Below are 71,463 nucleotides of genomic sequence, written 5' to 3' on the forward strand. Positions count from 1 at the left end.
ACACTTGGTAGCAAAGGATATGGTTTCTGGGGAGGAGTATCTATTTAAAAAGGAAATCAGTTTTAAGGTAATCAGAATGTTATGGTAATTTTCTATTTCCTTTCAAATACAAGTACTTGCCCTAGATGTAGTTCTTAACTTAGCACTCCAAATCAAAAAGGTAAGACAAACCTTTCTAAAACATTGAAATATTCATATGGATGTCTGTACAGTCAGATTCCTAAAAAGACGTTAACAATTTAAAAATCATTGAATCTTTGTTTTACAAAAATATTATACTACCAAGGTTTACTGCTTCACCTTATTTGCACTATTTGCTTACCACATTGAACTTCTCTGTTTACATAACGAAAGTCTCAATAGTTGCCTTTTTTTCTGCATAGCATACTTACTTCCAAGTTTTTGATAGTGTGATAGTTGATAGCCATAAAATTAACTGCCAAGTGCTATACTGTCAGACCATCGTGCATTAATTGCATTTATTATGCAACTTTGACTGCTCCACTTGCAGCCTGCTCTCTTGCTAACTCCTTTTTTTTTCCCCTAAAGTTTTGAACACCCAAAGGCTCTTCAGACAGCTGACAGCATGCCACAGACATCCATTCCTCCAGAAGAGATGCACAACAGGCCAGTAAAAGCTGTAAGATAAAGGTTCGGCATATCTCGGGGACTGCTGGAACAAGATAGGGACACTTAACCCCATCAGGAAGCTGGGAATCTCACTTCCCAAAGGGCCATTTTTACATCTAGAAAGCTTTAGAAAAACTTTGAGAAAACACCCAATTGTCACTGATGCTAGCTGAGCTCCCTTAGTGCTAACAACATTTATAGCGTTGGTTTTTCCCAAGACTAGGATTTGGAAGATACTTACTGGTGCACCCGTTAACGCGTGTTAACAGCCTACTACGAAAAAGGCAATCTTTAGCAGATGTTAAGCTGAGTCAAAGCCTACCCTGAAGCTTTATCGTTAACTAACTTCGAACCCTAGCGCAGGCCAGATGACTGTGCCAGTGAAGGAAAGGTACCAGCGAGGGCTGAGCTATCGAACCTTCAACCCTACCCAAAAGGGTCAGTCCCAATGGTTCCCATCCTTCCAGCGGGTCTCATGGGATCTGACCCGAGACAATTCAACTCTCCGACAATGGCAATGACTCTTTCTTTATTGTTTTGCTCAGGGTTGCTTTTCTGCCACCTTAGCAAATGGGATCGGCCGTGGAGGAGTCCAAAGTGCGCCAAAGCAAGTGCAAAAAGGGGGCGTGGGGGAAAAGCTGCTGAGCAAGTTGCTAGATCAGCTCAAGCCGTGACATGTACCTTTGCCCTCACACCTGCTTTCAGTATGACATAATATTAAGGGTGCTGACAAAGGAGCTCCGGCAAGTCTCGCTGTTGTGTTCAGAGGAGACATCACACCAAAACATGGCTGCTTTGCCGCTCTACCAGGCGTTGCCGCCTGCACAGCAGGCAGAGGAACGGCGCAGGTGCCGATGCCTCAGCTGCTTCCGTGTAAAACTAAGCCCCCAGTGAAGGTGGGTTTAAGGCTCTGGACTTTGCACTTTTGAAGTGGCTGAGGCAAAAACACATGTTCCCCTCTGTCAGCCCTGCGGAGGAGAGGTCGAAACCTCAAGCAGAGGGGTGGGAAGGGCAGGTGGGGTTACTGACCTCTTAAGCATCATGGCAAGATTTGCTAGTGGTGCTGTGTCATCACTGTACAAACACTGCCTGCCCCTCGGCGAGAGGGGTTGGTATAGCCATACCAACATCGTCAAGAAACCTCCTTCTGTAGGCAGGGCTTCAATTAGCGTCTAATAGATTGTGAGACGTCAGTTCTTCATCACATTGTGAGGTATTAAAAATACTATTTTTCAGTTCTCACTGATATAAAGAATACTCTTCCCCTCTTCCCTTTCTCTCTCTGGGGCCCTTGCAATTCAGCTCTTGGCGCTGAAGCGGTCTGGCTTTCCAAAAGGAAGAATCTGAAAACAAGACTCAAAATGTTTAAAACTCTGCTCTGAAAAGTGTGGAGCAGTTCATCTGTAAACTTTGCTGTCAAAAAAAATACATTAGCATGTAACAAGGTATCCGAGCTTTACTGACACTGACCAATTGCTCTTGTCCTCTAAAACAAACCTCCTTAAAAAATCATTCTGCCAGTGTGATAATGTCCTGTTTTAGTCTATTGAACTCTATTATATACCATGGAGGCAAGCGTAAGCAGCAGATACACAGGACTCAAAAGAGTTTTGAAAATAAGATTCTAGAATGGAAAATAAGAAAACACAGAATTAATTTTAGAAGGGAAAATAAAAGTTTCTTCAGTGTAAGGATAAACAGAGCTTTACATGGCAGAGGGATAGCTCATATATAATTGAGTGATGTAGGATTTTTAATTAAAATGTGGTGACGCCTTTCATGCCTGTGATATACATGGTACTGTAAACAAACTTTGTGCATGTCCAAAGGTGCAGGTGACATTGTGAATTGCCTTATTTCACACCTTCGTGCCTTTATTCATGACCTGTGCAACTCTTATATTGTGCGTGCTACCATAGCTTGCTTTGGGGAGCTGTGGATTGGTCACAAGAAATGCTCAGGAAGCTTCAATGTCTGGTCCTGCTCCAGCTCTGCTATTCCTTTGGGTGGTCTTTGTGCAAGACAGTATAGAGAACTGCTTTGCCTCTTGTATGGGCAAGCTGATGACTTCGCTTGGGAGTTACTGCAATTGCAGCCCAGCATCTCTCCACTCAGCTTTGGTATCCCTAAGGCGAACGAGAGAGCTCTTGCAGAGTGCCTGTGGGCTAGGCAAGAATTTGCCCTTCCTAGGTGATGATGAAGGTGTGTGATAAAGATTGTGTTTGCTTAGGTAACAAACTCATTCTAGTATAATGATATGGAGACTATTGCTGGGTGTAACCTGTATGCATGGGGAAGGAGTTTCTAACCTAAGTAATCACAATCTATCCCACACCTTCATCACCATCATGCTTCCCACAAAAGCCAGGGGCAAACAGATAAAGTAAAATAGCACCAGTAAATAAAAATAAATAAGATCACTACTCTTGGGGCTTGTTTCTCCTGGTGTTTTATCTTCACTTGGAAAAGTAATGTGTCTGACTGCTACTGCAAATGCTAGGTGTGAAAAACACATCATGCTTCAAGGGAACAAGCACATTGTCCACCAGAAAATCTGGTTTGCCAACAAAGGGCAGCAGATGCCCTCCCGAGGAAGACATGACTTATCAACGCTTGTGGAATAAAAGTATTTACAACTCTTGAACATCACTCTGCAAGTGGGGCTGTGGACTCAGCTTTCTAAGACACATCTTTTCTGATGCAGATCTGCCTAACTCATAATTTCAGACTCTCGAAAGGAGAAAAATAAAGCTGTAATGACCAACTTCAGCTACAGCCAGAAGATATCCCTCTCAGCCCTCGACTTGTCAAAGTGGCAGCATTACTCTTGATAAAAAGGCTAGATGTTCAGGATCTGCAAACACTTGACTCTGGCACGGGACCGTGCGCATGCATGTACATGTAAACAAGAAAGAGGGGGGAAAATCCAAGAAAAATCGAAGGATTTTGGCACATTACAGCTTTTACATAACAAAAATGTGTGAACAGTACAACAATGCAGCAATAATGTTTCTTAACATATCCAAATTTTGTTACATTGACATTTTGCAGTTGAATTAATCTTGCATCCCTTGCTGATTGTTATAGCTGCTCTTTGCTTACCATGCCTGACTGATTTTTCAGATAAGCATTAAGGGATTAATAAGATTCAGAATTGTATTAATTATAACCACACTTTAATGTGAAGTGTGTACATAAATCAAATAAAGTCCTTTGACAATCCATATCTCACCGAATATGCATTTATCTGATGTAAAAGTATTGCTGGGCTCTCGACAGAGCTGCCAAGGAATAACTTTAGAGGACTGGACCTGTGCTTAGTGTTCTGCACGGGGGGGGGGGGGTAAATACTGCTGGATTCAAGGAGAAAAACGTGGGATACGTGACCCACTCCTGCATGTGTCGGGGCCTGGAGTTTGCAGCTCAAGCAGCATCAGCAGCACGGACTGCTTGTAATCCTGGCAGGATTCGCCACTTGAAAGGGAAGAAAATAACCAGCGTGGATTTTGCCTTTTTTGGGGGTGAAACGTGCCGGGTTCCAGCTGGAGCTGGAACTCCCGTGCCGTGACCTGCCGCTGTGCCGCAGCGCGGGACCCGCCGCACGGCCGAGCCGGGCTCCGCGCAGCCCCGCGCCCGCTGCGCGCCGGCGGCTGCATGCGCGGGGCTCCGCCGGTGCGTGAGCGGCCTCCTGCGGGGCACGACCCCCCACGGACACACGCACCCCGCGTGTGCGGGGGTCCCGGGCGGCAGCTGAGCCGGCGCTGCCGGCGGCAGCGGTGGAGGTGCGGGCGGGGGGGGGCGCGGGTACCGCGGGGCTGCGCGAGGCGCGGTGCCACGGCGCGCGTGGGATAACACTGCTCGCCGCCGTGCAGGATGGATGCCGTCGTCACACGGGCGGCTGCGGGGTGGCAAAATTAGAGGGGAAGGTGATGCCGGTAACTTCAGAGACACGGAGTTAGGCAGGGACGCCTTGTCCCGCGAGGTTTCCAGCCGGGCTTGGCCGCAGACAGCGTCTCTCCGTAACGTGTCGTTGCCTTAGTTTTGGTTTCTGCGGAGGCTTTGTTTGTTTGTTTAGCAAATCGTGGGCATGTAGCGTGCTGTGAGCGGAGCCGAGTAGTTAGTTACTTTTTGCTTTTCATGAGGCATCTTTAACTGAATGCCTGCTGTTCAGTCGGGGACAGACTGAAGAGCGAGAGCGGGATCGTATTTCGCGGCCGGCCGGTGCCGGGACGGTGTTACCGAAAAACGGTTACGCCGGGGAAAGGCGCGTTTTCGTTTGGCAGCGAGGAACGAAGTTTGTCACGGTTTGAGCCAGGTTGTCTCAGCGCTGCGCGAAGTCCCTGACAGCCCGGGGGGTGTTTCCTGCCAGTAGAGCCAAACAACCTGGCAGGAGTAAATAATTAAGGGAAGTACTACTTTATAATATAAACTTTCAAAAAACAGTGCGTTCCTCGCCCAGAAAAGCTGCACCTGCCGCCTAATGAAACACTTCCGACTGGTGCTGAAACTGCCACTGCGGGAGGCGGACGTCAGCGGCGGCAGGAGAGCTCCGGGGGGGCATCTGCAAGCCTCACTTGGAGTAGGCCAAGCGCCCCGGAGCCCCGGCCCGGCGGAGCGGGGTGCCGGTGCCCCGGCCCGGCTGCGGTACGGCTCGGCGGGGCCGGGGGGCGGCAGCGCCGCCGACATGCGAGGGGAGAATTCCTCAATGGCGCTGGCCACGCCCACTCCCGGGAAGGCGGGGCTTGCGGGATCGTAGGCCACGCCCTCCGAACACACGTGTGGGAGCCCCGCCGCTTGTACCCCGCGGGCTGGCCACGCCCCGCGGCAGCCGATTGGCTGTCTGGGCTGTTGCGGGCGGGGAGCGGGCGGGGCGAGCCGCGCCGCGCCGTGCCGGGCGGGCTCCACCCACGTGCGGCGGCGCCGCGCGAGCGGGCGGTGGGGCGAGCACACATCCCGCACGTAGCCGGCGTATTAATCAGCGCGGGGCCGCCTGCCGCCTCGGCCCATAAATCGGGCGGGGGCTGCCGGGCGCGGTTCCTACGCGGCCCCGGGGGGTCCCGAACGCTGCTCGGGCGGCGGCGGCGGCGGCAGCAGCGCGGGGCGCCGGCAGCACCGCCGCCCCCGCAGCGCCGGGCCGCGGAGCACAGCGCAGCCCAGCCCGCCGCGGCGAAAGTTTTGCCTCCCCTCTCCTGGCCCCGCGCCGCGGCGGAGCCCCTGCCCGGCTCGGCCTGGAGCCGGCGGCGGCCCGGCGGGCATCGCCTCCCGACGCGGGCGCCGGCAGGGCAGCGGCGCGCCCGTCCCCGCAGCGCCATGCCGCTGGGGCACATCATGAGGCTCGACCTGGAGAGAATTGCCCTGGAGTACGTCGTGCCCTGCTTGCACGACGTCGGCTTCTGCTACCTGGACAACTTCCTGGGGGAGGTGGTGGGGGACTGCGTGCTGGAGCGGGTGAAGCGGATGCACCGCGACGGGGAGCTGGCCGACGGGCAGCTGGCCGGCCCCAGCCGCGGCGTCGCCAAGCGGCACCTCCGCGGCGACCAGATCAAGTGGATCGGGGGCACGGAGGAGGGCTGCGAGGCCATCAACTTCCTCCTCACGCTGATAGACCGGCTGGTGATGTACTGCGGGAGCCGGCTCGGCAAGTACTACGTGAAGGAGCGATCCAAGGTAAGGGGCTGCGGGGCCCCGGCACCGGCTCCCGGTCGGGCCGCCCCACCTCGCAGCTCTCAGTGGGACCTGGCGGAAAGTTTCCACGGGCTCCTCCCGCCGTGTCGCGTCCTCGCTGTCCGCGGGTGTCTGTGGGTTAGGTGGCCCCGCCGGGCTGTCCGCTCAGCACCGCTCCGGCTGCCGGGGGCGCCGTGGGCTGCCCGGGGGGGACGGGCGGGTGCGGAGGTCTTGCTAAAAACGCGGCCGCGGCAGCGGGGCTGCCCGCTGCGGGTCCCTCGCCCCGCCGGTGCCGTCAGCGCTCCGGGGCGGCTCACCGCGGCGCCCCGTGCTGGGCCTTCGCCGGGCTCCTCGGTTACCGACGCCGGCCAGGCCCTTGCCTGTACCCCCGTGTGCCATCCGGGATCGGTTCGCAGCCCACCGGGGGGCTGCAGGCGGCACCGCACTTCCCGGCGGTGGGGCCGGAGCCCGGCTGGACCCCGCGGCTGGCTGCTGCTTGCTCGCCCCAGCTGCGGAGAGCGGGGACCGCCAACGCGGGGTGTACCCCGCCAAAAAAGCCTAGCCTTGACCATGACTTTCCTTTGGAAGATTGTTTCAGGTGGAGTGAAAAGCTCCCTCCCCCTCCCTGCGCACGTACGCGGCTCGGGTCCGATTATTTGGTTGTTTGTGCCCATGTGATAGTGTTATCCAAAGTAGTTTCGATGGTCCAACTCATGCCAGCGTCCTACAGCTGAAGAGGTTGTCGTTATTGCATTGGGTATGTGGCACGAAATAAGGGATGCTCTGTTTGAGCACGCAAACTTTTTTTTCCCCCAATGTAAGAGTTATTTTTTCTAGGCTTTCTTGCTCGGAAATGGAGAGGACACTTGTAGGATACTTGTATTATAGGTTTCTTTCCCAATGAAGTTTATTTGCACTTGCAATGTCATTACTTCACTTTGGGATAACTTGGCTTTTCTTTCCTTGTCTGTTTTGCTGTGGCAAAGTGGACTGGCTTGGAACTAAGTTTGTTTTATTGTCCCAAATGCTGAAAACATCCCCATTTCTTTATTTCTTACTTGAATTCTATAATATATAGCACATTTTCAAAACATCCACTTCTTTTAGAGATATGCTGAAATAGAAATGATGGAACTTTTAAAAAATTACAAAAGTGAAAAGTTACGCATTTCTTTTGGTCTTAACTGGCACTGAACTAAGGGGATGTGTGAGTGGTGCTGAGATTTTTTTTTTTCCACAGAAAACGAAGAAAACAGGATGGTGATGTTTACCAGTTGCTTGGGAACATCTTAAAACCTGTGCATGCACCCCCCTCCCCCCCACACACTTCCACACAGTAGTGGGAATAATAAAAGGTTGAAACATTGCTCCTGTGCCTAGCTCCACTGAACTACTGATCATCAGTTCAGTTAAAGCTTGGGTAGATTTGCTTTAAAATGTGAGTAGATTTCACTTATTCCTGGTGGGAGCCTGATGTTAGAAAGTATAAATAACCATTCTGCTTTGGCATGCCTTTAAGGTCATTCTAGTTCTTTCTCTGGGTGATTTCTGTTTGCCTGATTACTGCTGAAAGTACATTGCTGGCCACCTGGAGGGGAAAAAACAGGGGCTTGTGTTAAAGTTGGGCTGGAGTGAAAGGAGGTGGTCCAGCATTTGTACAAGATATTTGGAGAAAGACTCAACTGGGTGCTTGAAGGCTGTTGGCACTGGCTGGGGAGAAGAGTCTTTTGGGGAGTGACCTTGGATTGTAGAGATGATTTTAAAATTGAGTTGCGGTGTTCTTGCAGTCATTTTTGTACAAATAGTAATAACAGACAGACAGAACTTGTTTTATAGATAGATACCAAGCTACTTGCTATACAGAGGGACTTTTGGCCCCTGTGCTTTAGCGTGGAAGGTGTCAGACTCTAAACAGCGCTCGGAAGTGCTGTACAACAGTCCAGGACTGAAAGAGCCTAAATATCGCTTGTAAAACTAAATGCAGAGGAATTTCCATCAGAAATTAATAGTAACCAATCCCCTTATAATAATAAGTACCATGGATACATGAGGCCCTGGAATAGCAGCTGCCATCTGTAACTGAGGTGTATGTGGGACACCTTCAGCAGGAAGATTATTCCTGTGACTAACCAACTGACTACTACAGTGCATGCAGGTTCCCACGTCACCTATAGACATTTCCCTTCCACCATAAACCTACCCATTTTGCTTATCTTCTGAAGTCTTGTGAATGCATATACAAAAATCCCAAATTTAAATTCAGTGTATTTTTATTTTATCTGCTAGATTATACACATAAATGGATGCCCAGAAAACTTCCATGGCTTAACATTTGGAGGGGCATGGGGTGTTTCTGTGCAACTGGACCAGAACTTCTTAGTTGGACATGTGCTATTATAATTTATTATTTTGGGATATAGGTATTAGATGAGGCTGAGTCCAGAGCAATTTGTGTAAAGTGTAAGCCTTTGGCTACATGGCAACTCCTCTTGTCATGGAAATAAATCTATGTAATATCAGCCTCATCATTCTTATGCTGTTTATGCTTTTAAAACAATAGTATGACTTTAATCTTCAGCCTAAGTGTTGGAAGAGAGGGAGAGGTTTGCTTAGTAAATGAACCTCTGTCAGCTTACTGTCTGCTTAGTGTGCTTCATGGTTTTTTTTGTAGCTACACAAACATAAGAAGACAAGAATGACTTTTGTACAATAAAGGAAGCTTTCCTTGTAGCTACACGAGAGAAATGAGTCAGGATTTTGCCATTTCCAAATGACTTCCAACAGCATTAGAAGAAAGTTAAGATTGCATCGAAAAGAATGGATGGAAGTAAAATTTTACAAGGGTACTGAATACTCTTGAGAGCTGATAGTTGACATTTGAGGGCTGATAATGAAATGTAACCTTTCATCTTTGCAGACCAGTGATCCAAATCTACCTTTGGAATAAGTCATACTTAAAAATATTAGCTGACATGGTTAAATGATCAAAATAGCCAGATAACATTATTCTAAAGGACTCTTCTGTTGACAAACCCAAAGCACTGCTTGTTGGTTTCTGCATTCTCCTCAACTAGAGTTGCCATTTTTCTAGTAAAATAATACCGTGGTTCCCCTTTTGTAGTAGGTAAATAGCTGAGGTTCTCACCAAAGCATGGTTGACCCAGGTTGAGTCCTCTCCTCAGTCTGAGAAGATTCACATCCTTGTGCAGAGGGATTGGCCTCAGGACAGAGGTCAGTCTGGTTTTGAGGACCTGTCTCGACTCTGCTGGAGATTTGACGCTTGGAGAAAAGCTGGCGGGTGGTTTGGGCTGGGAAGCGAGGCCACAGCTTGGTCTCCATGGCCGACTGGCACCTGGAGTGCCCCTGGGTCAAGTGGTGCTCTGGGGACTGTGGGTGAAAGGGTGATGTGCTGCAGCTTCTGACTCCTCAGGTCCCAAAGTCCCTTTTTGGGGTTAATTGGGGTTTGCGGGGGCTTGAGGGGATGGTGGAGATGATGCTGCCTGTAAAAGGTTTGGGCCCACTTGCGAATGAATATTGCTTAGGTGCAGAGGTGGCACAAGGACCTGCCATGTATTACAAAATTTTCCAGGGGGCAATTACAAAATTTTGTAGGCGGTGAAATGTCTGCCATGTAGAAAAATAATCCCTGTATTATAAATAAATAAAGCAACAACATTAAAAAAAACCCTCCCCAAAACAAGGCAGGAAAATATTCCAGAAGAGAAGCCATTTGAGAAATGTCTCCTTCAAGATGTAAGAAAGGAAATATTTTTTTAAAGTTAGAAGCTGCAGATGTGCCAGGTGCTGTGGAGTTTGGGATATCTGTCCCTTTGGCAGCCTCAAATGCTGCAGAGCCTGGGGAGCCCTGGGCCCTGGAAGTCCCTCCTGCGGGGAGGCAGGGGACGGGGGCTGGCAGGAACCCGGTCGGCTGGCCGGCGTGCGGAAACGTAAAAGCTGCGTTCGCAGCGGGATGCCTGGGTGGCTCATCTGCTGCTGAGAGGCTGTGGCTATTGCCCCTTTCACCTTTGCCTCTGCTGGAGAAGGGCAGCTCTCCCGTGGTCGGGCAGGGTCCCAGAGCGATGCCGTCAGCGCCTGCTGCCCTGGGCCACCTCGGCTGAGTCAGTGCTTGACGTGCTGCCAGCAGGCTGCGTTGATCCTCACGGGCGAGGGGTGGAAGGTACTTTGGACTGGCGTGGCTGCGCTCTGCGTGGACTCTGCACCCGGTCCTGACGGCAGCGTGTCCTGCTGTGAGTCACTGGTACCCTCTTGCGTGCCGTCATGGGTTGAAATCCATGTCAGGGCTGCCTTTGGGGACCTTGAGCTCATCTTGTGCCTGCTGGACACCAGTGAGTCCTGCTGGTTAGAAAATAAGGCAAGAAGTCATAATCCTAAGAGCTGACCTGTGTTGAAGGAAGCCCATGACCCATGTTTTTAGCTCGGAATCCAACTGCTTGCATTCGGTGTCAAGTATATGGCCTGAAGTTAAAAAAATATGTTTTCAATATGGGGTTAGTTAATTGAGAAGTCCCTGTGGGATGTGAACCCTCTTGAAAACTTGCTTCAAAATCTCTGTGTGGGCCTTTCACTTTTTTTATGGGATGTTTTCTGCATCTTCTGCCTGTAGCCACAACACCTCCCTGCTCACCCCACCCTGGTGGGCCCTTTCTGACTCTGGCAGGAGAAGCAGGTCTTTTGTGGTGGCACTTCATGGCTCGTGAGTGTTTGCTGAAAACCAGAGCGGGTCCTTTGCCTACCACATGATGGGGTGGTCTTAGGTAGGTTTTGAAACATGGTCTGTCTAGCAGGTGGTTACCAAGATTTCTGTTCCTGAGGATTGAAGAAATACATGAAATGTCACAGGCTTGGGTTGAGTGGTTTTACCAAGTCCCTCATAACTCAGGTAATGAGGTAAGATATTTTTGCATTTATGTATGAAGAAAGAAAAGTTCTGTTCTATAGCATTCAAATTCTATCCTTTGCAATTAAAACAGAGTGAAACGCTGCATTTTCTGATTTGAGGTGCGGATGTAAGGAGCAGGATAACAGAAAACTGGCTATAGATCTGAAGAGCCATACTGCCTATAGAAATATACTGGTTTATTTTATGTTACAAAGGATTTTTGATACTTGCGTAGCAGCATGCCTTGCAATTAATTTACAATGGGAGGTCTGATGAATACTACCATCCAGAAAAAATATGCATAATTTCTTTCTTCTAATCAAATGCACATGTTCTGGCATAATGGGTAGGTTCAAATCTGTTCTTCTGGCTGGCTGCCGGCAGAGTCCAGAGCCACTGGAACTGTAAATACAACAGACAAGTCATTTTATGATATCAGACTGAGGAATTCAGCATTGGCACAGATCCTAGAGTGGTTGCTTTGGCTCGGTGTCAAAGCTGATGTTTATATCTGTGTTTGTCAAGCAAGATTAGTTAGCCTGGTTAATTATACACAGGAATGTATAATTTTACTTGACAATCAGAGGATTAAATGAGTATAAACCTGGGCATATTAGCTCTTGTTTTTGTTCTTCATCAAATTATTCTCAATGACTTTTTGAAACTTTCAAAAGATACTTCTTCTCTGAAAGAGGCACTTGGAGAATCTTTCAGATTGCTTCTTCATTCAGCAGGGACAGGGTATTGGAGAAACGGGTCAATATTTTACAGACAGCAATGCACATATCTGTGGGTGGGTTCAGAAGCATGGGTAGCCTCTATGGAATGGTGTTTGAGCTCATACTTGGGTGTTGAAGGTACAAGCAGCTCGAATTCGGTACCTGTTATGCTCTTAAGAACCTGACTGTAGTGCACGGGTAGACTTATTCCACGGTAGGCCGTGGAATAAACGTGCCGTCTTCAGTGTGGTTGCACCAGAGCCTTTAGCAGCCAGGTGACTGCTGCTGGTCCTCCTTTCCCTCTCTCATGGAGGAGCAGTCTGGAACCACCCAGCGACCTTTCTTAACCGAGTTAGGAGCCTGTCCATGTGCTTTACAGTCATGGTCGCAGAGGGAGGCAGAAGGTGGGTAATCCTGTGAGAGAAGGGAAAGAGCTCTGGGGCAATGTGAAGAGCAGGGTGATCTGTTTATCCTGAGTTTGTGCACGTGTTGTGGCATCAGGGCAGGTTACTTGACTTTTTTTGTGTTGTCTGTAGTTTTGCAGTCAAGCAGCGCTTAATGAGTCTTATTGGACTCTGGAGTTACACAACGATGGCAAAACAGTGAGGTTTTCCACAACCTGTCCCGTACCAGTAGCACATTTTCCTTAGTGCCACCTTATCCATTGCAGCGATACCAGTCCTTTCCAGTACCAGTACGTCAGCTCTTAAAGCCAGAGGCTTGCAGTGGTACCCCACTGGTGTGCCTGCCAATATCCCGATTACTTGCAAGCCCTAAGTATGTGCCTCTCAGTTTGTTTTTGTATGAGGGCTCATTGCTCATTAAATGTCAATGTAAACGTTCCACAGCTGTGTGGGGAGGGACACTGTAATACAGGTGGCATTAATGCCTCTGGGTATGGGGAGTGTTTGTCCTTTGGACTGGCGGGGGTGTGTACAGCATTGCAAGGCACGGTATCCTTGGGAGAGCCACCGGGAAAAACGGCAAGATTCAGAGTTCAGTGCCCCCTCCCGCTGAGCTGGCATTTTGGGAGGGAGGGGAGCTGGTCCTTGCTATTACTATTTGTACACAGCCTTTTCCCAAGATAATTATTAATGAATAATTCAGTTCATTACAGCTCACTGCTAATAACAGTATACGTTTAAATGGAGATGCATTGATGTTCATAACACTGATGCAGCATGTACACAGTAAAAGTGAGCTTGTTTCTTTGCATTTAGGATTTCAGCTGTCTGAGTTAATCCCAGCGTCCTTATTTGATTTCACAGTAAACTCTTCTTTCTTTGACTTCCAAACTTCTCTGGATAGTGGCTCAATGTAATACTGCCTTACCCTGCATGTTGCTTCCTGAGCGATTTGCTTGATTTAGCATGTGGAAGTGTCTTCTCCCTCCTCTTTCTCCTATGCTGCACAGATATTTTTTTTTTTAATTTTCCTGGGGTGGTGGGGATGTTCAACAGTGTCTGTAGTCCCTCAGCAACTCCTTTCCATATGTGGAAGGGGTGGGATAGAGGGAGGAGATAAAACCGCAATGGCCCAAACATGAATGCATTTTTAATCAGATGAAATCTTGATGTTTGCTGAACAGGCTGGACACACTTGGAAGAGATCAATACTTTTATCAAATGTTTCAAGATGACTCTTACAAAGTCAAAGTACTTTTTTTTTTTTTCTTTTGTTTTTGGAGGTATTCACTTTTTGGAAAGTTTTCTCCTCCTCCTGTTTCAATTGGATTGCCTTTTCCCATTGTGTAATAGGTCAGGGGCAAGTGGTCCTTTGGCACCAGCAGGCCACATAGCGCTCATCCATCTTGCAGTGGATGGCTTGTGAGAATGAGGAGGTCAGGAAGGGAAGCCTGCGAGTAAGTGTTGCCGGTTTTAGATTTATGGAGAAGGAGGATGTGTGCATACCAACTCGAGGGAATTTGAAGCCCTGGATTGGATTTATCATGACTATAATCCTTCTGTCACAAAGCTGAAGACTGAAACAACATTGTTCGAAAGCTGCCAGCAACACAAGACTCCCTAAGCTTCTGTGAAAAGGTTTTATTGGATTAGTAGAGGAGCTCTCCTGTAGAGGTGTTTTGGGAACTGCTTCTGGTACCTGTGCCTAGGGCAGCTTGTGGCCCCTGAGGTGGGCTCCAGGGTGAATAACTGATGCATTGGCACAGAACATAGTGGGGCTTGGCAAAAGATTTTGATTGATGCATAATATTACATAGCAATTTGTTTTATTGTTTTGAAAAGAGATGACAGGGAGTTGGTCAGAAAAACAAGAAGGTCTCTCTAGTTGTTCAGGCAGTGAGGTAGAGGAAGGAAATGGATGAAGGAGCCTCATGCCAAGTAGACTATCTCCTACTGTTTAAGCTGTTCATAGGCATGTCATCCCATCAGCACACCACTCCTGACCGTTCCTGTGAGTGATTTGGAGAGAGCTGTAAGCCCCATTTCCCCTCCATCACTCGCTCACTCACACGTATGCATCTACTATCTTTCAGTGACAGGAGTTTTTCCCTACAGTCATTTTTCTCATGTCATTGTGTTTTGATAAGATTAGTAGACAAAGAAACTTAGAGCCTCCATGCAAAGCAGTTGATTAAACAAGCTACTTGTTGATCTGATTTTTCACAAATAAAGAAATACAAGAGATTTTGCTGACCGTAATGGTTCCATGGAGGCTTACTAAATGTTCACGCCACCAGCCACCCAGTTTAAAATGAATAGCATAAATTGCAGGAGTACAGCATAGCACACTATCTGCACAGACTGGAAACAGTTTGTCCAAAGCTTTGTCAGCTGGAAGTGGCAGGCTAGCCATGTTTTTTGCCAAACATCGGGGAATTGCATCCTACTTTGTAGCAAAAAGGTACCCATTTTGACTCTTGTATATATCTAGCTCATATGAATCCTCTGGTCACAATAGACTCTTTTCTATACTTTCTTTTTGGACCTGAAAATCCAAACAAGAAATGTGTTCGCATTTTTCTTGTCTGTAAGTCATAATAATTAATCATTGCTTATGTCTTCTTGCACTGTAATTTTTTTTATACAAATTGATAAGGCAAATGTTTTTAAAGTTTTGGCCCCAGTTCAGCAATTCACTTAAGTACTTTTTTTAAGGCTCTTTAAAATCAATGGGACTGAAGCACATCCTTTGGTGCTTGGCTTAGAATGTGCTAGAATATGTTTAGAAAACTTCAGGAAAAGTTGTGGTGATTTCTTGTGCCGTCCCTGATCTTTGTCTACATTTTGTCTTAGATTTGAAATACGGGCCGTCTTTTACGTGGCGTCTTGGGACGGAGTAGGGAGCCCTACTTGATGGAAGTTATAGATAGCAGTTATGATTTTTATCTGACCTTTGCAATTGACTGTCTTGTGACAAACCTGTCTTCTACCATTAAGAGTAGCAGTTATTCCAGTAATGCATACAGGGAGATAGGTGCTAGTCAGTGCAGGCTGGGGAACGCCACCCTGAATGGGAAAAGCCTGGGGTGCGAGGCACTGTTGGACAGCGGGCTCCGAGGCGGTGGATGCTGGCATGGAGCCTCCTGACTGCCCCGAGGCTCCAGGGTGTGATGAAAGTGTCTTGCACACAGCCCCTCGCTGGACCATGTGGGTAGAAAAAAAAATGCACAACCAGGGGAATTTGGGAGAGGAGATATTTAAAAAAAAAAAAGCGGGAGGGGGGAAGTGTCAATTAGTCCTCAACTTGCCTGTTCCTAGGTTGTTAACAGTCTTAGGGTGTTGTGCTTGCTGCTGAAGACTGTGTGTAACTGCACCTTGCCTTTCTAATTTCCCACAGGGAATCTGGTAGAAGTGGTTTGAGAAGCGGAAAAAGGAGAAGCTTCACTGTAAATGCTGTAACATGTCCTGCTGTTAAGGCATATAAACCATGGCGTCTGGCTAGATGTGCGCAAACAGAACAGGGTCCTCCAGGATGTATCGATGACTCTGTTCTTTACAGTATTCACCGATGTTCCTGCTTCCCTAAGTTAACTTGTTCTCTGTCTTCCGTTGTCTGTGGAGCATGTGCATGGTGTCTCTAAGCAGGCTGACGGGAAGGGTCACTGCCTGGTTCGCTGTTTTACAGGCTTCCTCTTCACAGAGGAGCAATGAGAGGGTTTGCAAATGCCGGTCCTCATTGCCAAATTTACTATAATTCGGCATTGATGGTGGTCAGAGGCTGAAGTGTCAAGGTTGTGCATTTTACCATTATATTTCTTAGTGCATAACTTGACGTCTAACTGGTGACCTAAAGGCTCAGTGCTAATCTGACACCAGTGATCATTTCTTGGCAAGGATGAAAATGTAGTTGACTTGGTTTTTGTTTGTTTCTTTCTTTACACTTATCTAAGATGTCTGCAACTGAAACAAACACAATTTTTTTTCTTTCTTAGTTTACTTTTATCTTTTGCTGGTACTTGGTTAAAAGCCCGTTTCACTGCTTACCATCCGTAGAAGCTATTACTGCTAATTATGAGCTGTATTAGTACAATGTCTTGGCTGCAATTAGGAAAGGCACCGGTTGTGCCAATGGTGACCATAGCTGTGGGCAGACATAGTACCTACTTCACCCCCATACCTAAATATGGACATATATACCCTTGTAGCTCTGACTTGCCACCACATATCTGTACTGCCTTCCCCCTCTGCATTTCCCACTGCAGAGAAGCACTTGTGCCCCACAGCTCTAGCAAAGCCAGCTGCAGCCCCTCACCAGGGGGTTTCTTACCTCCTCGCTTACTGCAGCCTGTCGTGCCTTGCAGCCACCATCTCTCACCTCCATCCCAGGGAGCAGGAGGGACAGGGCTGAGGGCGCTTCCTCTGGCTGCCTGACCAGCTGGCATCCTGGGAGAGCAGCCCCTTCCAGCTGCCAGCTGGGCTCACCCCTGGCCGCCTCTGCGCTGGCTCCGAGTCCATGCTGCTCTGGTCACACTGGCTGCCAGAGAGGAAAGATTTTGGAGAGGAAGAGGAAAAAGGAGGGAACAGAGCCAGAAAGACCACTCCAGGCTTTCTGCATCCTCAGGAAACATCCTGAACCCACACCAGAGAGACCACCTCCCTGCTCAACAGTTGCTGTGCTTCCTGCAAAAACTACCTTAAATGCTGAAGAACATTATTACTTTAAGACCCAGTCCTGAAACCTCCCAAGGGCTGTTGCTCAGTGAGTTGCAGTGGGAAAGGCTGGGTACGGCTCCAGAGGGGACTGCAGTGAAGCAGAGCAGAGCGGGAGTGGGGCGGGAGGGGAGGCTGGGGAGGACACCCTCCAGGCATGGCTGCGTCCCTGTGCCCAACCACTGCCCCGGCTGGTGAGTCCAGGCCCGTGGTAGTGGCCGTGACACAGCCGGCCTGCAGGGTTGGTCTCTTCTGTCAGGTGGTGGCAGCATAAATCCGTGGGAGAGTCTTGACCAGTGGAAAAAAGAGAAGTGGGAATTCAGCAGCCCGTGTTCAAATCCGGAGCCTGATGTTGCCTCACAGTTGGGTTTAGGACCAGGCTTCCTTGTCTATGAGCTGAGAGCTTTTGTGAATAGCTTTAAGTTGTGCAATTGTAAGGCTGGAGCTCAATTTGTTGTGTGTGTGCATGTCTGTGTTTATGCATGCTTTCTTTGTTCAGAGTTGTCTAGTTTCTGCCTACACACATCTTACTGGTGCAAGTACCAACTGTGGAGATGTGCGGAGGGCAGGCACTACAACACTTAGGATTTATTTATTTTTTTCTTTTTCTGATACATTTGTATTGCCTAACCTTAGAACAGGTATATAGCTATATTATTACAAAAGTGCCTTGAATCTGAATAACTTGTTTCCTTTCCTGTGTGGAAAGATGCTGTGTCACTGTATACACATTCATCCCCTTTAATTGCACCCACACTAGAGAGATTGTACCCTTGTAATGTACGCATGTAGTCAGAGCGGTACAACTTTATGTGCAGGCAAAGCCTTAGAGGTAAAGACTACATGTGTTGTTTAAACATAGCAGAAATTATTTCTGATGGTAATTTACTATAAGTAATTTTAATGAGTTTTATCCATAAATATTCATGTACACAAAATTCTATGCAGGAATAAATGTACTGTTAGCTGGGCAAGGTCCTATGAAAAGGTGGGGGAGGAGCAAAAGATGGGTGGGGGGTGAGTGAGATGGCTTCCTTCCGAAGCTAATATAGGAGATATTAGCTGGTGTTATCAATTAGCCTTAATTTGGTGCTACTGCTGTGAAAGCAAACACTTGAGAACCGTTCCTCTCTCCGTTTATGTAGCGCAATAACGTCTCAGCAGCCTCAGAAGCCCAGACGGCTCTGAGAGTTTTGAGAGGACCCTTGAGGCATATTTGGGGTACCCGCCAACTGTGACGGTGTTAGTCTAAACCCTGCCTCCCTCTCTGGCAACGGAGAGAGACTTTCACTGAGCCAAAGGGGACGAAGAAAAACATCTCCCTGGTGTGGTGCTGCCTCCACGGCGGTGGGAGCGTGTGAGGCCATGAGAGGTGTCCTGGGCGGTGGCGGTGGCCCCAAGGAGGGACCGTGCTGTGCAGCTGGGGCCTCCCTGTCCCCTTGGCACATCTGCTTCAAGGTGGTGGCTTGTCACCTCCTTTGCCTGCGGGCGGCCGGGGTGCCCCCCGCACGCCTCCGAAGCGAAACTCTCACGGGAAGTGTCAGGGGTGCCGCTGACCGTGTGTGAGCTGATAAAAGTCTTGTGGGCAGCGTTTCTCACTCGCCCTGGGCCCGTGGGCTAAAAATAAATGAATAATAGTAAAAGAGGGATGTTGGGCAGCTCGGGCAACTCTGACACCAGCAAAACACAGCTTGCCTGTGTTGTGGCCGTCTTTCCTGACCTTTATTAACGCACCCACAAGAGCATCAAAATATGTAGAGTTCTTTAAATGTTGCAGGAAAAAAAAAGTAGTGTAATCCTCTGGGTGATTAGTAGCAGAATTGAAAAGGTCTTAAATGCTGACAAAGAATGAAAGGCTACAATATTTAAGGAACTATGAAATTATCTTTCTACCACAGAGATGAGGATATTCTGCAGAGGATGTCTGCGCTGGTTACCATGCCTTTATTCCCCACTGAGAACCTGAACATCCAGGGATGGTCCTTACAGATTTCCTTAATGAGCCTGTACTTACAAATTTGCTTTTCTGCGGGGGTGGCGCTTGTCACCATGTCCCCTGGGACTCATTACGGGGGATGCTTTCTCTATCTGCATTGATTGCTTGCGATGCTTTCTGGTTAGTGCAGCTCGTCCAGGTTTGGTTCTTAGGGGAGACGAGGGGACTAAAATAGTTTTCTGGGTGATGAAAGAGGGCTTCGAGTACAGCCAAAAATAATCCTAAAAGTTAATTAAACAATATTTTTTTTAAAGTGTGGGAAATAAGCGTGTGTGCCTGTGTGTGCAGCAGCAGGGGGAGGAGACCAGTAAGAACCAGAACAGAGAAGCGCCTTGAGTGTGTGTGTGTGCTGCAGGCGTGGGTTTCCCCCTCTTCCCTCCACAGTGTCTCTGTGAAGTGTACTCTGGAGTAAAGTTTGCGTTTGATGGCGGATCGCCTCACGCTCCGCACGTAGCACTGTCGTTAAGCCATCATCTCACTGGCCTGAAGCCAGGGCTCGGCAGCGCAGGGGTGGGCGGTCTTTCTAAACTGAAACAGCCTTTATTGATACATTGATGCACTGCGCATGTTTACAGCTGCTAATTGGAGACTTAATCTGAATATCCTTGACTGAACTAATTCACTGGCAATAGCCTTTTAAATTTCAGGTCCTGCCGTGATGGTATGCCTGCTCTTCACAGCATGCTAATCCCTTCTGAAGCTGGATTGTCTCTGTGTGCGTGCAAGGCACGACGACCGAGTAACGTTGCAGCCTAAAATGTAGTTTTTAGGTCAGAGGAGGATGTAAAATAAAAATCTTACCTGATTTTGCCATTGCAGAATACAAGAGAGAGCACTGGGGAACTAGAGAAAAGCGTTAACTGACATACATGCAGAAATATGTAGATTAAGTAAACATACAAGAAGGGAGGTTAATCCTTTTAATTATTAGAAGAGGCGAAGATGCTCACTGCAAGGACAATTGTGATCCTATGGCAATTTTAGATTTCTTTCCTTAAACTTAAACAGTATTCTGTTTTTTCCTGGCCATGCCAAGAGGCTGAACAGAGAATTTGGGTGGTGGTCTGAAAGCAGGAGGCGTTATTTTACTTGGCTTTAAAAAAAAAAATGCAATGTAGACAGCATACAATGGAGGATGAATGCCTGGGACACTCTTGTCCAGGAAACCACAAGTCAGATTTCTCTCCTCAGAAGCCTGGAGAACTCCCTCGGTCAGGTCCTTTCACAGTTTCCTGAATTGCCTCTTCACTTTAGGATCCCAGGGAGTATCCAGCAATGGGGACAGCTCAACAAAACTCACCACTGTCTCCAAGGCTTGGTTCACAAATGCTCCCTATTCTCTTGGCAGTGGCGGACGGCCACTGCCAACACGAGGCATGGCTGTTCCATGCCTTTCCACTTCACAGCGGCATTGCCCTGGCAGCCAGCTTGAACTTGAAGGGCATCCAGATTTATCTCTAAGTGGGTGTTCTGCTAAGGAAAGAAATAAGAGAGTCATGAGCCGAAGCTGTCCTTCACACTAATAGGACTCTTCAGGCCATGAAAAACTAAATTTTGTTGCCAATCATTAGAAAAGCTTCATAAGCCCCATAACAGATTCATTTAATAGGGAGCCCATTTTTAAAGCAGTGTCAATCTGTGATCTAGCTTCCTTACAGACAGATTCCATAAGATTTGAAAGCTTATTAGGGGCTCCTTGAGCTACCACTAGATAACATAGCAGTCATCAACAGCTATGTGGCATGGACGTAATCCATGAACAGAGCTTTCATGGGTAATTCTTTGTTTCTACCCTTAGTTCCAGAAGAAATTTAGTAAGCAGGAACAGTTTTCCCTCTTACAGTAATTAGAATAACATCAGGTAATAATAGCCTTTTGGTTGGTAAGCAAAGATAAACCAGTATCTTTGCATCTTTTTCCTGTAGATGAGAGCAATACTCTCTCGCACAATTCCCGCTTTCAGGCTGTTCCTCAAAAAAATCTCCAAAATGTGCCTCAATGCACCTGGAAACAATAATCAAGCTAAAATGCTGCATATGAAAGACCAAAATAGAATAAAAAGGGAGAGATGAACTTTCCAGTTCTTGGAAGATCTGAATCTGATGATAATTACATACATGCAGAGAGAAGCAAGTATCAGACCACCTGGCTAAAATGCTATCCATGGAAACAGGATTTTTGTACAGTTATAAGTACTTGCCTGCGGGAAGGTACTATTTAAAAAAAAAAAAAAAAGACATGGTAATGGGCATTGTGAAAACAGCATTGTGCTGTTTCACTTGTGTGGCTGTGTCTCTGGCTGTAGAAATGTCTTCTCCTTTCCTCTTGAATTTTCAGGGTTACTGATACAATACCAGAGCAAGGAGCAAAAAGTAGCTGTGATCATGTCAATCTGTCCAAGATGTAGTGATACAGAGATGAGTCACCTACCAGTACAGGGTCATATCACCTTTCATATCTTGGTTATCATGCCTTGTTTGGCCCTTCAGTAGTCATTTGTCACTTGCATCCAAGGTACCTTCGTCGTGTAGGACTACTGCAAGTGAATGAAGGAAGTCTAGAGCAAACTGTGCTTGTAGCTGAGTTTGCGGAGTTTGATCTGCTTTGTGTTTCATGAAAGATGGTAATTGCCCCAGCGTTTTTATTGTTATTTCTGTTGGCTTTTTTGCTTTTTAGATGTCTTCCGTATGGCTTTGGTTTAGGCCTCTGTATGAAGATGAAGGTTGAAGTGAAAAGGTGCACGAGTCTTGCCCTGCGAAATTCTAGCCCTTTCCCCGGTGTTTCTTAATTTCTAAAAATAGGCTCCTTCCTCACACAGCCTTTGCCCTCTCTTGCCTCCATCCCTGAGCAAGAAGCTGATCAAAGAGAGGAGGCTAGGTTTAGCTCCGTAAATCCAACAGCTGTTTGACTGAAGACTGTTAATCAAGTTGTGGGTGAGGAAATGAGGGACTGGTTTCTCATGCAGTACTGCCACTGAAGCCCATCTCATGTCTTGCATGACTGAAGTGAGCAGTTTCAAACTCCTTGGAATTGGTGATTCCCTTTCCAACAGGCATGAAGCTAATGTCTCTGATTTTTTTGTGTTTTAACATAATTTTCTTCCCTCTGTTCCCTCCCATCTCTATGGAGTATTAAATTAGACCAATTTTCCTAGTTCATGCTTCAGTATAGCAGTTGAGTGTTTTAACTTTCATAAATTCAAACAAACTAATATTTAATAATGTTCATGAATGCTTTATACTTAACCATTATAAGCTACACAGTAGAAAACACTTGGGTGCAATTGGGTGCAACAAGAAAGTACTTAAGAAACACCCCGTTGTGCCTGTGTGTCAGACAAGCCTCAACTGAGAATCTCTTGTCTTTGATCATGAAATGTCAGACTACTCATGTTCTTTTAACGTAGAGCATGCTGTGTGCCTTTCCATTTCTGGCTGTACAGACTGTGCGCATCTACAAACTAAAATCAGGTTGACTACAATATGCGCTCAGACGTAAGTCAATCAAGTGAATCCTGGTAGTCCTCATTTCCTAAAGTCTGGTCAAGTGATTTTTTTTGCACTCGAGTTCAGGACTGAGAACCACATATTGGACTGAAATTTGGGAAACTTAAAAGTGTGCAGCCAAATAAAAATGTATCTGAAAGCTGCAGTGGCTATAGCACTGTTAATTCTTATTAATACCTTGGTTTTCTAGACAACCATAGTAGTGATATTGTAGATCAGTATTGCTTTGTGTCTGTATAGTACCCTTCATCTAACAGACTTTAGAAGTAATTTCTGAATTTAACTAGTTGATGTACAAGCTGTATGCAGAGATGATCTACACTAGGGATCGAAAGTAGCAGCTGTTCAACAATATATAGGACAAATCTGGTACAGAAAATGTGGAGTCTTAGCTTAATCTGCAAGGGCGGTTGGTGTTGGCAGGATAGAGTTACGCAGGTCAGAATTTTCTCTGCTGGTTGCAAAAGTCATATTAGTTCTGAGAGGAAAATACGGGAATAGTATAGAGTTACAATACCACCTATACAGCCTGCACTAGGAGTGCCCTGGGGCCCTGGCTTAGTGCTAGCAGGGACGGAGAGCATCTCCTCCTGACCTGCTGTCATCACTGCTTCCAATTAAGCAGTGTTCATTTCCACTTAAAGCATCTTCTAGCTGAGGTATTCTCTGAAGTGTTTTGTTCCAAGTATCAGTCCACCCCAGCGCTGCTTATTTTATGAAATGTAAGAGAATGATGCCTCACAGCATGGTCCTGGCTATCAGCTAAGAGAATTTGTTTTTCCCCTTGCTAGAAGCACAGGGAGGCAGGGAAAAATCCTTTCTATGGAACCGTTGTTTTTTATCTGCCTCCAAACTTTGCTGGTGCCTTGCAGTTTGACTTGCAGATTTCTCTGGCTGACTTGAGTGTAATGCTTAAAAACTGAATGATGAATAACTTATTTTTGCAAGCTTCTGTGCAACACAGTTTCCTGGCTCCTTACTAAAGCTGGTAATTACTGCTTGTTTAACTGATGGTTGATTTGCACCCTCTTGGGAAACCTAACATCTCTGAAAATGACAGTGCAGAAACTGCAGTCTTGACGATTTGCTTTTCATTTTCCAAGTTTTGTAGGCTTTAATTTATGACTGTCGACTAGACCACCAGAGCATTGGTCTTCAAACTGTGGCGCGTGTGTGTGCGACTGCAAAGGCATGCATCTGTATATCAGAGTTCTTAACTGTTCAGCTGTTGTTTAAGACAAACTCTTCTCCATTAACTTAAAATAAGGGGGAGGGGGTGTTGCTGAAATTTGCTCTGAGTGCTTACACTGGGAAGTTAAGCCAACTAGCAGCCATTGTATGGATTGTATTGCAAAAAAAAAGTTAGGTACATTCCTGCTCATTACTGCGTGCTATAGTTAGTTTAGGTTTGGGGTTGGTTAATGAAGGGAGATACTTCCAAAAATGGAGTGTGCCTTTCTGGACACAATAGCTGAAAAAGTATAGGAAACATTTTTTTTTGATACTCCACTTGCTCACCTGATAAATGGTTTGATTATTATGATCCAGCCTCCGGCTTTTGTAGCTAGCCTGTGCACTAAACTGGCAAATACCAGTGTTCACCAATTACCTAAATTAAGTCTGGGTCACGCATCTCATCTCCTGTTTCTTGTTTGCTTTGAATGAATCCAAAAGTAGTGCTAACAGCTGGAATCCCTGCTGAGGCCAGCTTGATCTGCTCTGGAGCTGCTCCAGCCAGTGCTCTGATAAAGCTTGATATCGTTTCAACAGGCTCTAGGAGGACCAGAATGATTTCCCTTCATTGTTTAAGGTTTCATTCAAATATTTGCCATGCCAGGAAAAAGGATATTTCACTTCTGCTTTTCTCCCTTCGCTGCTGCTACTAGAAAACTTTTTTTCCCTTTTCTTCAAGTTAAGCTAGAGTGTGGCCAGTGCTTTTGGATTCTGTGGGCATTGTTCTACTTCTTCCCCAGAGACTCTGTGTGTTGTGGTTGCAAAAGGTGCACCCTGTAAATAAATAAATAAATAATGCATCAATGTCTTGGAGTCAAAGCACGTGTTCTGCTAAGAGAACATGTTACGTGGGGGAGGCCGGGGAAAACTCTGGCCTTCTGCCCAGATTTCAGTAGTAAGTAAAGCACCTAAATCCCTTTAAGGATCTGCAGTCTACTATTCTTCAGCAGCTTTTTGACTGCGGCATTAAAAAATAGTAGTAATATTGGATTGATTTTTAGGCAGTTCAGTAATCTTGGAGTAATGTCTGCTCTCCAAAGAGAGACGTCCTTGAGGCCTCCCTGATTTTGTGTTGTACATCGACTTAAAAACGAGGTATTATCAGTCAACAAGGTTTTATTCCCACCGTTCATCATCCCTCTGGTACGATTAGCAGAGCTTGCTGAGCCAGACCTCGTGCTGGCGGTGGGCGCGCATCCTCTCGGCAGCACTGTGCTCGCTGTAGAGATGAGCCCCCTGCTCCCGGGCTCTCCTGGCACAGCCCTCCTGCCCGGCTGCCGGCATCGCTGCCCCCTCTCCTCTGCTCTCTCAGCTCCTGGGGTCACGTTCCCCAGCACATGAGGATCAGGTTTATCAGAGGGTTACTATTTTAATTGTTCGACCTAAGCTCGTTGTGCATGGGATGGGTGAAGGGTGCACCCGCGTGGGCTGCTGTGCTAGCAGCTGGGATGGGGGGGATGCACGAGAGGGGTTATCCTCCTCGGTGAGGGTACAGCTCCCTTGACCTTTTCTACATTGCGGTTACAGCTGGCTTGTGGTTTCCACCAGGCTTGTGCCCCTAAGCCAGGCTTGTTTCCAGTACTAGGCTGTAGACTGGCCCTTGCTGCTGTTACCAGGCTGATAGCAAAATGTAAGTTCAGTTGTGGAGCCGTTTGTAACAGCAGAATGACAACAGACCTGTGGCAAGGCATCTAGCCAACTGCCTGGTGTGATGGGAGAGGGTTTATTACTGGGAATTAAAGGTACGCACTCTTGTTCAGCATAATCTCCTGCCCCGGTGGGCCACTAGCCCCAAAGCAGCTGTGGCCTGAGGTGTCAGGCGGTGACTCTCTGCTGCTTGCAGGTACCGTTTGCTGGTGCTTCTGGGGAGGAAGGAAAGTCAATTCATACATGACTTGAGATGCAGAGCAGTATTTTCACAGCTGTATGTGTACACCCATCCCACCTGGCTGACTGCTGCGAATAGACTTTTGTTCTTGGTAGCAGAGGGTCCAAGGGATCCACTGCGCTGGCTGGCAGTAACTTCTGTGCCAGTGTTTGTTGGCACAGTAAAATTACCTTTGCGATTAAAGCAGCATGTGCTGTATTCTAGCTGGTCATGTGTCCCATGAGGGCAGCATGGCTTTAGCATGTGCTAGGAAGCAGAAAACAAGACCTCTGGGGTTCCTAGATAAAAATTTCAGTTGCTCTTGGTAAAGCCTGTACAGTCAATCTTCAATGCTATCAACTGTGCTTGGCAGATTATTAAGGGCAGGTCATGCAGATGGTGCACAATCACATCCTCATTCTGTGGGATAGGCATGTACAATACTCTTGTATCCAGAGTTTGGATGGATGGAAAACTAGGTGGGTAAAAAACTGGTTGGATGGTTGGGCTTAGAGGGTGGTGGTTAATCAGTCATATTCTACCTAGAGGCTGGTAACAAATGGAGCACCGTGGGGGTCTGTCACGGGACCTGATGGTTAACCACCTTTGTCAGTAACCCGAAGCAGATGGCAGAGTGCACTCTCATCAAGTGTGGAGGTCACGCCAAACTTAAGGGGAACCAACTGATGCACTCAAGGGCAGGGCTGCCACCTAAAGGGACCCAGACAGGCTGGAAAAACAGGCCAACGGCAACTTTTATGAAATTAAACATGGACAAATGCAAAGTCCTGCCCCTGGGAAGGAAGAGCCCCTTGCAGCAGTACAGGCTGGGGGCTGCCAGGCTGGGGAGCAGCTCCCCAGGGGAGCCTGGGGACCCTGATGGTCTTGATGGGCAGTGAGCTTAACATGAGCCTGCAGTGTGCTCCCTGCGCAACAGCATCCAGGGCAATATTCACAGGAGAACAGCCAGCAGACTGAGGGGAGTGATTATTGCCCTCCCCTCAGCCCTGGGGAGACCATATCTGGATACTGTGTCCAGTTTTCCAACTGAACTTAGCCCATCATCTCTCATGACTCTTGCTGCTAATAATGGCAAGCAATGAAAGGAGATGTCAGAGGAGTAGGAGCAAGCCTTCTATTGCCACAGCTTTAGTGGCGTAAACTCCATGGAAGGTGACTGGTATCACTACCAAGTAGTCCCAATAGTGACGAAGTGACTCCGAGGCAAAGATCCGGTACCTTACCAGCAGTCTCACCTGCTCTTCCCTGCGTCCTGCTTAGGCTGCTAATGGTGTTAACTCAAGTTTAAGATGTTTTTGCTGTAAAAACCCTTTTAAGACCTGTTGACTGTCGTGTGGTTTGGACTAATTCGTGTTAGGCTTATCTCATCATTCAAGGTGAAATTTAAACAAACCATAAATTAAGCGATTGTATCAGCAAGTCTGGAGATGATCAAAGAGAGAAGTAAGCTTCTGAAAGCTGTTTGGTTAGTTCTGTGGCTCAGTCCATGAAAGCAAACATGCACTTCCCTGTGCAAACACAGCACGAAGGAGTTGCAGATTTTTGTAGGCTTTGCTCTATGGACTTTTACCCACACCTCCTGGGAACCCTCACTTTAATGTTCGACCATAGGGATGTATATGACAGGGCCTGGAAGATATGAATAGAGGAGGATGGTGGTAGTAAGGCATGACATCCTGGGATCACTTTCTACTTTCATTATGACTGGCAAGTCAGTTCTGCAATGACTGCTCATCTTTTGAAACGTAAGCAAACTTTAGCTGAAACTGCCTCAAAGTCACGTAGCTTGTAGAGAACAATAAGTTTGTACTATAAAGGCCAGTGTTTTAGTTTAATTCAGTTTTTTTTCCTCCTACTTTAGTGTATATATTGTGAAACATGAACGGTATTTATTTCCAGTTTGGAATTTCACACTGACTGACTCATCCAGTGAAAGAAGCTTGTGCAAAGATACCTTCCGGTGGCGTCTGCTGTAGGTTTTGGATTGATCATCTGAAAAATACTGTGCCAAACTGGTGGTGGGAGGATGCTTAGCAAAGAAAAACTGAAGGTGGGCATCTTGTAGAATTTATTTTTTTACAATTTTTATCTTTCATTCAGGCTATGGTCGCTTGCTATCCTGGAAATGGAACTGGGTATGTTCGTCATGTGGATAATCCAAATGGTGACGGGCGCTGCATCACCTGTATTTATTACCTGAATAAGAACTGGGATTCCAAGGTGAGTAAGCTGCAGGGTTGAGGCAGAACATGAAGGAAAAACTACTTCAGAAACAGAGCTTTGGAGCTGTCAGTTGCCCCTGTGAACTCTGGTGAACTTTTGAACAGCTGGTCCATTCTTCATCTCTACATTTATTTTCTTGGTGTTTATGGCAACCCTTTGGAAGTAAGAATCTGAACTGTTCCCTTATCATTCTCTCTCCCATCCCACACACATACTGTTTTGTTGCTATAGAATAAAGCTTCTAAGCACTGGGCCTGCTGGCTCTTACGTTTTGTTTAGAGGAAAGAGTAATGAAGCACTAGAAAGAAAAACATAATCCACTAAAGAATAAGTGGATTCTGGGAGCAGAATAAAATGACAGCCCAAATTTGGGACGTTAGCATTCTTGATACTGTTCCTTCAGGCTAACCTGCAGAAGATCTTCAGGCAGTTGCCTTTGTGGTTTTCTTCCTTATGAAGTGATGGGGCTTAGTAAGAGGAACGAGTACATGGCTTGTTTTTTCGTCTCTATCTTTGACTCCACCAGTGGGTATCTTGACAGGACAGTGCTCTTGTTTCTCCCTGTATTAATATAAGGCAATAAAGTCAGCCTTGAATTTACCATACCTTTAAGTTAGAAACAAAATAAGGGTTTGTAAAATTGCAGGATGTCTCTTTACACTTCTGTTGTCATAATGCGGCACATACTGTTCACATGGATTATCTGTTGAAAATTGCCCAATGTTTTTTGCCTCTCTAACCTGTCTTGGCCACTTTAGGTGGACGCTTTTTAAGCACACGTAAATACTATGAACCCCCCAAAAGCGAGTTCAGATTTAGAGGCAATTCCACTAAAAAATGCACTGTTGGAGAAAAACATTCCTTTACGGAGAATATGATAGTGAAACATCTCAATGTAATAAAATGAAGGAGGAGATGTGGGAGAAAATGCAAATATCCAATTTATTTTGAGCACTGCACTCCTGCTCTAATAGTGAGGAAGCACCCAAGTGGACACTAAGAAAGCTAACTGAAATCCAGGACACTGGTGGAGAGTATTATGTGGGTGTGATGGTAATCTTATGCAAATGTATGCTGGAGGAGATGCAGTATGACCATGCTGGCCTTAGAAAGCAACCATGTTGCTTTAAGCCTGACCTAAGAGTTTCTTACGGAGGTTTGCATGCCACGTGGAGGTACTAAGTCAGGTCAGTGCTGGGTTGTCAGCATCTTCCCTGCACTCTGCGGTGCAGCATAAAAGCCTGCAAAGAGCCCTCTAGCAGCAGCAGGGAGAGGCAGAGTTCATCTGCATCTTTTGAAGTTTCTGCAGTGCGTGCAGATCAGCAGACTTTTTCCCCGAAACTGGTGGCACATGGAAAGAGAGAAATGATGTGGTAGAGAAACCAGGCTATGTCATAAGCAGAGAAAAGACTGGCTGGAGATATAATACAATTATGAGAAGTTTATTACAAACACAACAATAGAACAGACTTCAGTCTTCTCAGGGTGTAAAAGTTGACTCCTATATGATCAGATGCAGGCTCTGAAATACCATAAGCAGTATCTGGCAATTGCTGGGAGGAGAGTCTGATCTCAGACTGGTCAGGTGGAGCACCCTTACCTGCCTTGTGGTATTCACTGGTTCTAGAGGTGGGAGTGGGATCTCAGAAGTTTCCCAGTGTTTGTTACAGGGCCAGTGTTGTCTTTATCTTGGTTCATTTACTTTAGCCAGATGTTTATGCTGAAACATTACAAACTGTTTGGGAAAGTCAAGGTGGCCAAGAGATTCGGTGTACAGTTTCCCAGTGTTGTCATGTAGCTGTCTTGGTTATCATCAGATGTTTATTCCCCATTTGTTGAGTGCTGAGGAGGGAGAAATAAGTCATTGTTTGCATGAATGTGTGGGTGTTTATATGTGTAAAAAGCAACCTTTTTCTTTCAGCTGCATGGTGGAATTCTTCGGATATTCCCAGAAGGAAAGTCCTATGTAGCAGATGTTGAGCCGATTTTTGACCGATTACTTTTTTTTTGGTCAGATCGAAGGAACCCGCATGAAGTCCAGCCTTCTTATGCAACGAGGTAAGTAGCATATTTGGTATTGATATTTGGCCAGGAAAAAGCAAAGCATCTCTTCTACCAATATTTGTATCTAAAATTATGGCCATCGTGTGTTTGTTTAAGTACACATGTGCATAAAAAATAGATGGCTAGATTTTGAGTGGATTTTCTGTTTTTGAGTCACTGGGAATTCTCTCATCGAATGAGGAAGGACAAGCTTGAATGATAAGATTCCTTGTGTGATGGAAAAAAAGCCCTTTTACCATTGACAGGAGAAATCTTCCAGGCCAGCTATTTAGCTGGGAGATGCTGGTTTATACTTTTGCCCTCGTAACACTATAGGGATTCTTGGGGCTACCATCTGTCAACAGGCTACGAAAAGCTGATGTGACGCAGGGCAACCCCCAAGCTGCCTGCAGGCATCCCAGAACAGAAAAACATGCAAAGGGCTGTAAGCTACTTTTGCCCTCTGTTACCAGGGGCTGTGCACTCTTTTGTGCCTCCAAGCAGAAATTCTCACCTATATTTCTATCTTACTTCATAAAACACACATTTAAAATGCTGTCTATATTTGTCTATGAAGATGTGCCATTTGCATCCTATTTTTTTATCTACTAATCCAGTTTTGTTCTTTGATTTCTCCATGAGCATGAAACTCCAGGGCTCTATTTTAATAGCAAAAGTTGAAACAAACGCAAGATTTCTTTCTTTTATAGATATGCCATGACTGTGTGGTATTTCGATGCTGAAGAAAGAGCAGAAGCCAAAAAAAAGTTCAGGAACTTAACTGGTATGATTCTTTTATAAGTGTTCACCAGAAAGAATTTAATGCATTTTGGTATTTCCAAAGTCAGAGGCAGACTGGGAATAACTCTGTAGCTAGATGGGTATGACATTCATTTTCAGAAAGCTTTTTCATCTCTAATCACTAGTCAGTTATTTTATTTATATATTTTATATATCTCCTCTTTAAGTGGAGAGGTTGTGACAGAAGAAGATTCAGGGCTGGTCTCAGTATCCCTGGTGAGCGTGATGGGGAACTTGGGAGAGGCGGTTTCTGATTTCTGTCCCAAATGGCTGCTGAGATTTTGTCCCACCCCGGGTGGCTGCTCCAGTCACTGGGAGTCTCTAAACTCTTCTTTTGTTATTTGGGAGGTGCATTTTGTCTCCTCCAAACTTTGTTTAACACAAAGTCATGAGACTTACACAGTTTCCTAATCATGTTCTCTAAATGTTCTGGCCGAATAGGGCCTGTCTTCTATATTAATGAAGGGCAGTTGGGGCCTGCAGTCATGCAAAAGGGATTTTTCTTTAATTTACAAGTAATTTCTGAGTGGGGGTATTCATAATGACCTTGGAATGTATAGATTGAGTTGGAAAGAAACTAAGTTTAGAAATATATTTAAGTGCATCTTTTGGCAGGCAGTTGCTAGAGTAGCTGTGATCATGGTGCACTTCAAGAGCTACATACATTCAGCTGGGTCTCACAGATAGCTAAGTGAGCCCAGAGACGCTTCTGCAGAAGCCCGGGAAGAGGTGACCCCAGCTTTCCTAACGGCAGCCACACTGCCTGCTACTGTAGTAATGGCATGCGAGTAATGGACTGAGTTGTCCAATGTGCTGCGACGCCCTACCTGGGGCCATGCTCAAAAGTTTGCTGTTTGGAGCAGTTTAAGATCTGGTCTTTAGGGATGGCCTCAGGCAGTTCCTCAAAATGCAGCGTGGAGAGCATTCATCTTTTTTAAAATGTGTGCTGTGTAGCAGGGGACCAGCAAAGTCATAATTAGTCAAATGCTTTTCAGAACAGACTGTTGTTATCTATGTAGCTGGTATGCAAAGCGAATACTGGCTTCACACTTCAAGTGGATCATGAGCAAGGGGCCAAGAGTGGCGGGAAAAGTATCACAGATCTGAAGTCTGAAAGTTTATTGGGCTACTTAAATACTGCATGAGTTGTCTTCAGTTTCAACAGGGCAGATATACAAAACCTTGGTATGACTATCTCATTAACATGCTGTGGATTCATTCAGCATTCCAGTTCATGTAGTGAATTCATATCATGAATCTGAAATGGAAAGTGCTGTCCATTGAAAACAAACCAACTTTATTATGTTTCTGAGTTTTCAGATGAATGCTGTCAGAACCCTCTGGCTTAACTGCCTCTTCTTTTTTCATCTTTTCTATGCAGATGCAAGGAAGAGAGAAGCACCTCTTGATGAAGACTAATCAACTGTTCCTGAACTCTTTGTGAGGAAATAAGATCCCAAAGATGACTTCCATTTCCAGCGAACAAGGGCAAATTCTTGTTATGCACAAGAACGCACTGGTTGTGTCTAGCATGTGCATCTTATATTGATGGTACTTAAGGCAGCCTCCTGTCGTGCCTGCGTCTGGCAGAAGGAACACCTGTTTTCTGTTTGCTTTTTGCTGGAAAAAGTAACCAGGGTTAAAAAAAAAAAAGAGTATCACTAAGCCTAGTGGTAGTGGCTCAGCCGAGTGGCTTCTGATCACTCTTGTAACCAAGATAACGGTCATTGAACTAGTGGTAAAAACCCAAGTCTCATTTGCACTTTATGGGGGGGGGGGAGGAAATAATCTAGCTCAATGGGAAGGAGCTTTACAAGTTGAAAATCTGTGGCAGACTGGTCATGGGCAAGGAGAGATACTGGGAATGTGAAATTAAACTGGATTTTTGTAGTGTCATCTTACGGTCTGTCCCACATGGGTCTGTCGATGTACTGTTCATCACTATGCTGCGCAGAACATTGGCTCAGCTCTTTGATAGCACGACTTTCCAAACAGATTTTTGTCTACACAGTCATCGCATTTCCTGGATTTTGTTTGCTTTTCAGGAGTCACGCTCTAGCTGTGCAGTTGTGCTGCCCTTTCTGTCCCAGGACTGAGGGGAAGTAGTTATGCATCTATCCACAACTTTGTAAAACTGTTTCCTTTCTGTTCTGAGCGGGAAAGCAGCTTTTCTCCCAAAAGTTTGGTAAACTTGGAAGGCTGCTGGCACACAATGCATTGGCACTAAAGGCCAATGATACATAGAGTTAAGTGTTATTTTCGTGACTTCTCCATCTACTATGTTTTGTATGACACAGATACGAATCTTAAAGGAAAAGATATGTCTGGCAGTCTGACAAATGTGTGATAAATAATGGGTAACTTAGACTTGATTTGTATGCTGCTTATCCTTAGTTAACACACTTGTTTAACTTTGCATGCATGTGTAATTTGAATGGAACAGTGATTCTGTTTCAGTTGATCTGTTACACCAGGTTACTACTTCTGCTGTGCTCAAGCTGTGAGATCAGAGTTATTCAAATGGCAAAGCATGTATTTTTTTCTCCATTTGTTTTTTTAAACTTATTAGACTCAATGAGTAACTGGTGAGCTATCTTCGATTTGCCTAAGCTCCTACAACCAGCACTTACTATGCAGTCAGAATAGCTCTTAATGAAGCTGAGAGCTGGCGGTGGATGTATTTATCACTTATACTAATTGTTCTCAACCTAATACACTCACTTGCATTCATTTTTGTCTCATGTTGTCAGTGTGTATGTCAGACCCTACTAAATGTTCCAGATAGACGCCCTCTTCAGTGTCCCGTATTTTCCCGTGCCAGCTGCCCGCAGTGGTGCAGGTGGTCTGTCTGAACCACCGGCCCCTGCACCAGCTCACCACGCTGTGCCGGGCTGTCGTGCTAGTGATGGGTCTGCGGGCCACTCTGTCGAGCTAGGGAATGAAAAGATAGCGTGCAATGGCAACTATTAAATGTCAGTGACAAAAGGGTAACAATGGCTGCATAGGACTGAAAAGAAATAACTTTCATGACAATAGAAATGTAATAGTATTTTTTTAAGCGGTTCTGTCTCTTTAAAAAAAAAAAAAAAGCTGGGCATCCTTCAGCCTGTCCTTGAATTCTGAATGTAAATACGGTAGTGCTAAAAACTCCTCGTTCTCTCTGGCTTCTCCCAGAGATCCAGCTATGGTCTTATGGGCTGGACTTTGTTCAGCCTGACCACTGTGCACCTTAAGAGAGGAATATGAGGGAACATGTGTGACAAATATTCTTATAACTCAAGACTAGAAAAAGTCAAATAATCTGATAAATGTCCTTTAATGTTAGGAAAAACATTGTTCCACTACAGTTGCTTCTAAGTAGCACAACGTAGACTTGAAGGAAACTTAATGATAACTTGAAATTCTCATTCTGCAATGTTCATGTGGGAGGAGAAAGGGTTAGGGCTCTTCCCTGAGAGTGAGAGGTGACTCTTTGAAAGATGGGAGGCGTTGAAAAAGGGGGGCCACAGGATTATTATTTAAAAAGGAGGGGGGGAACCCAACCCATTGTATTGCTATGCAAAGTTGATAATGGCATGTAAATTTGAAACTCCTACATGATTGTAAAGGGGGCAAAGACAGCTAAAACAGAGCAAAGCAAGTCTTGCTTTGCCTTTAGAAACTGTAACCTTAAAAAAGTGCACTAGAAAGAGATGTTGGTACACATCTCACTGGAGCCTAGAACAGTAGAAAAACGATGGGGTGGGAGGGGAAAGGCTTTGTATAAAGGTGCAAAAGAAAGGTACTTCAGTTACCACTATTGCTACCACCTGGCTTCGGCAGTGGTCAGCGACATGGGTGTGGTGGATGGAGCATGGAGCAGTATAGATGCATTTAATGTAAATAAAGTACATATTTTCATTTTTAGCCAATATATTCCTGATCTAGATAGAGGCGAGAGTAATTATTCTGTGGCAGAGAGCACTGTCTTTTTCTTTATTAACACATAATTAAGTACAAAAAAAGTTGAGGGCACAGGGTTTTGAAACCAATTCCTCAGTCCTCTGTTCCAGCCCTTTACCCCATTTCCAGATCAGTGGGATGATCTTGAAGATGCTGTAGTTTAATTGAGGGGGTGGGTGAGGTGTTGGTCATGTAGGAAACCACAGGCTTGATGTTTTCTACACAGATTTCTCTTGCCTGTCTCTGGAATTATTGCAAACTGCTTTGCAAGAATGAAATTGTCTGAAAAACTGTGCGGGAAGCAGGCTGCTGCAGTAGGGAGGGCACTTCAAGGAGATGCTTTCCTTTCCTTGTGTTTTTTATCTTCATGGCAAACTGTTTGAAACATCTGTGACTAAACAGCACTTGTCATCCAGTTGTGAAGAAGAGTGTTTTCTCTAAGGCATTTAATTTTTAGTCCTCCAAAAGTTTTCTTGGGGTTTTTATCAACCTTTAGGTAATGTGCCTTCATCATTCATATCTGTGGAGAAGTTACATGCCACGTGGGTGTCATGCAAGTTTTTTGTGGCTCTTAAAGAAATATGGTTGCCTTTCCAAATGCAATTGCATTGGAAAAATATGCAAAGCCACCAAGGCACAATTTCCAACAGGTGGTTTTTATTGTGTGGGGAGGAAAAAGGCCAGGAGACAGTACTGAGAAGCAAGAGACTATTTTTATTCTTAAACCTGTAACCACTGGCCTTTTGAGCAAAGTAGCCTCTAATAAATCTTATTTTCTCTAGATTATTTCTGGTTCTATGAGGAATGGCCTTTGCAAAGTAGTGTCTAAAAAGATCCACTCGTTTTTTCCTTTGCTCTTTAAACAGTTTTAGTCCTTTCCTATTGCATTTTTTAAAATGTTGGAATATATTATATATATTTGTTGTTGTTGCAAAATAGCTGGCTCTAACACCTCTTGCATCTAGAAGAAAATGTATCTATTTGCAGGCAAATAACTAGTTCTACTTTGACTGTGATGTACTCCCAGCAGATATCTGAGAGTGAGTTATGACTACATCTTCTCTTGTCAGGTTGTATGCTGGTCAACAATGCTGGCACTTTGCATTGGATTGATATAGAAACCCCTAGCAGTATTTTACCATACATCACATTTTGTGGTCCTGTTGCTATTTAAAAAAAAAAAAAATGTGGCAGGAGTCAATAAACACTGGGTCATGTTAAACGTTGTCCTGTGCAAATCTTTTCAGTCTTGTGTCTTACCATGGCCAGGGTTGCGGTGGGTGGGTGCAGTGCCACACAGCTGGATGAAGGGTGGTGGCACAGAGGTGACAGTGAAATCCCCGGCCGCCGCTGTCCTCCGCTGTCAGGGAGAGCTGTTCGTTGCCATCGGCTTGGCACGTTTCCTTGGGCACTTCCTGCTATTTTGAAGGTATTTACCTTGCTAGTGGCCCTCTTCTTGAAATGCCTATTTGTTTTCACACTCCTGTTGAACCAGATAACATTCTCATGATTCAATTGTTGTCTGATAAGTTTTATTTTTAACAGTGTTCACATCCTCCCCCTGCTACTTTTCCAGCCTGAGTCCCACAGTTTCCTTGTGCAGCTGCGGGGGAGGCTTCTCCCCACTCCCACTAACATTGCAGTTGAATGAAAGCCAGGACATTTTCACTCGTCTGTTAAAGTGCTGTGAACTTTTTTGATTCTTTTGCAATATCGTGAATAGTGGGAATTCTGCTGCCCCCCCACCCCCCACCCCGTAAAAGACGCTTTCTACTGTGGAGGGCTTGATTTGACTTTTTTTGGTTAGAGGGGAGAGAATTCTAGATAATTTGCCAGTTCTCTAAGTGTTTCTTTCACACTGAGGAGTGCTTAGAGAAGACCTAAGGAAAGCAGAAGGGTTTCTCTTCTGAGCACGCTCCTCACCGAGTAAGGGTTTGTAGGCACAGCTCAAGAAGAAGCTGGCCATTGGCCATCCAGCTGCCAAGGACTTGTCTTTTCTCTGAACTCTGACTAAACTTTCTCTAAGCGAGTATGTTTGCAGTAATTGTTATCTTACAGCTATTTAGGGGTCGTCTTCCTCCCCCACCTACCAAAGGGATATGGCTAAATATACTTGCGCTGACAATTCCCATGACTCTTGAGAATGCATGTGATATCAGAGGTTGCACTGAAAATTACAAAGTAGTGTGACAGTGGAAGAGAGGTTGGTAAAAATTAATTCCCCTTTCCCATATAATTCTGTCTCTGTGGAGTACTTCCCCTTCAGAGAGTTGGTAAAACTCCCATCCTCTTTCACAAAGCGTAGATAAAATTCTTTTTTTTTTTAATCTGTCTTGTGGAAAGGGGATAATTCCATCTGCTTGTGTGCTTATTTTAAACAATGCTGGAGATGCTAAAGAAACTACACTAGGCCAACCGCAGTCAACAGCAGTTCTCATGTGGTGGCAAACCCAGTCAGTGCCAGTGTGTAGGTCTGCTCCTTTGCTGGACACCCACAGTGGTAAATCTTCCTGCTGGAGGTGAGGGAGGAGGCAGTTTGTGGTCCCCGATCTTAGCCAACACCCTGATTTAGCAGGAGGGGAGTCAGAGTGTGGCTGCCTAGTCCCAAGGTTTCAGGAAAGGGTTAATCTGGCTGGGTCTTAAAAGTCTCCCATATGGGTGGCTGGTAAGAAGCATGGAAAGAAGGACCCTGTAGTCCAAGTTAATATCACTTGTGATTACATGCAGCTGTTCTTAGTTCCTTTGAATTTTGACATTTTCTCATCTTGTACCTGCAGAGTGTCTTGTGCTAAAACACCTCTGAGTAACAAAATCAGAATGGAGGTTTAAACTAGAGCACCTAGGGGGAAAGAGATCTCCAAACAGCAGAGCCAGTGCATTTAAACAGAAGGGTTTCTGTGCCTGAATGTGTCCCTTTTTTCCCAACTGTGTCAGTCTGATTAATAAAAAATACTATCTCCCCTTACAAGCCTTGCCCCTTTTGATACAGCTGTTAGTATTTAGTAACTTCCAGAACTGTGGACTTAGAGCATTTTCCTGGTCCCTGATGCCCCATCATCTGTGAAGCATTGCTGCTGCTGATCTTTCAAACACCATAATGCTGTATGCAGCACAGAAGATTTCTCAACTGAGAAATCATCATCCAATTTAGCAAAGAAGCAGCAGAAGGGACTGCACTACTCAGAAGAGGTCCCCTTTGCCTTGTAGAGCTGGTGGTGGAGCTGTGGCAAGCTGGTTTTGTTATGCTTATCTATTAACAGGACATATGACAGCAATAGGTGAGAGCAGACCTGGGCTAGCACAAGAATTGACCTCAGGGCGGTGGTGTGGCCTCCAGAGTGTGATGGACACGTTTGCCCAGCATCCTGGGCCCAGCAGCCACTGACATGGAGCTGCCCTCTGCCAGTGTGTGCCATGACCAGGCACGTCATCCTGCCCACGTGGAAGAGCCCAGGAATCAGCTGGGGAGTCTGATGCAGAAAGCTGAGAGTGGGAGCCCAAGCATTTATGCGTCTAGGGGTTAAAACATGGAGCCATGACCACCCTCCGCAGGCTTTGCCTTTGCTCCTGGCAGAGGGGATTGAATTCACCGCGCCTGTCAGGATGCTGGGCAGAGGGAGCAGAGACATCCTCCATCCAGGCTTCTCTTTCATTCCAGAGCATTCCGCAGGTGGGTATGGGAGCTGTGTGAGGGATGAGCCAGCAGCACAGCAGTAAAAACCCTGCCCTGGGAAGTAATGAATCTTGGAGCAGCACCTGTCGAAGAACTGCAGATTGAGCTGGAATTGTGCAAAAAGGGAGCGCTTCGCTCAGTCTTCAGCATTAGCGATGGCCTGGCTGAAGTGTTTGCATGCCTAGGCTGCTGGCCGAGGTAGCGTTCAGAAGTGTCTGTCTCTTAGGTGTGGGTGTTAGTGAGGGAACTGCTCTGGGAACTGAGGGTGCAACCTGTGGGCGCTGCAGCACCCAGTACTGTAATGCCTCCATCTTGTGAGCACTTAAAGATTCAAATCCCTCCAGTGCATGGAAGCAGTGAAAAAAGAAGTTAAAAAAAAAAAAAACAAACCAAAAATTGGGATGTTAGTACATACGGGAGCTGGCAGGGGCCGTTTCCCTTCCGTGGCAGCCCTTGCAGCTGGAGCCGGGAGGAGCGGGATCTTGTTCCTCCTCAGCACAGGGCAGTCATTCACACATGTCCTGCCTCCCAGGAGCGTGCCCAAGCGTCCCACTCGGCTACATGGGGTGGTGACAGCATTGCCAGTGCTGGTGAGCTTTACAGAAGACTGGGTGAGACACAGGCTCCTGGGGTATCCATTGGCGTAGACAGACTTGCCACCCCTCACAGGGTGAACCACACGACCACCCAGTCCCGCTGGCCACCCCTGTCTGTAACTCATGTCCTACCTTCCTACGACAAAAGGCTGGTGGTGTCCCAATTTTATTTTCGCTTCCTTTCTGCAGAGTGAGGCTGTCCCCACAGCTCCACTGCCGCCGCGTGGCTGCTGCCCTGCCGGGGTCAGCCCTGGTGACAAACCCTGCTTTCTCGGTGGAGAAAAGCTGCTTTTGAAGCCAAGCCCCAGTTATCCCTAAGGAGAGCGCCCAGCGCCGAGCACAGACGCCGCCATGGGAGCCTGCGCAGATGCCGGCCGCCCCGCTCTGCAGGCTGGGTTGTCCCTTCCCCGGCAGAGAACGTCGAGCTATTGAAGTTTCTGAAAGGTGACATGTTACTGTCACCGTTCCCTCTCGCTGGCTCTGGTACCAGTACAAGAACCCAGCTACATCTCCGCAGTGCTGTAGCAGAGACTCGGCAGCCGCTGCCTGTGGGAAGCGGGAAGATAAAAGCATCCGAGGCGCCGCTGGTCTCCGTAGGTGTGCGTGGGTGTGTGTGTGTGCGTGGGTGTGTGTGTGTGCGTGGGTGTGTGCGCGTGCGTGTGCACGCGTGCGTGTGTGCGCGCCCGTGTCTGACAGTGTGTCTCCGTGGGTGTGTTTGTTTCCCTGTGCAGCTAGCGGGAAGCCTGATTTCCAGGGGGAATTAATTTGAGAAAACTGAAAGTAGCTCCTCTGCTACCAACTGATGTTGGTAATAGAAACCAGTTCTTTTTCTTAAAAGGACTGCAAAATGCAACCACGTAGCGCATCTTTTGAAAGCGGAATAATTTAGACAGCAGTAATTTTACCATGAAGCCTTTGTCACGGCTCAGCTAACCTCCCAGGCTCTTTCACTAGCTACTGTTACTGGAGAAAAGATATGTTGCGTTTTCCAGTGCACGGAAGGGACTCGTTCCCTTTGCCAGGACTGACACAGGAAGGGATCTATAGTTCAAATATTTACTGTTCCTGAAAGGTGTGTCTTTGAAGTTTTTTTTTTCCTTAAGTAAACTGAAGGAGAGGCAGTTACAAAAACATGGAAGTACAGCATCTGCTCATGATTTAACTAAAACTGACTAGCGCTGTTCTCAGGAGGGAGCAGGCTTAGGCTGGTCTGCAGCGCTGTAGCAAACCACAGCAGTCCCCAGCTCTCCTGCCCAGTCCTCTGCCAGCTGTTTTGCAACGCGGCATTACTGCATATCAGTCAGGAGCAGGCAAAGTGGGAAATAAAATCGGTGCTATCGCACTGTTGCTGTCTCTGGATTTGTTTAACTCAGCTGCATCTCATCTCTCATCAAATGCCTCCATGGGGCAAAGCTCAGCCCCGGGCTGTTTTACAGAGGCTGCCTGTGATGGACCTGATGACAACTCCAAAAAATACGTCTCCAAAGTCGTATTCCCAAAGAGCATAATGCTCTTACCTGGGACTCAAGGCCTTTGCCCACCCACCTGCTGCCACCCACCCCTCACCACCGGCTGCTAAGCTGTTGGGAATGAGCCCCTGTGCACCATCCGGATGAGGTGAACGGCCCGGGATGAGCTTCAGCAGCCTCAGGCAGTGTCCTGCATGACCGCAAGCATGTGTCCCAGCTGCTCTGAGACCTCAGGGTCTGGAGGGGCCTTCTGAGCTTGCGGCCAAGGTGTTGGCCAGACCTAATGTCAGAGATAAGAAAGGACCATTAGTGTGGAAACCTGAAAACAGATGTAAAACCTTTTGAAATCCAGGAAAACTGCATAACACTTCCATATTTAATCTGAAAAAGAAGAAAAAGAAAAAGAAAAAGAAGAAAAAGAAGAAAAAGAAAAAGAAAAAGGGATGGACAATTCACATTTGACCAAAAACTCAACCTTTTGATCAACCTGCCAATCATGCTATTTCTAACCACATGCAAAGCCCCCAAGAGGACTTGGTATTTCCCTGTAGCGGTACTGTAAAGTCTCCCGATGACCGGTGGGAAATGCCTGCCTTCCTCCTCAGTGACTGCTGATACCCCAACAAAGTGAGGAAAATCCAGCTTCTCCACCTTCTCCACCCACATAAGCAAAGTTTTAATTTTCACTGATAAAAGATAGCCCAGCAAGGAAAAAGAGGTCATAGGCAGGGAAACGTGGATGAAAGTTGCCCCACACATGACCAAGAAGTTGGTCAGCTTCTTAAAAGGGACTGGGCATCCCCTACAGCACCCAGAGGTTGTCTGTGTCAGGGACATGGTGCTGATCCAGACGGGCCAGGCAAGGTGGCTGTGCCTGGGAAAGGTCTGGTCAGAACGTAACTTTGGAGTGATGTTGTGGCATGCAGCGACAGTGGGTTGCTTTTTATTTACTAAACACTGTATTTTGTGCCAGCTTTGACACTAGTCCCACCTTTATAGTGGTTCAGTGGATGCCCTGTGTTCACCACTGTGATGTATGGTAGCCCATCACCCCATGCTCCAAGCAAGGGATAAAATGCCTGTTGTTGAGAGGTACTAGGGGCTTCTCTTATAAGAAGAAAAAAAGAAGGGAAGAAAAAAAAACATGTGAGACATTTAATAGGTGAAGGAAGAGGCTTAACAGGCTCAGGCTCAGCTGTCTTCAGAGAGTTTTCAAAAGCTCACTGCAAACACTTCTATTTCAAAGCTTATGCTCCTTTATCTATGAGAAGCTAAACACTGGCTAATTCTTTAATTAGTTACCAACAAGATGTTCTTCTCTGTAGCCAAGGCTTGTAACAGGATAATTTTGTCTTTAGTTTAAAAACAAGTGTCAATATAGAAAGTTGTTTTGATTTCTCTTTCTTCAAATGTTTTATTTCCCCTTCTACTTAGCTCCCACTCTCTTGGTCCTCACCTGCAATATCTTTCCTTGATTTGGGCAAGGCTGATGATTACTGTATTTTTAGCTCCCTGCACTGCAATCCCAATGCATGGACATGACAGGGCTAGAGCCAAGCCGGTGATGTGATCTGTGGTGCAATCGTATGAACGCAGTGCTTGGGGTGTGAATCCCGCCCAGGGCCGGGGAGATGGAGGACTCTGAGCCACCATCAGCTGAGCAGCTCAGCTTACTAAACTGTAATAACTAATCGGCGTACACGTGGCCCTGGGTGCCCAAGTGCAACGCTGCATGCCAGAGACCTACATTTGGAGCTTCCCAACCTCCTGCCTACCACCACAGTTGTCTACATTTGTTTTAGCAAAGTTCTCAGAGCACCAGCAGATCTCCTTCTAGTTGGTCAAAAGCTGCCTCAGTCTTTACAGCGCTGAGCAGACATGAATCTTCTGGGCCTGGGTCCCATGTGGACCACAGCAGGAGGGAGAGGAGCTGCCCCCTCTGCCCTTCTCTGGTCTCCGGCTGTCAGTGCATGGAAGGAGGATGCCAAAGGTCTGACACCAGGCTTACCCAAGGAGATTCAAACTGGCTTCATTCACCCACCAGGAGAAGATCCTCAGTATTAGGCTACACAGCGTGTCCTTGCGGTGAGGGAGTGTGACCTTTCTGGTTAACCCATTGAAGCTGTTCCATTTCCGAGGGAATAAACACATTTTCATGGATTCAAGAGGAAATTTATCTGAGCTGTAATATTGTGGCTCAGCTGTCTTCAAGAAAGATGTGGAAAAAAATGTTCTTCTATCAGTCGACTGGAAAAAATGAGTATGATCAGAGACCTAGAAAACATGACCAGTGAGGACAAGCTAAAAGACCTGGGATTGTTTCTCCGAGGGATAAGGAGAGTGGGAAGAGGAGTGAAGGAGGAAGTAAAAGCACAATAAGAGTCTTAAAATGCAGGAAAGTTACTGCAAAGGATAAGGAAGTAGTTTGTTCTCTATACCTGTGAAGGATAACACACAGATAATGGGATAAAATCGCAGCAAAGAAATTGCCAGTTAGCTATTAGGAAGAGCTTTCTTATGGCTGGGACACTGAACCACTGGAGTGCCTGAAGAAGTAGTGGAGATGCCATTAACAGAGATGTGGTTGGAGAAACCTCTGCCAGGAGCCATGTAGGTAGAAGGGATTTTTTTTCGTGGAGCAGTGAGTAGGGTCTGACCAGACTAGGTGATATGTCCTATGTCATGGTAATGTAAGCATGATTTTGGAGCCTAAGTGGTCGATGTACCTCATGGAAGGGAAGAGGCTTGGGGTTGTCCTATTCCAGTGAATGGTTATGGGGACCACTAACACTCACTGGTGTGGGACTAGGCCAGGGCTGCCCTTCCTGAGGAGTGAAATTCAGCCCAACACTGCCGTGAGCGGTTGTCCTCCCCCGCCCTTTTCTTTCTGGCCCGATACACTTGCAGGTACCCACGCTGCATGCGCCACGCAGCCGGTCGGGCATGGTGAGCACGTACCCCAGGAGGACGGGGGGTCTGCCCAGCCTGGCACTGCTCTGTGCTGAGCAACAGCTCTCATCTTCCTGCGCAGCAAAGAGCTGAACCCACGTTTTCCACAGCAATGAGGTATCTGTAACTCCTTTTGTACACGCTCCCTGTCGGATAGTTCATGCGGATTACACTTATCCTATTATTTGATGCCCAAACCTTTTGATCCAGTGCCTAAGGCTGTGGTTTCTCCTCCTCTTTTTCCCGTCTCAAATTCAGGAATTGCAATTCTGAGCCTGATGCCCCTTTGGATCTAGACTCAAGGTAGAGCCAAGAACAGATTTAGCGCAAGGAGCACATCCTGCTTTCCCTCTGATCCATGCAGCTGGCTGGGCTCTCTGTTTTCTAGGAAATGTTGAGTTATAGGTCATCTTCAATCATTCATTACAAATGGAAATAATACTCGGGGGGAAAAAAAAAGGGAATGATGAAGAAATATACAGTGAGGTGTCAGAATTTAGCCTTTGGGAGCGTATGGGATTTTGAAGGCAGGAACCTCCGCTCCCTCCCCCAGTTCATGTCCTGATTAAACAGAACGTGTGTCCATCTGTCCGAAAGTCAGCATTTGCTACCTCTGTTGAACATTTTCTCCCCTTTGCAAAGCTGTGTCGATTTCTGAGTATATTGTAAATAAATTCTCAGTTGAGTCATCAATTCTTTCAACACATCTGAAAGAACTTGAGTTAACTGATGTGATTGTAAATTCAAGCACTTGGAATATCAATACTTGAGCCTAGATGTGTTTATTATTAATATTAAATACCATGGGTAGTTCTTGCAAACTTTTCTTTCACTTTTAAAACTGGCAGTCTATCAAAATTTTATATAAGGTTGAGACCTATAGTATTCTTGCTGCTATAAATATGTTAATATCATAAGCCAAGCATTTCCCTCTTATTGTTAGTGTATTTCCTTTGCTTAGTCTCTGCGAATGTGCCCAGGGAGCACATGAAAATTGTTGGAGTCTCACTTCCTTTCATTCCCCTTGTCAGCAAATCATGGCCAGAAGATGTAGACAAGGCCATTTTGGAGGCGGTGAGGGCTTCCCCAGCCTCTGCAGATGGCACGTCCTCTCCAAGCTGGCTCAGCACTTTGGAGGGGATGGACCCCATTGCCACCCTCTCCGGATAGAGCACCCATACCGGCACCCTGATCAGCATCACCCGGTGCAGCAGGCAGAAAGGGCAAGGGAATAGCTAGGAGACTTCTCCCCTGCAGTCTTAAGACTCAAACTGTGTCTCCATTTGCTGTGTCAGATGCTGATGTCAAGGACTTTGTGCTATTAAATTTGTGCTCTCTCTCCTGAGAGGTGTGAAATAGGTAAATGCAGGTGTCTTTTGCATTGCCCCTGTTCTGCCTGAGACCACGGTGGTCTGGGCTGGAGAGCACTACTCCTGCAGGCTATTGCAGCACATGAACCTCACCTACGTTGTCTGTGGACTGCTTTGCTACCCAGAATCTACCCGTGGCAGTGAACAGAGACCCAAGAGCATCCCCATTCTCAGTACCACTCCTGGGCTGCTGCGTGACTTTGGGCTGCTTTTCCCAGAGCTATCCTGCCTGCCCCTTGATAGCCTTGGGGTGACATGTTACTGTAGGGACATGTGGCAGAACAGATCACCACAAACTGCATGTATGGGCCCAATGACAGAGAGTTTGCACATCCTGCAATTCGGGAAATTATTGACATTAATGACATTGCTTGTCAGGTTTAGCGGGGGACCCAGAGTTGAGGAGGTGGGGACACTGAGTGATCTTTGCTTGAAGAATGAGTCTGGCAGATCAAACTTAAACTGCAAGAAAAAGCCATGGCATGGCTGTTGTTTGGGCACCATGCAAGGCTGCAGCTTGAATGCCATTTGGATGTGTACCTGCAGTCTTAAAACACACTTGTAATGGAGAACCTTGCGCAGTCGTAGTCATCTACCCTGTCTTTCCAGAGCACCTGGTGCTCTGCAAGCAGCTGGTCAACACTTTCTTTCATGGTTCTGGTTGCACATTGGAAGAAATTGTTTGCTGCCAGTATTTAAGATGAGATTGCTGTACAAGGCTGCTCAGTGGCATGTGAAAGTTTCCTATTAGAAATGTCTCACGACCTAAAGCAACATCCTGTTGTAAACCATTTAGTATGACTCCTGGAACGAAAGGAGTAGCAAAGCCATTCAAAACTTTTATTTTTATTCTCTGCAGTAATTAATTGCACATATCAGGGCCTACACTTGTCCTTTCAAGTGTCAGAAGAAAGATTATGAGAAAGGTTCAATAAATCAAACATGGAAGTGTTGCCACCAAGTGGTACAAGCTGTGTTAGGCAACGGCTCATAATTTATAGATCACACTGATGTATCTCGAGGCGCCCTGATGTATTTATAAAAAGATTCTTTTTTGCTTTATTTAACTATCTTTTTCTTTCTGTGATGCGTTTTACTTCCCATGGGATCATACTACCACCCATCTCCATGCAGTCATGGGGTGTATTACATGCCTCTTGCAGCTTCTTCTGGAGCTGCAGTCAGCAGAGATACAAATATGAAAGATATTCTGGATGTATGGGGCTGTTCAGGCTGTCTTTGATGCGGTGCCCTGTCTTGTTGGGATGTGGCATATCCCTCCCTCTGCAACCTCACGTGTGAGCAGAGAGAGTGGCCGGGCAGGGGACCGTGCCCCCCAGCCCCTGACGACTGGCTGAGGAACGCCCCAGCCCACCCCTGTCATTTCCAGCACAGCCCCTCCTGAGTGACTTTGACACTTTTGGAATCATCTGCAAATTTATATGGTTTTTAATGGCACTTACGTGTGTTCTAAGGTGTTTTGTTCCTCAGCCAAAGTACTAAGTACGCTGTACTTCAGCCACATGTTTTTCCTTACTGTGCAGAAGCGGAATAATGCCCTTTGCTTCCCTGTTGTTTAGAAATCCTAGATTAAAAAAAAAAAATTTGTAGAGACAAGACTGAGGCATTTCTTTATTATTTATATTGTGAGGCACACAACATTATTCTTGAGAGGTGCCTTTCCCATGGGGTCAGGGCTCCCCAGAGCCTCTCGGGGCAGGAGGCAGCAGCAGGCACAGTGAGGGATGTGGAGACGTGGGCACATGCGCACGGGCGCGCGTGCGCACCCCCCCCCCGATCCCAGCTCCGGGCACGCGTGTTTAAATCCCAGCGCGTGCCAGGGGTGCGGAGGGCCTGCCGGTCCCACCCCTCTGCCTCCCGTGCCGCGTGGCTGCCGCCCCAGCGAAGCCACCGGCTGAACGGTCCCGTGCCTTGAGTGGGCAGAAGGCGCAGGGGGTGCAGGAGCGGTGGCAGCGCAGCGCTGGGTCGGCCGCATGGGTAAGTTGAGCACCTGGAATAGGAGCCCAACAGGAAAGATTTAGGTCAAAAAGATGCTTTTTCAAAGCTGTCATCTTTTCTCAGCGCACACCGCTGCTTAGCTTTCTTTCAACAACCTCTCCCTTTCTCTCTGTCTTTGGATAATTGCCTTTTGTTTCTTAGAGTGAAAGCCTCAAGTACTCCTCATTTTTTTCCTTTCTTTTTTTTTTTTTTTTTTGTAACATTTTCAGTGTTGCCACCATTATCTTCAGACCAAGCAAATGATGGCAAAAGGCAGGAGCAGTCACCAAGCTCCTTTTATCCTAGGTTTAGTCTCTGTTAACTAGAAATCACAGTAGAGGAGTTAAATTAATGCAGCTGATGTCCTGAAAGGAACCACTAGAAGGGAATTGGCAAATGTATGTGTTAGTGAAACCTGACGGGAGAAAAGGTCTCCAAAAATCTTGCCACATAACTTCCAAAGCTCTTACAAGTGTGAGTGTGAATACATTTCAGTTTTATTTTTTCACATTATGAAGAGAAAGAAAATAAATGTAAAGGGGGAGGTTAACCTGAATAACACCTAGCATTGTTACCCAGAGGGAAAAGATTATAATTAGGATATCAGATCTATTTAAAATATGTCTTATCAGGAGCAGGGGAACTTGCCTGAAATGGCTTATGTTTCACTCTATTATACAGAGTAAGTTTAAATTGACCATTTATGAATAGCTAATTCTTTTCCAGTGTGATGACTGCTCTTTAGACATCACATTTGCATATGATTCTTCCACTTATTTTTACTACTACTCCTTTAAAAAATAATTAACCCAGATAAGTCAAGAAGACAATTTGATATAATAAATTAACTAGCAGATGAAGTAATTATTTTGGAAATTATTAGAGCAAAATTAGGTTTTCTTTATTTTCTGGTGAGGTTTTGCAGGTGGAAGAGGCAAAATCTTTATGACACAGTTGTTTGTATGTGGTTATATCTGTTGTATATCTGTATATCTGTCGCACCTACATTTGTAAGCAGACTGTATACTTTTTTCCCTCTCTATTAAATTCTTTCTCTTACTGAAGAGAGAGAAACATAAATAGAAAATGTCATAAAACCATGTTAAAATGAAACACAAAGGAGTCACCGGACAATTTTCTATGACTTCAAATAAAACGCTGTCCACTGACAAAGAACAGTTTTAAGCAAGGTATTTGACAACTATTTAAAACCATCTTATTTTTATTGAAACTTTACAAGGGCCAGGAAGCTTTCTAGTTGTTTCTACTTTTGCTTATGGGCTTAACAGAGCCTGCACTGAAGGTGTAAAATCTCCAGTGAATTCTGTACTATATCTCTGTGACAAAAACAGAAACAAAACAAAACAAAGAAATCCCAAAAAACTCAAGTATGTTTGGTTGAGCAGAGTGTGCACATTTTGGTGAGCAAGATGGTAGACCAAATATTTAAGGGCGATAGTGGGGTGAGAACAAATTTGGAGGCAATTGACTCAAATTAAAATGGCCGTGAGCAATAGGCAACCCACTAGCAGCAAAGACACGTCCTGGTTATTTCCGAGGTGGTAGGTGACAGACGTGGCACACAGAGTGCCATGTGCCAGGATCATCACCTCTGGAGATGCGTCCTGGTCCTGCTGGATGCTGGAAGCAGACGCACGCAATCCATCGGGGACGAGGTGGTGGAGGATTGGGTTTGCCACTGCTGACTTACACGGTGACTGAAGGCTATCTTCCAGTAAATAATCTTCCAGGCTAACTTCTCCAAGTGTCTGGAGATTGACACCTCCAGAGCACAACCCACGTCTTGCCTGGCTGGAGTCCAGGCCTCCGGCGGTGCCAGCGGCTCCCACTGGCGAGGCCATGCGGGCACGCGGTGCCCACCTAGACCAGAGACCAGCCCTGCGCTAAGGCACAGCCCCGGGCCCGGTTCTGTCGCTGCCTGTGGTTTGCTTGTTTTACCGAACTGCAAGTAAGGATTAAACCTTGGTAATGACCTCTGAGGAGCAGCAAAGAGAAACAGTTTCTGGCCCTGAACATTTCACTTTTTATTTGTTTGTTTTGCAGCCATTTTTGAAGGAAGGGGAAAAATTATCATGGGGCATTAAAACTGAAATACCTAAACTCCCCTCTTTTTTGGTATATTAGAAAAGGCTTAAGCATTTCAATAATTGAGCTATATGGCTAATCTACTGTCAGCCCTGAACTTTAAATTAGTATTTAATACATTTAAAAATGTATTAAAGGATTATAAAATAATTGTCATATTAGAATTACAGGGCACGAACATCAGCACAAAGAGACCTTTCCGCATGCTACTCATGCACATTCAGTGAACACGTGCGCATTGGAGAACCCCCTTTCCACACACCCGATTTCACCACTGCGGCACCTTTCCCTGCCACCTCCCCGGGACAGCACACAGCGGGAAAGGACGCAGTCGCACTGAGCTGCTGCTAGTTTTCGAAGCTATCATCTCAAGCGCTTGTATTTGGAGGAAGAAATGGCCAAAATTCATACATTCCTGAGCTTTCTGTTTTTTTTCTTCCCCTGTATTAATTGCTTTAGGAAATGTCCCACCTTGAAGTCCCCTACCCAGAAATCTCTTTTTCTTACTTTCTCCACTATATCTATGTTGTGATCTAAGAAACATCTTCAGGGTTCGTTACTAATCAGCTGTGGCAACGTTTCCTCGGTTCGTGCAGAAAAACCCCAGGAAAACAAAGCAGCATTTGCAAAGAACCAACATAACTGCAATGCACTGTAGCCTTTCAGTACAGAGCTGCAAAAACCTTCCTAAACCACGTAATGCTCCACTTGAAACCGAGGCCTTTTGGCTGGCAATTTGTCATTGCTGCCATCGCCATCTTTCCCCTCCCCGTACGCCTCCCTGCTCACCCGTGTCCGTGCCACGCGGGGATGGTGGGCACCCGGGAAGGACGGGGCCCTCATTTAAGCACATTTCAGCTGCTCCTCTATCTCAGGAAGAAGGGGCCTTGTAATGGACTCCAGGTGTAGCCACTGCAGCGGGGTCAGGCTTTGAAACACTTGCACTGCGGCACAGGGACTCGCTGGAGGAGTGCTATTGATTTCAGTGGGATTGCTCCCGGGAATAACTGCTCTGCGAGGAATAGAGGTGGTTTGTCTTCCTCCAGGACAACATAGGTCAAGTCTTTTTCTGAACAAAACGCAAAGTCTGGGTGCAGACCCCCTTTGGTGCAACTGGGGAGCAGGGGCTGGAGGTGCCAGGGCATGACCAGGCGGCACTTTTTCCTCCTTGCCCCATCCCAAGGAGCCTCACAGTTGCACGAAATCTCACTGGCTTCTACCGGGTGCTGTGGCCAAGGAGGCAGTGGAAGGATGGTGGTCATGTAATGAAGATGTTGCTTCTCCCCACTGTCAGCCCAGCCTCTGGGGCAGTGGGGCCTGGGTGCCCGGCGCCTCGTATGGTTCTCGTATATAACCTTTTGTTTTGGCTCTGAGAGCCATTGATGGGTTGTCACCAGCACAAGGCATTCGCCTGTACGCAGGGACACGACGTACGTGCCAGCCCAACACGGGATGCAATGGGAGACTGGGTCCATGCAGCACGTGGGGAGACAAGGGCTACTGAATGGCGATAAATAAGATGTAGATAAAATGATTAAACATAGGTTAAACCTAGACAAATTTATATGTAGATAAATTAGAAGAAATGGTTCCTTTGTTTAAGGAACACCTTTGCAAAGGTGCCAGACTGGGCAGTGGAACAGGGTCCATTTATGTTGCCTACGTATATGATTCGCTGTGTTTTTCCTCAGAGATAATTTTGACATTACAAAGACTATAAGTAGAGCATGCAGAGCAGAAAAGTCCAGGAAGGAAGAGGAAACCTCTAATAAATTATATATCTTAAAAGCATCCGAGTAGAGGCAGGAAAAATGTACCTCCAACAACAGGAAAGTTTAAAAGAAGCTTGTACTGAATATTATAAATTCACAGGAGTAAAAGGGATTTTACTTCTCAGTGTGGGAAGACACAAAGGTTTTGGTACTTTACGCCTAAGTGGGGAAAAGGTTGAGACCGCTTTTGCCGTATTATGATTAACAACTCATGCTGTTAAAATTGTATTAAATGGGACTCCTGCTTTCTTGCAGGAAGTCACAGATTTCAGAGCAATTGCTTCTCATTCAGTTTGTCCAAAGGTTTGTCTACTGAGAACCTGGCACTATACACAAAAAGTATTATTTAAGTGATAACAAAATACAGCAGTCTCGTCCCAAATGCCTACTGCTGTGAGTCGTGGACAAATCAGGGACGTCAGGTCTGATTTTGTGCGGGGGAACCCGCAGGATGTCTTAGATACCAGCATGATTTGGCTTGCGGTGAGTTGTGGCAATCCAGATTCCCTGCGCGTGATGCCAGAGACGCCAAACGCGCCCCAAGCAAGTGAAAGCTTTGGGCTGTCGCTTGCTGGGGACCGGGGAGTGTCCTGCAGAGAGCTCCCCACCAGCCCACCCTGCCCAAATAGTCCTCCCCAGGCAGCCGCTGCTGGAAACAGGCCCTGGCACTGCCTGATGGCTCTGCACGTGGGCTGTGCGAGAAAGCTGCTTGCCCTGCAGTTTTGCTGGTGGACTGTGGAGAAAGGGACCCAAATTTGAATGGAAGGTGTGGTAGCATGAAGATGAAATTGAGTTTTCCAGCCTCCAGCTTGGTGCTTCAAAACTCTCCTGCTTCCCTTTCTAGTAAACATGAAGAAAAAAAGACACGCAATATAAATTCACACGCACACAGAGCAAAGGATCATGAAGTTTTTACAGTCAAATTTGAAGATGAATTAGGTTTTGAGATACCGTCTGTTTAAGGATTATGTTGTTAATAACCTAAATTTGACACACATTTTTTTCCCCCTTCAGTCACTACCTGCAAAGCCTCTCTGAAAATTATCTCTTATGAAGCTGTGTCATTAATGGCTTCCTGCGAGGTTTCTTTTGGAAGCGGCAGAAAGGTAAATAAAAGTGAATTAATACAGCGTTTTGGGTTTGTAGGCAAAATATGCAAATATCTTACTGACAAAGCCTTAGTAGCATTAAAGGCTTTCCGTTCCTATCCTCAGAGACTCTGCTTGTGGAATCAGAAGCCTTTAGGCAACCTTTAACTTAGTTTATGTGTAATACACCCCCCCCCCCCCCCGTGTGCACACGCGCGCTCTGTCTCTCTCTCTTCCTAATGTCCTCTTGGACAAATTCCCTCCAGTGCAGTTTTCAGCTTCACAGTTCATGAATTTTATTTTCGATCAATAAATAAACCTATTATCAAGTTTTGTGTTCTCATCATATATCGTAATTTCTCATAAACCATTTCATTGTATGGGTCAGCTTCACTGAGCACGTGCCACTCACCTTTATTTCTCAGCAGAGGGCTGTCAGGTATACAGATGGGATGTGTATGAATATCTAATCAGAGTACAGTTCTAACTAATAATTATGAATAAGCCTGTGTAACAATTCATTATTATTATTTATTATTATTATTATCATCATCATCATCATTATTATTATTATTAAACTGTGTTGAGACAGTGATCAGCATTTTGGTACTCCTTGAGCCCTGGTCTGTGACACCTTCTTATAGTACGGAGCAGAGGATTCCTTGCAGGCCCCCAGACCCACCCACATCATCAAAGAAAATGTTATTTCTTATGTGTAACATCACAGCATTTATCAGCCATTTTAGCCAACTAAAGAAAAGCTTCTTGCATGCCTCTTACAAGGTTGCCAAGTTCCCACTGTAGCAAATTATAAAGGGAATCATTTTAAGAGCCAGTGACCCACCATGATGAACCCCTCCTAATTGCTCATGCAGATTTCTTTAGGCAGTATTAGTTTGGGCACGGTGTGAAAAGGCAGGCCGGCTTCGTGGCGATCAGGTCCTTGGACATGTACTGATTTGCACCTTGAATTTTATCTGTCAGCCCAGACAGAGTATTAAATGCTGGTGTCATATGCAGTTATCAAATGGTAGTATTACAAGGTCAACAGACAAATAATACTCCAAAATGAAGCCTCCAAATTGCCTACTTTGCTAACCTCTGACAGTGTGTAATCTTGTACACAAATGAAAAAATGAGTCTATCAGTGACCGAAAAGGGTAGAAGCAAGCACAGGGTCAAGGAAGTTGGAAGTAGACTTTCCCAGTTAAGCACGCTTTCATAAGCACAGGAAAATCCAGCAGTACTTGGAGCTTATCCTGATAACACCTCAACTATTTAATCTTCACTACTATCATTACTACGGGATAGTAGATATGATACTACTACTACAGCACAACCACTACCACTACTGCTGATGCTAATAGAACTACTACTGCTAATAGTAGCAGTACCATTACTAAGTAGCGCTACTAAGTAGTATCACTACACATTTCTAGTTAATTAGAAGTGACAGTTTTCTTAGATCCATTTTATTATCACTCTCTCCAACATTTTTTCTTCTTTTGGACCTGGCCAAAATAGCAGGGGAGAAGGTATTTTGAGCCAAAGCAAGAACCTCTCGAAGGAGGCATTTGGGATTTCCCACTCTTAAGTGGGACATGTGGACTCCAGGGAGGTATCTTTCCATCTGCAGCAGTGGCTCAGTTACAGAGAGTCTCTATGAGGAAGGAAGGTTTGTGTTCACGGTCTAAGTCAGGGACTAGAATATTGTAGTGACTTAATTTAGTTTGAAAAAAACCTCTTGTCTGTATCGGAAGACGAATTTAAGTAACGGGAATAAATGCGTAGCTAGGTGACAAAGGCTGTGTCTCATTGCAGCACCACGAAGCTGAAGGGGTGTGTATTTGAGACGATCCACACCTCAGCACTACGCCACTAAAGCGATGGAAGAATTTTTGAGCTTTGTATTCTTTTTCTTGAGTCTGATATTGAGTCACTGGCGAAGTTAATATTTGGGAGGTTTGGGAAAATTGTTTTCATGGTATGCTTTCCGGTCATATGAGTTTTAATATTCTAAGCCACTTGATTTTAATCTAGATGGCCCCCAGTGTCTTTAGAAATTCTGTGCTGTGCCCACACCCACCCGAGCCGGTATATCCCTGACGCTGCCAGCCAGGAATGACGTATAGGAGGGACAGTGTGCGGAGCGGGACGGCCGACAGCGAGGGAGGCCTGGGCTGGAGCCCTGTGTCCCGTGCTGCCCTGCCGTGACCCTGCTGCACGCTGTTCAAGCTGGTGTGAGCCCCTGCTCCTCGTGGGCAGCCAGTTCAGTTTCGGTGTATGGAGGTGTTCGAGCTGTGAACCAAAGGAGCAGAGAAGGCAGATGCCCTGCAGACACTTAAGGCTGAAGTCAAAGGATATCTCCTATCTCAAATGTCAGTTCCTACCCTCTCCTCCCACGGATGCTTTCTCTGAAGTGCACTGCTGATTCCTGTAAGTACAACTCACCTGCTGCAGGAGAACATGGAGCCAACATAATAATGAAAAGATACTTTTGATCCTTCACATAACTTCACTGTTTGCTCACAAAAATATGCTGGAAATCATAGGCAGAAACTTCTAGTCATGACAAATAATTTTGCTGCTGGTTTTGATTCACACTTTTTGTTCACTTTTTACGGTTCCTAATTTGTCTAATCCTTAACTCCACAAATTGCACACTCATAGAGCAGATTTCTTACTAGTGTCAGCAAGGTCACTGTTTCAGCGGTCAGAAGGGATGGTTACCATCATCTGATTTGTCACCCATCAGAAAAATATACAATTTCTGCTTGAAGGGTATGGTATATAACTTGCTGGCTGATGGAACTTTCTAGGGTATATGTCTGTCCAGTAGCTGATTCCTTAAAGATGTTTGGTAATTTGGATTGTATGTATAACTATATTATGCACTTGATATTAAACCATGTTTTTCTCTGACTGTGGGACTCCATATAGCTGTGATGTATCTTCATGCCAATGTCAAGACTACATGTTTTAGCTAGCAATGTGATAACTCTAGCAACTTGAACACTGCTTTGATTTTTCTTTTTTTTGCTTTTCTGCTTTTTTATTTGCCTAAGGACTACCTGATAGCTTTACTTCCTCTTCAGAACTCTTTCATCATGAAGCATGTGAGCAATCTTTTCTTCTGAACAGGGAAGACATGCTCCAACTATTTCTTTATACCCTTATAACCTTATCTGTAAGTTATGCTTCTCTGTATTGACCTACTGTTTTTGCAAGTTATTTTTCTGAGCATGTCTGTACTGGCCCTTATAGGGTCAAGGCCTTGAAAGCAAGCCAGACTGGTGTGGGGGCCTCTTTCCTTTGTTTCAGTGGATGTTTGCCAGAATATCTAAGTCCTGCAGCAGCACCGACTGGGCTGAATTCTCCCAGAACAACATCTCTCCCACCATACATGGAGTACCGCATTTCTGATTTGAAGGTGCAAGGGAACCGAACGTGTATATATAGGATATAAGCAATAAGTCTTCACAGGGTGTAGATTAGAAGGCTCCCCGTGTGCACCTTGGGCGTGCTATGAGGCAGGAGGCCAAAGGTTAGTTTCCCAAGGGATGTCTTTGACCTTCTCTGGAAGGTCTCGGTGTGCTTGGTGCATATGTTGTCAAACAAGCTCAAGACAGACTGTTGGGATCATGGTTTTTTTCCCCACCCAAATTAAAAAGAACTCAATTATGCTTACAGCATTGAGGGTAGAAAAGCTAGCAAAATATATCTAATTTATACCTCAACTGCTGCCAGGATTCACGGCTGAGAGCGTCTTTCCTCACTCTGCTTGTGCAGGCTGCCATCTTCACACCCCAGCAAGCAAGCAAGGGGACGTGGTGCACGATCCACAGCTGTACCTTGCAGTCCCTGAGCCCGCCTCTCGCTCTTGTTAATCTCCACGGGAAAAGTTGCTTCTCTGGCATCAGTCACCAGTGACATGTACTCAGAGCAGGCACACGCTTTGGGGGAAGCAAGATCCCAAATGTCTTAGTGGGATATTGGGAAAATTGCTGCAGTTGAGGTAGCACCCATACTCTCCAGTACCCTGACCAAGGCATGGGACTCCCTTGGTATCCTTTGGCTGTGCTTGCACAAGAAGCAAATGCCCATGCTGCCTTTCGATACGCGCCTTAGGCAATGCAGGTACAGCTCTTTTCGGAAGCTGTGGGACAACGTTCTGTTGAAAATGAGGGTTTTGCAATGTTTTTGTGATTTTGACTTCACCATAGATGACTAAAAGCAGAACCCAGTTCTCTCCTCACCCTCAGTGATTACACTCGCTTCTGCAATAGAAACATGTTAGGCAAATGCAGATAAAAGCTGTTGTTTTCTCTGGAGGAGTTCTGGTTGCCACCCTGGGGAGGGATCTGACCACTAATAAGTTATCGGCAAACCATCAGACTTGGTACTGTTAACTTCAGTGTATCAGTGATTCCCTTCTCTCACTCCACACGAAGCAACCTTAGGTTGCATTTATATAGCAGTCCCCCTTTGAGTCTGTGTCCTGATTTAATATCAATCATCTAATATAGATTGGTTAGAGATAGTCAGCATGGATTTACAAAAGGGAGGTCATGCTTAACAATCTTGATTCATTTCTCTGAGGAAGTGACAATAAGAGTGGACAGGGGTGAAGAAGGAGACATAATTTACTTGGACTTGAAAAGGCTCTCAATACAGTGCCACATAACAGATTAATTTATAAGGTTAGCAAGTATGGGACTGATGGTAAAATACTCGATTGGATATAAAATTGGCTTGGTAACAAGGGCCAGGGAGTGGCAGTAATGGTTACAGATCATGCTGGGGAAGCGCTATGCACCCAGGGGTGTGTGTTTGAAGACATTGTGAAGCTAAAAAGCATGGGCAAAGCAAAAAACAAAGGTGGTGGGAAAAAGAGGAGAAATGACGCCATACAGAAAACATGAAGGCATGAGGCTGCAGCCTCATGGGACGTGAATGATCGCATCAACGTGCAATTGGAAATTTCAGGTAACGCTCAGTGAAGAAAATTATCTAGGAACTGAAGGGGGCCAAGCCAGGCCCCTCAGCTGCAGGTCTTGCGGCAGAGGTGAAAGTATACAGAGCAGCAAGGAGCTTTCCTTTTAAGTGGGAAAGAAGGCAAAAATCAGAGCTTCTTCAAAGTGCCAATGAGCAATAAGTGGGAGGCATGTTCTCAGAAACTGATCTCACCCTGCAAAGTCTAAGATCCCTGTGTCCTTGCTATGGGTATGAATCACAGCATTTAGGGTATGTTTTCAGCCCAAAGTAAATCTTTGGAGACTCCTAGTTCTTTCAGTTTGCTATAATCTAAGGAGACCGGACTTCCTGAGCTGAAATCAGCTTTTGTCACTACCCTGCAAGACACTATCTTACATGCTGTAATAAAGCAGAGAACTGGCTAGAAGAAAGAAATTTTAACTGAGAAGAAAGAATTTTTAACTGAGGTACAGGAAAGACTGCAAAGGATGCTAAGAGGCCTCACAGATTCACAGTACTGAACAGAAACTGGAAACTGCTTTCAGTGAATACTAACCTCTTTACAATGTGCTGAACTTCCCCATATCTTGGATGATACTCAAAATGGGGCTGGGAAGGCTGTACTGATGACGCTGGTGCTGCCATCAGGGTTTGCACTGCTGGTAGTTCAAGAAAATACAAACTTCAATGTTCAGCAGAGTTTTCACCTCAGAGTCCTTTGCTTTCTTATTAAAGACCCAGGCAGCCAAGCCCACTCCCACAGAGTGAGCAGGAAAGCAGAGTCTTTCCAGTCCTACCTGTGCCTCTGCCTCATACCCCCCCCATTTTAAAGGCAGGAATATCTTCAAGGATCAGACCATGCAGTTGAGGAAGACTGGGAAAGACTTTTTAATTAAACAAAAAAGGGCTACTCTCTTAGCGTGTGAGTGGTGTGGTACAGGGTTAGAATGCACTGTACCAATTAGCCAGACTCATTTGTCTGCGGTTCGTGCTATAGGCTCTGCTTTGTTATTTGCTTATGAGTATTGGACCAAAACTTTGGTCCTGTTCCTGAAGCCATTAAAGTCATTAGTCAAGCTCTCATTGATTTGAGCAGGACCAAGACTTGACCCTTTGTGGCTATTCAGAGGACACAGATAAACTTTTAAATCATTCAAGGGTGTAGACTCATTCTGCTGGGGTCATACGGTTAATACATCCTGTTCCTGACATTTCCGCTATAAATCTGTGAATGCTTTTAAAACATTAAAAAGAGGAAAAACTGATTCCCTTCCTTTTGCAAGAAAATATTACATTCCCTTTTATTACAAACAAGACAGAGGTCCTTTTTCTCAGGAAAACTTGTAATGGGGAAGGTAATTTCAATACTTTCCATGTCTCTAGAGCCAGTGAAAGGTAATTTGAGACAAAGTACTGGGCAATAAAGTCCTCTATCAGCAAAGCAATGCAAACCTTCTCCCACTGACTTCCCATAAGCCTTTATTGGGGCCTGATGATCTTTTTGGCTGGGCACGAAGTCGGTACTCATTGTACTGCTGGTATCTATTAAAAGATCCCTTATTTTCTGCATCGCATCTAGTCTACACAATTCCTACAAGATGGGAAAGACTTCTAACTTCCTACAAATGTAATAAAACTCATAATTATTGGCTGCATTTGCATGGCTTTGGACCTGAGTCACTAAGCTCTCTGGAATGGCATACTTTTAGAAATGTGATTATTTATATGAAATAATTCTGAACTGCTCTGGGCTTTTGTTTTGCCAAAAGACCCACCTCATGGAAATGAAAGCTGTTCTTCCACTCTCTCCTGCTGAATTTATGATTCTGAAAAAAACTGTGGAGAATAGCTGTCCTGATTCAGGTCAATTAAAAGCAGAGCTCTGCATCCTTGGCTTATCTTGAGTCCTATTGCTTTCAGAAAGATCCTGTTTGATTTGGTGAAAGAAAGTGTTGATGTGATTGGATATGTTTTATGAAAATTGGGTCTTGAGTGCTATTTGGAAATTTCAAAGCTATTAGAGGAATCACTGGGGTGTTATTTCAGCCAGTAAAATATACCTGTTCATACACTGTATAAACACTACTTATGCTGAGAGAGAGAATAACAGCTTCCAGTACTCTCTCCCTCTGATGAAAAGATGAAGGAATAGGTGGAGGAGGGGAAGAAAGGACCTTTATTATGCATATATACATAGGTACTACCCTGCCCAGTCTGAAAGCCCAACTGGCTTTCAGAGGTAGCAGATCTGTGTGTCTGTGTTTTATAAATGGTTTGATCTTACCTGAGTATCTGTGGCTCTGGCGACATCCCGTTTGTTCACATTTCTGTAGGCTCCCCAGTAAACTCACTGGATAGATGACAGTTCATTAAATTAGTTGACAACGCACACCCAGCCTTTCCACCCTCCGCCCCCAGCCCTAAAATGAAAATAAAGAAATTACAATGGCAAGAAGGAAAAATACTATGCAAATGCCTCTGAAAGAACTGACACATTTAAACTAATGGAGCTCCTGGAATCATAACAATAAATGTGCTGTCAGGGGCATCACAGTTACTGCAGTGACATGACCACCTTGCGATAGCACCAGTGCAAGCTGTCAGAGCTAGTTCTCTAAGTAGTCCTGAAACATTTTTCTATCACTGTAACTTTTAAGAGTCATGACACTTTGAAAGAGCCCTTTTCCCCTTGCAACTCTTTTCTTTGATGAAATGGCTTGACAAAGTTTGCCCAGCCGCCTGCAGGGCAAACAGTTTTTCCTCCAAATATTATAAAAATAGCAACTAGACCAACCCCAAAGAATCCTTTTCAAAGGATTCAACCCTTTCAAGCAGTTTTGTTTCTTAAAATTGCTACAAATAACTACTTACAAAATCCATTCCCCAGAGCTACATCGATGCAACAGTGTCACTACAAAAAAACCCCACGAAACAGCCTTTCCATAATTTTCTTTAATGCACAAATTTTCTTGTTCAACTGGAAGTCTTAGAGCAGTCTATTCACTTTGACCATCAACTCTGTGCTCTGACGCAATGTATAGGCAGTATGGTTGAGGTTTAAAAAGCCTTTATAAGAGCTTGGAAACGCCCCCCTCAAGCCCTTTCTTGGGATTAGTGGCTTTAGTTAATATTGGTTAACACTTATTTGGAATGGGCATGTTATTCTTCCATTAAGCTTTATTCTAGTCATTCTTCCAATCTCCATTTAAATTCCGTTTTCCTCTCGGTTGGCATCCGTACCCTTAGCTACCTCATAAACAAGATGCATTGCCAACTGGAACATGTGAGCAGACCTGAAAGCGGCACTGCTAACCTCTGCTCCTTCCTACCCCCCCGCAAGCTGGAGACATATCAAACTCAGTGCTTGGAGCCTGGGAAGCGGGAATCCTGAACTGCTCGGAAACTCAAAGAGCCAGACTTCAGGCTATGAAGCCATTGGGCTGGCTCACCGAGCTAGAACTGTGCATACATTTTTTGTGGGTTTTTTGTTTTATCAGCCCAGCAAGCCAGATTCACCTACTCTTACTTCAGCTGAGTGTATCTTTTGCTGTAAAAAGATGTGCTGAAAACTGTGCAACTGATTAAACAGTTTTACTCAGCATTAATAAGGCAACCAAAATCTGATCCAGAATGACTAGCCCAATATTTTTAATTTCTAAGTGGACATACAGAGGAGAAAAGATTTGGGCACTCAAAGTTGCTTACAGATTTTGGCTATGGGTGACACTGTCTTGATTTTACATGCCCAAAATTTGAGTTCTTAGAGATTGCATACTCAGCAATAACAAAATAAAATATGGCAAAATCTGGAAATCTTTGGCACAGGTGGGGGAGGCACTGTAAATAAAGCCAATGAATGAAAGAGAAATGCAGAGACCGCGTGAGCGGTGGGTGAGAAGGCTCCTGCTCCCCAACCTGCCACAACCCAGCCCCTCCTCGTGTGTGCAGCAGCCACCGTCGGAGTCGGCACAGAGCGATGGGTACCTGGGGCGGCATCTCCTGTAGCATAGCTTCTCCCTGCTTTTCCACAGCAGAGACCAAACACACTTGCTCTGGGCCTTTTTTCAGAACTTATGCAGGCGTAATTGCCGATGGCTGTTCCCTTTTTAGGGTCAACCACTGTGTGTGGATATCTGTACTTGAGGTATTTTTTCTCCCTTCAGTTGTGAGGTCAAGGCTTTTTGCCTTGTCTTTTCTATGCTGGTAAATGTTTCTGTCCTCAGTTTGTCAGGCAGAAAGTCTAGCCACACGACACCAACAACTTACATGTTGCCAGTCTGGGGAAAGAGAGTACGCATTTAAAAGCATCAGCAGTCTAGGTAGGATATAATGTGACTGAAGAGTTTCACTGTAACATTGTAGAGTACAAAAATGAAAATATAAAGTGCATTTTAAATGATTAATGTACAAAAGCTGACCTCTTCCAGTGTGCATTAATCAAGAAAAAATGTACACTTTCTGTAGTGGTTAATGTTGCAGGTCCATTATTCAGCTTTGATAATGTGCATAAAAATGCTCAATATGACAATGAGTTGGGGTAGCTGAGAATTTAGGATGGTGGCAAGTTTGTTGTAGTATTTGGATTAGCATTCTTAACCTACATCTTGACAGCTTCTTTTCTTCATTTCACAAGTGTTAATAAAATCTAGCTTTATCTTCTTTGATTTTTGGTTATTTTTTCTTGTTTTTTGTTTTTTTTTGTTTTTTTTGTTTTGTTTTTTTTTTTTAAAAAAAACAATTAAAAAATACCTGCTCAAACAAATACTACCAGCATTCATTAGTCAGGATGGTTATATGTAAAAGAAATGATGCCAGATAGTAACAAATCCAAGAGAAGTTTATTATGAAAATGGCACCTGCAGGATGAAAAAAAATTAAGTTACATAAAGACAACCATGTATGACATGTATGAGAATCTACAAAAGTATAAAAAGAACCCTGTTGTAAATGAAGTATGTACATTTCTGATTTGCAGCATTATCAATGATCAATGAAAAAAATGTTTCAAATAAGCCAGGCACTCAAGAAGTTAGATTCGGTTAGCTTAACACAAAATAAATGTACCATAGCTGTCACTTTTTAACATTTTAATTTTTTTTATATTGTAGAGTTGGTAACACTGCTAAGATTTATACGAACAGAATCCCTTTCCCCATTATTCAGCTACTTGGCACCAGTCTCCTCATAAAAGATTTCATATATTTGTACAAGAAATAGTTAAAAACACAGACACAGTCTTCACAGGTAATGAAGTTTTTTTTTTCATTTTGTAATTTTAAACACTATGGATTTAGACAGCAGCTGTGATTATCTGTTAGTTTAAATCACCAGAAATCATTTTGACACAACACAGAAACATTTATAAAAAAAAAAAAACAAAACAACAACAGCTGTCTAGCTGTTCTTTGTAGCTGATAGGTGCACTCCTTTGATTGTTCCATAGCTAGAGTAGAGCTTCCAAAATTAAACTTTGACTTTCCCAATCTCGCCTTTTTTAGACCTACTTAAATCCTTCCAATGGAGCCTTTAAAAGCTCATTAATTAAATTTGTGGCGTCCAATTCCTTTTTCGCTATTACTCCGCCGTGGCTTGGACCTACTTCTCAAATTCAAAGCTACCGCAGGAATTGACTCGACTCGAATCAAAAATTCAAAGGACAGCTGAGTTAATATATTAGCATTGCACACGTAAGCAAATATATATGACAATTCTAAGCTCAGTTTCCTTTTTAAACAATGCTGGTTGACCTTTGAAAGCATTTCCTATCTCACTGGTAATTGCTCTACGTATTACTCCGCCAGCCTACCTGGGAGAAAACCAAAGAAATGCACCCTCTGCTTACAGTTCGAGCACAAGGGACTCTGGGAATGTTAACAACTGAGGCTATATGGCATCAATTTGCTTAATATATCTGAGCATTACTCTGTAGCGCATTGTGGGGTACACTGGAAGAGTAAGTCATACCCAGAATTCCTCTGTGGGAAAAATGGCTCCATTAACCTTGAGCTAGTTAAGAGTCTTTTATCTCTGAGAGTGAAGAAGAGAGAACGAGAGAGCGAGAGAAAGAGAGAGGAGAGGCGTGGAGAGGAGGGGAGAGAGGAAGGGGGAGAGAGAGGTTTGAGAATACACAACAGCAAAGCAACAGCAGAAATTAAAAGGTATACAGACAGTGGAAGCAGCATAAGGTGACATTACAGAGGAAGGCCACCACACAAAAACCACTAACCCCCAAGAATCACTGGTTCACTAGGACTGCAGGAATGGGACTTTACCACTCCGGACTAGAGATAAAGCACAGAGAAGACAAAGGACAAAACAACTACATTAGCTTAGTATATACTGCATATAGTAACACACATTGAAACTGCAATGGGACTGACAGCCAAGGACACTTACACATTGTACACATTACAGTTCTCACATCTGTTATTAGATGCCTTAACAAACAGCTGCCAAAGATGGAGTGGAAGAAGAATTTATATTTGACAGTCATTTGGAGTGTTTGACACTACACTGTGATTTCTGGCAACAAAGACAAAATAGGAGATTTCTTTTCTTTTACTTAATGTGCAGTTTTCAGTTGTAGTTATCTATTTCAAGCTTATTAACCCATTCTTTAGTTTTAAAACATATTGGTTTCAACACTAGAAATAAGGAAAAAACAACAAAAAATACCCAAATCAAAGAACAAAAGGAAATTTACAACCTTCCCTCTATAATATTAAATGAAAAACAAAACAAAACATGTTAAATAGTTCTTCTGTTTTTTTTTACTCCGAAGTGTTATTTGACGTTGTAAAATTAGCCTCAGTTACACTGAGAAAAAAATAAAGCAAAACAATATGCACCTAAGAAACTGCTCCTCGCGTCAATTAAATTGAGTTTTTTGTTTTTAAGCACTTTTTGAAAAAGGCTTCCTGACCCATTTAAATTTGATGTGAGGCTATGCTTGTTAGTTTGGAGGTAAAAAATTTTAAGTCCTGCAGCAAATGTTAATGAGGGCTTTTGTCTTAACTAACCAAGGAGACTGCAGCACCCGACTATAAACCAGTACGGAACACATTCTTTCCAAAAAACCCAGCCCACAAGCTGCATATTGTATGAAGACATTACAGATTAATAAATGATAGCACCATGGTTTTAGAAATTAAGTTAAAGTTTCAGTAATTAACATTTAGTCCAACTTTTTAACATTCTAGTCACAGGCCAGAAATTAACTTTTTAAGAACCCAAATTATTTTATGTGCAAGTAAGAAAATCTTAACCATAAAAAGAGAATTAAACTCTGCATAAAATTCTAAAATACTATCCCCTATTTTTAAAGGAATTAGGAACAAAAACCCCCTTTCATTTGACTTAGTCAAACAGGGCACATTGTTTATGCTTGTCTCTTTTAATCTTGATCATATCAAGATCATTTTGAAGTAAAACCAATGGTTGTCACTTTAAAATCTCTTTACCACAACACTGAGTATTCTATGGCAGAGGCATACACATATTAAAGGCATCTTAATAAAGATGCAAAGGAAAAAACACACATCTTAGAAGAAGACAAAATGGCAGGCAACTGGTACTTCGACTCTCTGAAGGCAAAAATAAAAAAATATCTTTACATTAAAGAATAAGTCAAGTTAAAGAGAAAGGGAATGAAATGGGGACCATCATATTGAGAGAATAAGCTGACCTGCTCAAATTCAAAGTGCTAGAATTAAAGGTCTAAATTAAAACATAGTCTATGCCTCAGAGTATAACACTGAACACAGTATGTGGTCATATTTCAATCCTCTTTCCGTTCCAGAGTCTGTGTAGTGTGAATGCCATTGCTGTACACAGGAAATGGAAGAGTGGAAAAAAGTCCTTCGGCAGTTGTGAACACATTCCCTGCAGGCATTTGGGTCAGACTGGCCCCGCTCACAGCACTTCCAAACGGTCCCGACATATTGAGTCGGTGAACGTGGTGGTAGAGCATTTCCATCGGTGTTTTAGGATCCAGCCCAAAGCTGGGGCTGTTAACATCAACAAAGTTAACAGCATGGGTGTTGGGGAGGAGGTTGCCCTGCATGGCTAAAGTAACTTCAGCTGGAGCATACCGAATAGTGCCAGTGGTGTAGACCCTCTGAGCAGCAGTGCTGGTCGCAGCAAGGGTTCCTGTTACCCTGTGAACCAAAGGAAGCACCACATTGCCTGCTTGTAACCTCTGAAGGGCTTCCAGATCCCCAGTGTACAACAAAGAGTTGGAAGTTGTGGGACCTCCTGGATGTTTGTCCCGTGGAGATGCTGAAAGTGGGGGTGACAAAGGGTCAGAGGACACAGGAGCCAAGGCCGAGTTGGATGAGGTGCTGAACTGAGTTTTACGGCTGGCAGTATTTTCAGTCCCTGGCGGGGTGAGAACGGAGTCTGGAATGGAGACATGTAAACTACTGCTGGCTTGGGGGGAAGGGAAGTGCTCGGAGCTGGGGGGCTTGGTCATACTGTAGGGTGATTCATTCCTTGAGATTTCCCTGTTGGGTGGGTAATTCCAAATACTGCTATCATTATCAAAATTGATAGGTTCTGAGATTTCTGTTTTAATTTTGAGCACTGAGGCACTGTTTGGTGACGAGAGCAGCTGGGGCTGGTCCACCAAAGCTGAGTCAAGTCCATTTGGACTTGAGGTGCTTGACAGCCTTCTCCGGGTCATGCTGCCTCCCTTTTGCTTTTTTCTCCTCTTCTTCCTCTTTTGATGTTTGCTGGAAGACTGGGCATTTACTTCCCCTGCACTGTCTGAGTCCTTGGCACTGTCCGAGGTCAGTGATTCACAGTTCTGCAACCGCAAGTCTGACTCACTCTCAACATAGCGCTCCACCTTGATCTGCATAGAGCCAAGAGTGCCAAAACTGTCCTCGGGGGCCTTTTGATTCTCGAAGTCAGAGTTTTCAAAGCTGTCATCACTGTCCCTGCTGTCCTGGTTGCTGGAGCTGTTCCCATCATCATTACAGTTCATTTCATTATCTGACTGATTTCCTGACTTTTTCCTGTCGGATTCAGGGTCTTCACTGTTTTCTGACTGGTTTCCTTTCTCATCTGACTTTGAATTCTCATTGTCCTCTGGAGCAAAAGGAAAGTGAAACAAACCATTAGCAACAGGAACATAATATTATACCCCAAGTCCAGATTTCTACCTACCAATGAGATTTGATTGCTGTAAACTTTTTTGGCAAAAGGCGTTCTCTTTTGTAGAGCCACAATTTTTTTGCAACGTTGTGTTGGGAGAGTTTTGATCACCATGAATCTCTCTGACTCAGGATTGTTAATGCACTAAAAGCCTATGCTATATGGCCTGCACCTTGATTGAGGGGGGCCTTTTCATCTGCTTGCTGGACAAGAATCATTTTGACGACTGTGAGCACAACGGCATTGTAGCTGTGTCATCCAAAGAGGAGTCAGTGAACAATCCCATTATGACCGTTATGTTCTGGTGATTGTTATTTCACATCTGTGTTCTCCTACAGTGGGCAGGCATCCAGGTGTAGCACTATTTACTAATGAAGATTCTAGTCCTCTCATCTCATTTTCCTCTCACCGTTGCCACTTTTGAAGTGGCATAGTGTCTCTGACTTCAGTGGAATTACTGCTGATTTCCTCCCGTGCGAGAGAAGAAGCAGGTCATACATGTATAAATCTGAATGAATAAACCAGTCATAACAATTTTGTTACATTGCTAGACTGTCTTCTCATACTCCCCTGAAGGGCAACAAATAAAAAAAAGCAGAAAAAAAATTCAGGCACTGAATTAAATTCTTGATTGATCCAAACCATCTAAGGGCCATTGAAAATAGCCCAGCTACAGCACTGAGAAGCTGTTGCTCTTCTTTCCTGAATTCATTTAGTTGTGTTTTAGACTTTTACCTAATTCTAATACGGATGAGACAAACACCCTAGCCCACTGGACTCAGACAGCCAAAGCAGCTTTGAGAATGAATACTCTCCATTATCATACTATGTTTGAAAGGGTCATAAAAGGCTTCAGGAAACCCCGTCTTTTACAGACCAGCCAGAAATCTTTTGTTGGGACATAAAAGATGTTTTTTCACCTATCAGAGCCAAATACTACCCTTTTCAATAGACTCGTTTTAGGGGCAGAGGGGAAGGGCCAGTTTTACTCTAAAGATTGGTTACTCCCGGAGCCATGTCAATACCAAAGTTTCCCAGAAGTGCTGGAGAAGGTGGGCTTGACAGGGAAGCTGCCTGAGGATTCAGGGCAACGCACTTCACAAGCCACTTAGTGGGATTTTTGCTTGAGTCACCAGCAGCAGAGAGATCCTTCCTTTTGAAAAATAAAACCCACAGAAGCAAAGTAATAGCCACAAACCCCTAAATTTCATCCAGCTTTTTGTTCCACCTAGGGCTAAATTTCTCCTACAATTCTTTTTCTTTTTTTTAAGACGCTTTCTTTTAAGGCTATGGTTTCTAGCTGGTCAAGAGTGGGCTTAGGGTGAGGTAGTCTAAAGCTACACAAAATTGCCCGGGATTTTCAGAGTTTGAACTGAACTTGTTGCTTTCATCCAAGATGCTGTTCTGATTTCACGTCCTTTGGCATTCTATTTAATTCTTTTGTAAGAAACAACCCCCTGCCTCTGCTGTCTTCCAAGACTCCCAGATATTTCCTTCTGAGATGTACACATCTGTGCACCTTTGAAGAATGCTCTCTTGCTCTGCATCAGCCTTAGGAGTCACGAATGCACACGCACTTCTCACGTGGAGAAACTTACAGTGCACATGGGAAATGCAAACTGTTCTCCACATGTGTGTTATTTGGCTATTTAGGAACAAGACAGCATAAAGAAAGCACCAGGAATGGGTGAAGAGATTCCCAGTGATAGTGGGCAACAAGCCTGCATGTGTGCCTAATGTTGACTTAAACCATCAAACCAAGCTGTCAAAGGAGAACAAATAAAAGCAAAAGATGAAAGAGAACAGCCATATCATATAATATAACATTAAGGCCTGATCCTCTTCTTGCTTTTGCTTGATTTATGTCACTGTGATCCATTTTCTCCAGATTTTTTTTGGTTGTTATCATAGACACGAGAGAAGACTCAGATATATATACCGTATACTACAGCACAGTAACATCCTTAGTTCTTGGGCCACAGGAAACCATGCTCCTTTCAAAGCCAGATGATCTGTACCTGTGCCTAGGTAACCACTTTTGAAACTAATGGGGAACATGTGAACACTGGATCATCCGTAGGACTAATTTACACATTGAGTTTGACAAGTACATTTAGCTTTTAAAAAACAGCTGAAGTCCCAGACTTACAGAGCTTAGAAACAAGTGCTTGAACCCGTATCTTCTAATAAAATACAATTCTTTTAACCCAAGAAAACTCTCAAATTTTGCAATCTTCACTGCCCCCTAGCGAGACTCTTCAAAAATGTATTTGTACAGGAAAAAGTGTCATAAAGATTGACAGTAGAGACTTATCTTCAGAAAATATGCCTACTCTGGAAAGATAAGAACTAGAATTGTATTCAACAGTTACAATCCCAGGTCCTCTGCACAAGGCACAATACCTGTTCATGAAGCTTAGCTGGGAAATCAAATATTTAGTTCAGTGCCATGTAGGCAAGGATACATGCACAGAGTGCAGAGAAATACTGAGGAAATGGAGATACTGTGGAAATGATGAGGTCATTAAAAGATTTTGCTAGTGTTTTTCAATTTAATTTTACAGGATTTTTGTTTTCTTATAATGGAACAATCCTTGAGAAGTAAAAGCAACTGGAAAGCCAACCACGTGGCTCTCATGACATGAACATTTTGTAGGTGTAAAGGCACACCATGTGTGTTACCTGAGTTGTCCTTTGAGTCCGATTCAGAGTCAGAGGTCTCCGAGGATTCTGAGGTTTTCTCTGGCAGATGAGGAAGTTGTGCAATATCCATTGGAGTGTCCTTGTACTCTGGGTTACTGAAGAGGAGACAGCAAATATAAACACAATTTGCAGTTTCATGGTTTTTCCCTCTTTTCTTACCAAAGTTCAGGAACAAAGAACATAAATAGGAAGAATAGAAGAGCAAACATGGAAACATACATTTTCGGCTGCTCAGAGCTTCACAGCAGGGATTTTATGAAGGTTTATTTTAATACCGCTGTCAAATACTTATATTGACCAGGTACTAAAACTCGTTTGATTCTAGTGAAGTTTTAAAGCTATCAAAGCATTCTTACTGAAGTGGGACACCATGGCTTGTGTGATATCTAGCAGTAAAGCTACACTGTGTAATCATCCAACAACAAAATATCTCGATTTCGATCCCATTACTGGGCCTGGAAGTACAGAGAGGTGTTTTAACTTTTCCAATCTGTTTCTCTACCACCGGCAATGTCTATTAGAGTTATCTCTGTAACAATGTTCCCTATCAACCTTGCCAGAGCCCTTTCAATACCTGGTTTTCTCAACGTTCCTGTTTTCCACATTTTAAATCAAGCAGACCATACATAAAGTTAGTAAGAAGGTGCTTGGTTAGGGCTAGAGAAAATGACCACTGCTCAAAAGAATTTGGCCAAAAAATAGATAAAAAAAAAAGGTTATATATTTTTAAGCACTTCACACATGCATTCACATCACCAAGAAACCAAAAGCAACCACTCTAACTATATGACAGATGCACATGTGCATGTTAAGATGCATATGTTAGGGATAAAGAACTGTCAACACACCCATTATAATCATATCTTCATCTGCTCATGTGGTGCTCACCTGTGACTTGTTAGCAATGAACATGACTGCAATGTAAAAAAGCTACACTACCAGAGAAAATGAAAAAAACAAACCCTATGCTTTTTCTTGGTTTGTACCTTTTAAAATGTGTTCCTTTCCCAGATCTGTGCAAAGGCAGGGGAACAGACACAGCTAGACATAAGTGGTATAGGAATGTTGAAAATAAACAAAGTCTTTAATCATTTTTGAATAGGTGAGCATTTCTATGCAGTTCAAATTCCAGCCCGGTGATAGAGCAGAAAATCCGCAGTCCTGCGTAGAACAATATGAGGCAGCACTGGGGGTGACTGACACACTATCACAATGACAGTGCGCCCATATTCAGCCTATTACAGTGTACTGTGAAAATTCAGAGTTCACACAGTTCACATTGAAATGCCATTCTTACAATTATCATCTTTATGGTTTTGTCCTGACAAAGTGACTTTATTCGCTTGCATCCCAAGGCAGTCCCTAAATTTGCCCCCTCCAAACAAAAAATGTTTGAGGGCTTTCACACTGTGAATAACAAGTTGCTAGAACAAGAACAACATTAATCCTCCCTGTCACTATAATTAGTCTATCCTTTTACAGACAGCTGAATCATACTTTCTAATGCATGGAAATGTATACAGACCAGTACTCCTGCTAAGAGTAGACCTAATTATGCCTTGATCTGTCATTAAAACATTATTTGGACATTTGGATCTTTCCAGTATTAGGAGAAAACTAAATTAAAAATACAAATTCAGTATAGAAGTTAACCTTTCTCTAACAGACCAGTGAAGGGAATGCAGCAGAATAATCAAGTTCTGGGAGGAGACTTGGGGAAAACGACACTGCTTTTCTTTTCTTGTTACGTATATTCTGTTGGTAGAGAAAATAATTTTGTGGAACGTTTGTGGACTAGGTTCACCTATTGTCTGGAAAGCAGCAAAGGGGACAGAGGCAACCGTTCGTAATTCTTATGGACCACTTTTCCAGCTAGAATAAGAGCACATTTCTGGGCATTTTGAAGCCCTGTTAGGACTAGGGCAGTGAAGCTGTACTTCCAGTTCAGAATTGCCAGGCTTAAGCTGACCTCTTGAAATGCTGCATCTGCCTCACTCTTGCAAAAAGAGACAAAAAAGTAGCCGGATAAGGATATATTCAGAAATGCCCATGCTCAATCATAGCAGGACAGAAACATGCAAGCCCCAATGAACACTCCACTGTTGTTGAAGGTTTCCCACAGTATCCCCCAATGCTCTCCTGCCAGAGGTTGCTTCCTCCTCTTCCCCGAAAGGGGAATCAAAAGTATTTCAACATGCAAGTTTAGGCAGGCACAGTCTCTTCAGGGCTTGCTGGACTTGGCATAATAAGTCACAATCTAACCCCTAGACATCACTTTGAACTCTCATGGCATCAAAGGGAATGTAACAAACCATGACAAGCAACTTAAAAGGAGAACAGGCCACAAAATGACAATTGCATTTCATGACAATCTCAAGGTTTCAAGTTTTATTTGTTTGTTTGTTCTGCTCTGAAATGAAACAGAAAATCCCCCAATCTTATTGAACATTTTCACAAAACAGAATGCGTTGAAAGGTATTTTCAGACAGAAAGGTCAGGTTTATAATTCACTGTCTCTCAGTGACTGTTGGTCTTCCCTTGAGCTCAGAAAGCAGTCCTTTAAAAATACTTGGGCTTTGGTAAAACAGAATTTTTCAGGGAAGAGTCTTCAATTCAAGATATTAGTACTATTTTTATTTAAAATAGTTTTAATTGCTACTTTTATTTTTAAATCTTATTTTGCATTTTTCAGTGTGAATACTGTCTGCTGGTTACAGGAGCAAAATGTTAGTTCAAGGTTTTTCTCCTGAGAAAATTCCCTTCTCTGGAGTGAACTGGTAAACACCTTTCAGAGAGACCTTTTTGTAGCATTCCAGAAGTTTGCTTCCATGCATTTTCAATAACCAAATAAACCAGTGCCCAACACTTCACACTAGATTTTATAACACAACTACTGAAAGTTGATGTGGATCATTTTTATCTTTGAGCTCAGGTTGAGTAGATCTCAGGGCAG

The 71,463-nt window shown here is 44.8% G+C and overlaps 2 protein-coding genes across 7 annotated transcripts in view; one reads left to right on the top strand and one right to left on the bottom strand.

Moving 5' to 3' along the window:
- Positions 1–5,940: 5,940 nt before the first annotated feature.
- EGLN3 (egl-9 family hypoxia inducible factor 3) lies at positions 5,941–33,445 on the top strand. The gene is made up of 5 exons (XM_075151686.1): positions 5,941–6,297; positions 27,751–27,870; positions 29,795–29,931; positions 30,627–30,700; positions 32,099–33,445. The coding sequence occupies exons 1-5, from the start codon at positions 5,941–5,943 to the stop codon at positions 32,134–32,136; spliced, it is 726 nt and encodes a 241-aa protein (XP_075007787.1). The 3' UTR covers positions 32,137–33,445.
- A 27,504-nt stretch (positions 33,446–60,949) lies between these two features.
- Positions 60,950–71,463, bottom strand: part of NPAS3 (neuronal PAS domain protein 3) — a 623,692-nt gene continuing 613,178 nt past the window's right edge. For 4 of the 6 annotated variants that reach the window (XM_075151693.1, XM_075151692.1, XM_075151691.1 and 1 more), the window contains 2 exons: positions 68,478–68,605; positions 60,950–65,741 (listed from right to left, as the gene is read on the bottom strand). In XM_075151693.1, the coding sequence (XP_075007794.1) occupies positions 64,432–65,741; positions 68,478–68,605 (1,438 nt within the window). In that variant the 3' untranslated portion in view covers positions 60,950–64,431. The remainder of the gene's footprint in view (positions 65,742–68,477; positions 68,606–71,463) is intronic. The other 2 variants (XM_075151690.1, XM_075151687.1) reach the window with 1 other exon arrangement.

This window comes from Calonectris borealis, chromosome 5, assembly GCF_964195595.1.
Source record: "Calonectris borealis chromosome 5, bCalBor7.hap1.2, whole genome shotgun sequence".
Taxonomy (NCBI): domain Eukaryota; kingdom Metazoa; phylum Chordata; class Aves; order Procellariiformes; family Procellariidae; genus Calonectris; species Calonectris borealis.

Excerpts from the sequence above, each read along its gene's own strand:
- EGLN3 (XM_075151686.1), top strand. The coding sequence starts at position 5,941 with ATGCCGCTGGGGCACATCATGAGGCTCGACCTGGAGAGAATTGCCCTG. Across the intron at positions 6,298-27,750 it reads ACGTGAAGGAGCGATCCAAG|GCTATGGTCGCTTGCTATCC; the intron begins GTAAGGGGCTGC and ends TCTTTCATTCAG. Across the intron at positions 30,701-32,098 it reads AAAGTTCAGGAACTTAACTG|ATGCAAGGAAGAGAGAAGCA; the intron begins GTATGATTCTTT and ends TTTTCTATGCAG.